We start from the raw sequence: 61912 nt of genomic DNA, 5'->3' as shown, positions 1-61912 counted from the left end.
TGTCTACAAGGTCTCGTTTCTCACAATATTTGGGTTTCAAATAAGATCAAGGACGTCCTGTGTCATCATTGTCAGCACTCTGCTGTCTGGACATATTCATAACTCCCTAACACTTAATTATCTACATGTGTGCTGTGTCAGTGAATGACTTATTTCGTGTTTGCATATAAACACTGGTGGGTTTTTTCGGGTGTTTATATCTGTCTGTGCTTTGTGTGTATTCATGCGAGTGGAGGTCACGATGCTGTTCCCACGGAGAAGACCTGTGACTTAGTTTCCACTGATTGCATAACATCCCACTTATCTCTCCTCTCAGGCGTTCCTTCACAGAGGCACATTTCCATTTGCTGACTTTTAGCACCTCTCTCCAGCCGCAGCATCGGGTCACACCGGCGGTACGTATAGGATTGATTGCCTTCTCCTCTCTGAGCGTGTGTCACAGGCGCTGAACGGCAGCACTCTCCATTAATCACAGACTGATCACAGCTCAACCCGAAACCCACACAAATTGCTCAGCGTGTTGGCCTCCATCCCCTTTTCAGTCTCCCATCAGCTGAACTCAGGGAGACTGCAAAGTGGATGGTGCATCGATGTGCAGCAATGATGGGCTTGTGCAGAACACAGCCGGCCGACAGTATTAAGATTACCAGCAAGGGATCAGGCCTGTTCTGTTAAATGTGGCAGCAGTCGGTGAATAGCGCTGCGGCTGCTCTCCCTGCCCTGCTTCCTTAGCCTCCCTGCTTCGGCTCTGTGTGTCTGTCACTGCAGATCGATGCAGCACTACAACAGGAGAAAAGCACACAGTGTTCAGCTCTATCAGCAGAGTGGCAGGTCTAATGGGGAGCCTGTCTGGCCAGTCTTGGCCTGACCTAGCCAAGCTGTCACTGTGAGCTCCCCGGCCCTGCATACAAATTATTGGAGAAAAGGGATTCATAATGCTCTGCCTTGACTGACTAGCTACAGATCTCTGAGCAGCATGGTCACCAGGATAAAATGTTGGCACTGCAAACCACAGATACGTTCACATTTTTACAAAAACTGTCATATACAGTCCTGCTCACCATTATTGGCACCCATGAAGTTTAAGTACATAATGTGGAATATCTTCTGAAAAAAATGAATCAAGTGAAACATTTTTTTTCTATAGAGAACTCGTGTTTGATACAAAAGAGCAAATGATAAACAACAATATAAAACAATTAACAATGGGAGGAAAAAATAGAAAAACTTAAAGCTTGCTGTGTCACTGGTATTGGCACCCTTTGCTGTAAATCAGTATGGAAACACATTGTGACTCACCTGTGGTAAATCACAAATGAGAATCACCTGTGATAAATTGTCTGTGCCCATGTGACATGAATTAGCCAATGAATGATGACTTCTGTGTTTTAAAAAGCCATCTGTTATCCCCTGTTCCTTTGTCACAATGGTGAAGACAAAGGAGCTGTCTGAGGACATCAGAAGTGCGATAATTGGCAAACACAAGACCTCCAAAGAGTATAAGGCCATCTCCAAAGACCTTGGTGTCCCTGTTTCAACAGTGCGTAATGTTATTAAGAAGTTAGCCAAGCATGGAACTGTCAAGAACCTCCCTGGGCGTGGGGGGAAGAGAAAAATTGATGAGAGAAGTCTTCGAAAGTTGGTGCGAATGGTGGAAAAAACACCACGTCAAACATCCAAAGACCTGAAGGCCAACCTGGAACAGTCTGGAGTCATGGTTTCAACAAGTACCATACGCCGCACACTAAACCAAACAGGGCTTCATGGGCGAAGGCCAAGGAAGACATCACTGCTGAGGAAAAGACATAAAAAGGAACAACTAATCTTTGCCAAAGAGTACCTGGACAAACCACAATCCTTCTGGGAAAATGTTCTGTGGACAGATGAAACAAAAATAGAGCTTTTTGGCAATGCACACCAACAGTTTTTTTATAGACGACGCAATGAAGCCTACAAGGAAAAGAACACCCTACCAACAGTTAAGCATGGTGGAGGATCCATAATGCTGTGGGGCTGCTTTGCTGCATCTGGTACTGGAGGCCTTGACCGTATCACAGGAATCATGAAATCAGAGAATTATCAAGAGATTTTAGAGCGAAATGTCCTACCCAGTGTAAGAAAACTTGGTTTGAGTCGAAGATCATGGGTCCTCCAGCAAGACAAAGACCCAAAGCACACATCCAAAAGCACGCAGGAATGGTTGAAAAGGAAAAAATGGACTGTTTTAAAAATGGCCAGCCATGAGTCCTGATCTCAATCCGATCGAAAATCTTTGGTATGAGCTGAAATCTGCCATTGGGGAAAAGAAACCTGCAAACGTTCAAGAGCTTGAACAATTTGCAAAGACAGAGTGGGAGAAAATACCAGCTGAGAAGTGCAAGAAGCTTATAGAAGCGTATAAGAAACATTTGGAGGCTGTCATCACTGCCAAAGGGTGTGCAACCAGATATTAAAGAGGGGTGCCATTATTGCTGCACATGCTGTTTTTTCTGTTTCTTCTTTGAAATTACAATATGTAAGTTGAAAAAACAATTTTCTTTGTTAAACTACTTTGGACCTCCAATTAAAAGATCCTGATGATATAAATTTGGTACATTTCCATTTATTTCTGACGATACTGTAGAGGTTATGCAAAAAATGAAGGGGTGCCAATAATGGTGAGCAGGACTGTAATGTGACCTTCACATGACATGTTTATGGAGATGGCGGTAGAGTTACACGCGTTACAGGTTAAAAGGCTGGCAAATCAGTGACTGCAGTTTGATATTGTCTTTGCAGTTTGTCTTTCAACATTTGTAAATGTGAAACCACTGGACACGCTGGACCACGCTGTTGTCAGCATTTTTAAGGCAGCATTTAGAGAGAATCCAGCTCTGCGGCGCAAACGCTGGTCATCCCACGAATTTGAACGTGGGTATTCTGTTTAGGCTGTGGCAGTGTGGACCGGCGGTGGCTAATCACACAAGCTGGAGATCAGACTCCCCGCATGACTGACCAAAAACACAATGAATGGATAGTAACAAAATGTTTCCCTGGCTGCTGTAAGCATTGTCATCGTTTTAGCTAACTTTCTGTCCGTCCACACTTGCACGACTTCTTTCTTTTTTTGAGACAGCTCTCTTTGCCTCCTTCTTTTCTTCACACGTTTTTAATCACTTGGCCTGGTTTGTAGTGTAAGGCCTTGTGCACCTGTTTAAAACCTTTCACCTGTTGATGCAGACAATCACTGTAGGACCGGCATGCTAAATTACAAATCATGGCGATGGCATCATCTGCATATCAGAGGCTGAGTAGAACAGTTTAGTCGCGGACCTGCGAGTATCATGGCTAAATGCTAAAGGGGGAACACAATGGGCATTTCACTCCGTCTTACATTATGTTACACTTGTAATCACTCAGTTTGTTCTTGTACACCATTTTACAACAAACTCCATATTCTGTCGATGTGGACAAACAATCAGGAGTAGGACCAGCATACTAGTAGCAGAGCACCATAGGAGTTTCTCCTTTGTTGTTTAATGCTTTGAGGTGCCTCAAAAATTAAAGTTCATAACCTTACATGACACAAACGAGCCGTGGAATGAGACTCTCAACACCGCCGCACAACCCTGCAGCCTTATTCTGATTGTTTAACGAGACCTCGGGACAAACTCTTGCTGTGTTTTTGGTGACAGGGCGGATGTTTTTAACAAGACCTCGGGACAATCTCCAACTGCGTTTGTGCTGACAAAACCAGATGTTTTTAGCAAGACTTCGAAAACAATCTCCAGCCATGTTTGTGGCAACCAAAATAAGTATTTTAATCTCAAACATGATGTTTTCCTAACCATAACCAAGTGTTTCAGCCAACACCTAACCAGAGCATAAGCACAGTGTTGTCACATAAAGTTGCACCATAGAGAAATGTCAAGTTTCAACATATCTGTGGTTTTGCAGAAATGTACATTTCCAACATTAATTCTAGTGATTGGGTTGCTGTTGGGTGACATCACTGGACACCTGCCCTTATCTGAGATGATTCCTTCCTCTCCTGTGACCATATAACACGCTTTGAACATGGGATTTTCCAGTTACATGACAATCAGGTCTGTGACAGTCGACCGATTGGCCTGTGTGAAGCATCAATCATTAACCTGTACTCCTGTGGCATGTGTGATAGTACGGGAAATGGAAAAAAAACCACTGATGTTGTTGCAGGTCCACTGCATCCTCCCTGTATCAGGGGACAGTGAACTCAGGTTTGTTTGTAACATGTAACCCTGTACCAAGGAGTGCTGCAGCTCTCCGACTCACTGAGGTGTGTGTTCATTGGGTAATCTGGAGACTTGTGTGTGTTTTCCCAGCTGCACTGCACGCTCCACAGTACACCCTCATGTGGGATGATAGCTTGGAGTTTTTTGGCAGATAGGTCACTCCAGTTCAGTTCATCTCTGCTCCTCTGCACTGCAGGAATATGTTGCATAATAAAAAATAAATGAAATGAGATTGGGGTTCCTATTTGCATCTGTTGGACACTTCTTTGCAGCCTGCATAACTCCTATCAGGACAGATTAGATTGGGGGATTGAGCGGTGCAGAATTTTCACCCACAAAATCCCTTTAAGAGCACGTCAGAATTTGGGATAGAAAGATTGTATCATATTCTATCATTATGGTTATGTAAGGGGAGATGACAGAGGAGCCCTGACCTCTGCCCCCCTCTCTTTCCGTCTACAATGAACACACCTCTCTTGATGTCAATGTAGCGTCGAACATAAACACTCTAGTAACGTTCAGACAGATCAATACGCTGAGTGTGTGTGGTGAGTGTGTGCGACCATGCCTGCACGGATGTGTTCTAATAATAGCTGGTAATGAATGGGTGACCGTGTGCTCTCAGATATATCCAGTGCCACAGACAGGCCGAGGCGACGAGTCAGGACAGATTTTTTACTCCTCTGTTGAATCTTCACCCAGACACTCAGGAATGTCTTCAATAATTTGCCTAAAAAGTTTCTCTTTTTGAACTCTTTATCTTGTCTGACAGTCAGATAAAAAAAGAATCAGTGTTACTCACATATCTGTTCATTCAATATAAGGCTACAGCCAGCAGCTTAGTTTAGCATAAAGACTGGAGATGGGGCAAACAGCCAGGTTCTGTCCAAAGGTAACAACATGTGACTAACAAAACTTAAAAACTCACCTATTAACATGCAGTGTTGTAAGAAGTACACACAAGTCATACTTGAGTAAATGTAAAGATATTGTGTTCAAACATTACTAACCCTAACAAGTCTTAAATAATATGATATTAAATATACTGAAACTGGCAACAGACAGTTGCTTTTTTGCTTTAACTTATTATGGAATATATGTTGATGTAATGTCTGTAGAATAATGACAGCATCAGCCTTTACATCTGCTCCCTATATACCTGCATTCACTGTGCTGTTTTCTCTGCCACTGAGTACAAAATCTCCTGGGAAAATGAAGGCTGATTGGTGATCCAGTCAGGCTGGCAGCCTGGCATCATTTCTATCTGCTTCTACAGTATGTCTTCATCAGAGGTCGAATGATATGGTTTTTGGTTGCACTTTATTTAGACTTTTTGTCAAATTAGACCAAAACTAGAAATAATATGGTCTTTATTAGTTTTCCAGTGTAGAATGTATATTTATATTAATAATATAATATATAGTATAATATATTTTGGATCTGATATAGCATTGCATTTGATTTCTTATTGCATAATCTTGTAAAATGGTTTGTAATAGTGTATGAGGATCTCCTATTTGGTTTCTAACTTTAGGTCAAATAATGCATCATATGCAGTTTCTAATTACAGCATGATTTAGCTATTTAGGTGTATGGTTTATAATGAGGATATAAATATATATATATTGTTTCTATTTTTTGTCTATTCTGATTTAAAATTCAGGTTGTTACGTCTCATTAGTTAGTCAGGAAATAACTGTTTTTTAAAATTTTCTAATAAAGAATATATTATTTTGAGATTTTGCCTAATTTATTACAAATTATGGATTATTACGTTTTATTAGTTTACTGATCTTATAACTGTCTTTCTTAACTGTCTAATAAAGAACATATTATTTCTAGTTTTTCCCTTATTTGACAAAAAGTACAGTTTATTACATTTCATTAGCGTAATAAAGTTCAACCTGGTCTTTTCAGGGCCGATTGCAATACTGATGATTAGTAATCCAGGAGACAGATAATCAATAATTGGAACCGATATACATTTACAGTAAAAATAAGAATCTTGCTCACAAAGTTGAGAATAGCCATTGATGGAATGTAATCAACTACAATTTACTGAATACTATTGTACAAAAGTACAATTTAGAGATACTTTCCATTTTCAGTTTTCTGCTACTTCATACTTTCACTCCATTATTTTGCAAATTCAGATTATTCAGAGCTGATCGGCTATTACTCGTCACGTCAGATAGTATCGTCAACACAGAGAGCACAGAGTGGTGACCACCTAGGTAAAGGATGCTGCGTCAGAGCCAAAGTACTGCATCTTTAAATGTATTGATTTTATAAGCTGTCAGACACAAAAAAGATACATTAAAGATAATCCAGAAAATGCTGAATATCGGCCAGACCGATTGCAGAGAATCAGGTTTTGTCACTATGTGGATGAAAAACAATCCAGGTGGCATGACATTTCCCTCAAAACAAATTTTCTGTTAAAAAAATTAGTATCATATAAACTTAATTTCAACAAATTAGGATTGAGTATGAAGTTGTTGCAGCATTGATTTCTGTAACAGAAAGAACAGGCTCGATTAGGTAATCACAATCCAATGTATTAACTTTTGTGCATCGGGGCGGATAAGAGTGAAATCAATAGCTGTTTTTGTTTAATTGCATAACTGGTCTTAGTCATGCATGAGCAGCTGAACTCTGTAGGCTGTGTTCCTTTTCACACTGCAGAGGAGAGCAGAGCAACACAAGTGTCTGAAGCGAAGGGAGTTTAATACAGAAAGCACAAACAGTCAGGGAAACTCCACGTCCACAGTGATGTTTACTCGGTGCACATTAAGGTACACGTGCAAATGACACAGAATGATGCTTTGAGATTCCATCATTTGTGTCTTTGTGTCTTCTGTTTCTCTCTTTGGTTCTGAGATTGCTGACATCTGAGGATAATAGCCACATGTCTCGCCTAAATTGTCAGCTGCTGATGCCGTTGTCAAACTCTGCAGAAGGAAATGACAGTGATGAGCTTTCTCATGTTGGTGTGCCATCAGATTTGAAAGGTAGACAAGCACAGTCTATTCAGCTTTTTGCTGGGTGAGGGGCCTGAGGCTTTTATTCGCAAGTCTACTGCTTCTGTGCGTGCACCGTTCTCTCAGACTGTGCATGAACAAATATTACCTCACAGTAATCCCTTTTATGAGAGAGGGGAACGTCTGTGGCCTAGAGACAGGCTTAATGGATAAATTTTATGCAGAAAAGAAATGGGAAAGTGGCAGTGTGCTAAAAGGAAGATGCAAATCTACGCTGCACAAAGACAGAGCAAAGTAATAGGAGACAGTGGGATGGATACAGGGGAGAAAACATAACAATTTGTATCACGACATTTCCAATTTTGTGACCAATTTAACATTGCATTAAGTGTGAAATGAACAGTTTGATTACATTCTGTGTTTTGTTATGGACACGGATATGCTGTAACATTTAGACAACAGCAGAGATACATATCTGCAAAACAATAATCATGAAGTAAAATTATGAGTTACTGGTAGAAGACCATTCCATTACTGAATTGTAAGAGTGTATGTGCCACTTGTAGTGATGAACCAAGAGAGAACCCCTCAGCTCTAGACAGCTTTTTAGCCTCTTTCAGCTCATTGTGTTGGTTTTCCAGCCTGCCACTTTACTATCTTGGGTTACTCATATTTCATATTTGTTTTTGACAAAATCAAGCCGCTGTCTTTTATCCACAATAAAGCTCTAAGAACCCTATGTACGCTACCTGCTCAGCACCAAACGACCAAAGGCAAAGTTAGCAACTGCCTGTCACGGTTTGGGTTTTTGGTTTAGTTATAGTTTCCTGTTTTATTTTGTAAGGTTCATCCTCGTGTGTCATGTTGTGTTACTTCCTGCCCTTTGTCCTGGTTAATTTCATCTGTCCCTGATTAGCCTCCTCTGAATCTATGGTGCGTTCCATGGCAAGTCGGAAGTTGGAATTTCAGAGTTGGTATTCCAGACTTCCAATCTAAAAGTATCCCAGTGTATTTGCTCAGAAAAACATGAACGCTCAGTGCAAACGGTGTGTTTGAATGGTAATTCTGCGGACTTCACAAGCAACTACAGCAGCTGATTTAACAGTTGAGGGCACTTGAAAAAATTCAGGACGAGTTGGCTCTGAACACAAACTCTCAAAGACTTCTATTGAGCACAGATCAACTGAATGAAAGTGAAAATGACTGCTACAAATTGTATTTACTGCACGTTTCACAAAAAAACACTGTAAAAGTAAAAAGTGATGAAGAGGTAAAGGTAATTGTTGACTGCCTGTGCAGCCATACTGCTGTGATGTCATCTGTGTTTATGTTGGCAAAGTTTCCGACTTGAAATTCTGACTTGGATTGCTGTTCCATTGCACTGTTCCATGTCGGGGGTTGTTTCTTTCCGAGTCCTGAGTACAATTACTCAATTACACACCATTAGTCCATGTGTTTCCCACATGGACTAATGGTGTGACTTAATAAAAACTCATCTTTTTTAATTCTAACTGCCTGCCTGTGTCTGTCTGCATTTGGTCCCACCTTCTCTTCTCCAGTGTGACACTATGCAGTGAACATAGTGGAGCATTTAGCAGCTAAAAAAACAGATATTTCCCTCAGAAGTTGGTGGAGACCAAAAACAGAGCTAAAAGGAGACTGAACACTGGACTGACATTCACCACACGAAGGAAGTGAAAACAAGAAATGGGAAAATAATATTGGCATTTAAAGGTGAAATGTTTAAGAATTGGACACCTATAAAAGAGGACATGTTGAGGCTCTCACAGTACAGTCTTAAATTAAAACTGCAACACTTGACATAGAAGAGGGATTGTATAGCAGTATGAATACAGACGTAATGTATCAGCATGTATCAACATGTTGATACGCCAGGGTCTTGTGTGTTATGGGAGAACTAATGAGAACCTGAGGGCCAAACAGAGGAAACAGTATAGACAACAGAGACTGAGGCGAGTGCAGCAGGTTTGCTGTTTGCTTCTTCTGTGTTGATGCAGACAAACAAGAGTCCTCCCTCCAGACTGCCCTTGTGTTGATTTGCTTTCTGCTGTGAGGCCTGGGGCTTTACAGGTAGACGCTCTGGGAGTGAGTCAGAGGCTGTGCCTCAGTTACTGATAAGGGAGCAGAGCCACAAAGTGTACAGCAGTCGTCTAACATCTGCTGCTAAGCCCTCGCTGTCCTCTCTGCCCATCAGGTTTGTGTGTGCAACCGAGCAGAACATCTTCCACATGTTCCTCACATACAGTGAAGCGTGCTGCACACATGACAGACTGAACAGGATGAACCGCAAAGGTCACGAAACACAGTAAGACACAAGAAACACACTTTCATGTACACACTCTGCCCTTAACGCAATGCAGACAAACCTATAGTGATGTTCTGAAGATGCACTGAAGGCTTCAGAGGTCGGTTACATAATGCGACAGTATCAGAACAGACAGCATCTCATTTCTTCAAGCAATATGTCTGAGTATGTGAGCATTCATGCTGTGCTCTTAGAGTGTAATAAAACAGAATAATAACTGTTCGAGTTTTATTTTACAGATTTAGACATTCTTGAGAAATATGTCAGAAGTACTCAGATCCTGTAGATTATGAAAATATTGAACTACAAGTCAAAGTCCTGCATTCAAAACAGATGATATAAGCATTATCAGCAACATTTACTAAGAATTTTAATGTTAACAATATTAATGAGGTAATAATACAAACTCAGAAATATATATATTTTTTTCCAAGTAACTTCAAATTCAAAGTACAGAACTTGAGTAAATGTGCCACCTCTGCCTTTAAATGGTCATATACATGGCTTTATTTGTATCATTCAACATCATCTACTTTGATGACTTGTTGGAATGTCTCATGTTTGGTCACGTCCTCTAAAATTAGCCTTCATCCAAAGTTCAGCCCTCTGCTGCATTTCCCATGGTCTGCTGCATCAAGTGTGTGACACCAAACATTTTCCATTTTTGGAGCATGTCCTGAGAATTGAAATAATAGATCACTGAATGTAGTATTTCAAGTACTTCATGATCAATTTTGCCTTGTTCAGGATAGTACGTAACACTCGTCTCACCTCGGTGACAGCTTGTATCCAAAGAAAATGGGGTTTTATGAAACTAAATAGCTTTGTTAAACAATAAGTATTATCGCTGCAGGAGTGTCTTTGGTTGTACTTCAGTGAAGTAAAAGTAATTTCTGAGAAATTTAGTTTAGTTTAGTTTGATTCACCTCCACAAGTAGGTCAGTTTTTCCTGCCTCTGCTCATGAGGTAAAACACTGTCAATGGAGCCATTCTTGTTTTATTCATGCAACACTGTACTTGCCGCTTATGTAATCTAAGAAAATTGAGCAAAACAACCAAAATGCCAACAGCTACTAATATCATGCCTTTGAGCAAGGCACTTAATCCCCAAATCCCATACTGAAAATAACCTGAACAACTTCAAACCTCAGCACATAGTGTTTTTGTACCAATGTGCGTTGTTCTTGTTCCCTGATTTCACCTCATCCTCTCTCCATTTCTTTTCCTCCAGCACAAACTCTTCATGCCAAGACAGCGTTACACAGAGATTCAGCTGTCAGTGGTTTGGATCTGGTTCAAGTTTAAGGAAGTTGTTGTTGTAGTTTTGTGAAAACAAATGTCTGAATAGTTTTAAACAGTACCACATTTTTACTTTCTCCTCTGAAACAATTCTGCCTTAAAAAACAATAATTATATAATTAAATAATACAATTTCATTAACACTACATCGCAAAGTTTAACTGCAATCAATACTTAAAACTGAACTGTTGTTTAATTAGAAATTTTATCATCATCATCACTGTGCATACTGGAAAGAACTGTGTTTACAAGTTGATTTTTGAGTCTCGTTCCCAACTCGACAAATACTGATGCTTTGGGGTTGTAGGTCTGGTCGGCTGCCATCCCAACCCGCCCTATAAGATGGAAATTCACTCTGCAACAACAGTTGTTTCCTCAGGTTACATCTTTTAATTTTATGATGTGACCGCGCTGTGCGTCTGGTTAAGTTTAGGCGCAAAAACCACTTGATTAGGTTCAGGAATGATTGTGATTTGGCTTACCTGGTTCTGTCGCTTGAAATTGTCCTGACGTCTTGTCAAAAATTCATGCCATTTACGTTACAACGTAACAGGACTGAACATAGTTATTTAGATCCAAAGTATGATGTTTTCCTAAACCTAACCAAAGTGCCACCATTTGACAACATTAGTAAGAGTCCAAAAGTCATAATATGTGAACTGTTTGTCAGCAAACTTTATTTTAAAAGCTAACTGGAATGTGCATATTATGTTTTATTGCTAATTTGAATGTGACATTCATGTGCAAAACTGACACAAGAGGGGTGGATTTAGTGTCATAGTTTGAAGCTTAAGGCCACTGACCAAGCTGCTGTATTTCATGAGTTGGGAGTGTGAACGTGTTGAAATGTTGATATGATTACGTAAAGTATGAAACATACAAATTTAACGTACTTGTGGTTTGCAGAAACATGCAATACGGACATTCAGCTGAGCCAACACTGAGTTTTTCTAATGTGTTAAACCATAAATCTTTGATCCTATCATCTTTATCATCCCAACGATAAAACAACAAGACATACAGTACATGTGACAGTGGCAGTGAAATGAAAAGTAAATCTGTGAGACTCGTTCCCCTCTCCCCTCTGAGAACATATGTTCCCACATGTGCTGATACAGCAGACAGTGTAATCCTCTCTCTCCCACGGCTACGTGGCCTCCCAGCTCCTACTGCAGCCCTGCTTTAACTCTCCTTGAGAACCTTTAGCCTACATACCATAAGAACTGGGAGAGGCGAGTTATTCTGAGGAATAAAGTGAATTACCGAGCGCCTGTCAGACAGGTCGAAAACAAAAGAAATCCAGACAGTAATGCAGTGAAACAGAAAAGACAGAAAGGCCCGGGGAAACTAATGAGAGGGTTTCATGAGGGGGAGGAGGAGGGTTTTAACCAAGGAGACATGTCATGGCCAACAAGAATGTGGTCTATCTGATTAATCTGGTGACGGGCCAAGGAGGGGAGGTGCTGGGTTTTGTTAGCTGCAGTCCTAAGGTGACATGATGCTGTCTGAAAACAAGCATGAAAAATATAGAACTGAGTGAGGAAAAGATTTAGGAGGAGAGAGGATAGATGAATGGGATGAACGGTGGGGCTCTCAATTTCATAACATCTTTTCTAAGAGCCAGGAATATGGCGCTGCCTATTTTTACCAGCTCTCCATCTGCATCACGTCACCAGCACAGATGAGAGGTTAAACGGGGCGGTGACCTGCAGCACGTCATCTCGCCTGCATCATCATGAAGGGATCAATAATTAAAGAAGAAATGAGAGCGGTACATGTAAGAGAGATCTGAGAACAAATGAAAACAGCAGACCATAGATGGTCTTGTGTGTCCATTTTAACAGCCATAGATGAAAGAATTAACACCCGGGTGAGCTATTTTCACACAGATGACTGAGGAGTGGATGAGGTAGAGGGTTTAAGTTTGGAGAGTGTGAGGAAGTCTTTGGCTCTGGTGGAGAATCTGAGGCATCGACAGAATGTGCTGCTCTTCCCCTTCAGGCTTGCTGTGGGGATTCCTCACTAAGACAGGGACTAGACCTCCCAGCATGTAACACAGCCTGCTGACATTTCTTAATTCAGTCAGTCAGTCAGTCCCTCATTCATTCATTTCACCTTGCCTGTTATGTACTCTGCAAACAGTGCCACAATGGAAGATATTCCAGTACAATTAAAGGTCTTGCATCAATGCTGCATTAAAAAAATCAAAGTCTTCACAATAAACTTTAATCAAATATAAAAACTCATGGTGATGAACACTTTAAACAAATTATAATATTTTCATGATATTGGTGCCGATATCATTAGGTTTGATTACATCATGATAATATTTGGGAGTTAAATCTACAATAATGTATCTAATTTGGGGGATTTCATGCTTTTACATTGGTTGGATTACACACTGCAGAAAAATAAAGTGGTAAATGGAACCATAAATGGTTCTTGGGAGCGATGCCATAGAAGAAACATTTTTGGTTCCACAAAGAACCCTTTCACAAGAGCGTTCTATAAAGAATCCCCTAAGGTGCCTTGAAGAACCATCAAAAATGGTTCCAACTGGGATCAAAACGTGGTCCATTCAAATAAGTTTGTGGTTTTTGAAGTCAGTTTGCACGAGCTACTCTTTTCATTGATGTCTTACAATTGAATCATCCTTAATCCTTCCATACATTTTGGATTTGAGTGCATGTTTTTTCCAAATGTTAGAAAACATGTTCTGAAATATCCCTGTCATTGATTGTCATGGATGGAATTGCGATCACAAATTTGCCTCAAGGGATTTTACACTTAGCAGCGTACAACATGCTGTCATTGCCTGCTTGTCTCAGGTTAAGGCAAGTGATGATTTGATTACTTCAACATTAAGGTCTCTTCCTTTGTGTGTGTGTGTGTGTGTGTGTGTGTGTGCATCTCACTGGGCTGATCTGTGGTTGTTGATATGATGTTGAAAGAGAAAATCCCTGCACCAAAGAGGAAGGTTACCTCACGGATCAATCCTCTTAACTGATTAAAGCTTTATCAGAGGTTTCACCCCCTGTAGTCATCCACAGGTCAGCTGTTACGGAACAAATTGGGTTTATTAGGACAATCACAGCTGTTACTGTCTTGAAAGAAAACAATCTTACACATGCTCTATAACCATTTGTAGCAATTTACATGGTTGAAAAATTAGACATACGCCTGTGGACGATTTGTTTAAGTTGTTTACCGCTGCTGGACTTTGGATTTCTTTGTGAGGGACTCGGGTTGGATTTTTCTGCAACAGTCCAAATGATGTGACTTTATTCGAGTGCCTCGTCTCAGTGCTTCTCTCAACTCAGCTAACAGAGAGCCACAGTAGCAAACATTGAAATGTAGTCCACGAACATAAACCAACACAGAAGTTCCTCAGAGACCCTTTAAACAAATAAACAGTGGCTGCGTTTGCATGGACAATATTTCTTCAATCTGACTGAAATCATTCTGATCAGAGATTCGAACTCAACTGTTTACACGGACGCTGAAAAACAATCCGATAAAGGCGATGTTGTTGCAGGCATATCTATTGAAATTAGCATGCTAACCGGCTAGCCCCAAGCCATTTTGCACCCCAAAAAGTGGTAATCCAATAGTAAAAAACACCAACACTGCCCCAGTGCACCGAGCTACCAGTCCAGGCGGTGTCAGCTAATATGACCGCTAACTGCATGGTTAGCTGAGCTGACTTGCTAATGGCAGCTACAGTTAGCAGCAGTAACAAGGTACAAGGTAATTTATTTGTCATTATACTACACAGGATGCATAACGAAATGAAAGTTTGTTACAAAAGTTATGTACAAATATATATGAACACGTAGTGCATCTTTTGAATCTGTCAGGGTGAAAGTAAACAGCAATAAGATGCTGATGATAATGTGGCATCTTCATATCTAAAGTTTGACATCTCGGAAACACTGTCCATCAAGTTTGACTGTGTGTGAGCACCAAGAATCGATCTTATGAACACAGAGTCCACCTCCCTTGTCCAGCTGTAGTCAATTCAATTCAATTCAATTCAATTTAAAGGGGCTTTATTGGCATGAAAGTTTCAATAACAGTGTTGCCAAAGCATCAAAATACAATTTGTCCAAACATTCAGATAGATCACAATAAACAATAATATGAACATTAACACAACATTAAAGTGTCCTGCATTAGTCCTACACTCTGTTGGCTCAGAACACGGTCTGCCTGTCGAGTGCAACAGCCCGATCTGAGATGGTGTTGTGGAGACAGGTCTCTGTGGGCATGACAGTCTCTGATTTCAAGTTTTCTGGCCAGCCTGAGTCCCAGTTTGTCCATTTCCTTCTCCTATGACCAGACATTAGCCAGGAGCAGCCTTAAACCATGATGGATTAGCATGGCTCTTATTCTGCCTCTCTACCTCCCTGGGGCGGTCCAAACAGGATGGTTAAAAGATGCCGCGGGCCGTGATGGTCTCAAAGTCTGCTGGTCTTAATCCAAAACACCCGCTTTCTTCTCCAATGATGATGCTGACAGTATTATGATATCCAGTATATTATGACAGTTAGCAGCAGTTAGCGGCTATGTTTGGAGTTGTTTAGATAATCAGTTCGACAGGTGGCCAGTTCTTACAAACTGCACCTTTAAGACCTCCGACAAATAAGTTGTGTGAGCCACAGACCAGTGTTGTTACCTGCCGTGAATTTGTGCCACTTTGGAGCGAGCATGCGCAAGAAGAATATATTTATCCCAACCAGATAGAAGCGATCGAAATAAGTGTTTACATGGTTAATAATGCAAATGCATGGACCCTAATAGTCCACTAATGCTTACAGGGAATTTGAACTTTGAACAACTTTATCTTTGTTCTCCAAATTCTACTCCAGACTTGACCCAGTTTGGACTTTTCAACCATCCAACCATGTTGTGTCTGTACTTATTTGCTGTGTCACAGTAACAGAGGACTGTAAGTAGGTCAGACTGAGCATGTGAGGGGCCACAAAAAGAGACTACCCAGAAGGCAATTGTCCCCTCACTCCAGGTATGATATAAGCGAGAGAGTGTGTGTGACTTCTCTCTAATGCACTGGGCGTTTTCATTTAACTGATGCTCTATTTGTGGAAGTGTCCATGGTGATAATGATTTACAGTCATGGAAAAGGGGCGGATGGACAAGTGGACGCGTCTATGTTGCACACGGGTGAGATCTCTGATCTCCTTGCCAGTTTATTTACCGACTCCAACAAGAGTGAGGGGAGCAGGGCAAAGAGTGATAAGGGTTACGATGGCGACGAGCTCTAGAAAAACCACAGGGCAATAAAAGACGGAAGATGGGAACGGGAAGTACAGAGAGTTCAGGGACCTAAGGGCTGACACACAGCTCCAGTCAGGCCTCAGGGGTAACTCGGATTTGCAACGAGACAAGTCGCTGTACAGTCCCAACATGACTAAAGCTGCTGAGCTCTGCTTTCCTTGCTTCTCCACCATATAGACTATTACATAACCAGCAGCCTACGGCATTAACGATGCTGTTCACCTTACAGTTACAGTTCCTGAACAACAGAAACATAATGTACAAATTCACAGAGGCTCCCAAAGTTGGCAAACATAACATGGGGATGTATTTATATGTAGGAAAAGATGGCTGACTGTAGCGTTGATTGTGCACTGCAGCAGCAGACATACAGGGAGTCAGGGTGGGGAAACAGGTAATGAACTGAAAGCAACTGTTACCTGGAGACTACAGATGGGAATGGGTGGAAGGTTTACACACACACACACACACACACACACACACACACACACACACACATACTTCATCATAACCACATTTTATAATTCCCTCTCCGTCTGGGGTCTGTTTTGAGTGTGGAAAAGGTGTTAGCTTCAGCAGAAAGCCTCTCTCTCTCTCTCTCTCTCTGCAGCAGCCCTCTCACAGCCTGATTTCATAACTGCAGACTCCAGAGGGGAGACAGACAACAGAGGCCAGGTCATCAGTCATCAACTAATCAAAGCAGCCATCTTAATGAAAGTGTCGCAAAGGGGGTATAATGTTTCCCCCTGGGACTGTGTGACCAGGGAGGACGAAAAACCTTAAGATTTGCTGTGATACTGCTGCGACAGATAAAACGTTACCTTTTATCATAATGTTACTTTCTAATCGTCATTTTTTTTCATTTTTGTTGCTGAAACATGTACTGCTTATGGCAGAAATACTGTCATCATCTCTGGAGAAGAAAGCAGGTGTTTTGGACTAATGGCAGCGGACCTACAGCTCAACACTTGATATGAAGATGCCGACCACATTATCATCACCATCTTGTTGCTGCAGCTGACATTCACCCTGACACAGATTCAAAAGATGCACTACGTGTTTATTTGTATATAAATAACTGTATATATGTTCTGTAATTTGTGCAGCATGAAGGAGTTTACAAACTTTTATTTCATTATGTTGTATAATGATGAATAAATAACCGTGTAGCTTGCATCTGTATTTCCTAAAACAAAGCTTTTTCTTTGCATTTTGGCCGTTCACATTTAGGTCATTGAAACTGACCTACAGAAGAACTCCTTGCAGAGAAAAGCTTTTCAGAAACACTGTTGTAAGTGGATGTCTAGACCGGCAGAAATTGAGATTTTTGGAAATGCCGGCAAGCCAGTGAGCTCAGTTCAAGACAGCATTTAAATACTATGAACAACTGAATATTTTAAAAGAGACCGCAAGATTATTTGCAGATGTGTTTTTATTGCGACAAAAAGACATCAGACATCATCTTTTCTTAACCCTAACCAAGTGGTTTTTATGTGTTGTTACAACTTAAAATTGAAAATTACATAAACATAAAGAAATGTAAAGTTTCAACATAACCATAGATTGCAGAAATTACACTTTGAATGCTCCCATAATACTCCACAGATTTGGTCTTCATAAAAAGTGTTACTAAACATCTATCCATAAAAAAACAAAAGTACTGTTAGGCGGAAAGTGAAGCTGGTTTCCAGGCAATCAGGAATCAATTAAACTAAATTGATTATTCAACCAAAGTCTGCGCAAATGCAAAGACGGTACATTAGTCGTCTATTATCCTGCTCTAAATGCTTAGGCTTATCTAACTAGGGTGGAGAGGCAGGGGGTAGACGACAGACGAATAAGATTGTGAGGAGAGATAAAAAAACAGAGAGGGAGAGAGAGACAGTTTGCTTGTCTTGCTGCAGGCAGGCTGGTTAGATAACTGAAGGTCAGAAGTGGGGTGTACTGTGCTGTGAGTCGCACCAGGCTCTGAAATACCACAAGCCAGGGGAAACTGAGTGAGCTCTCTGCCCACACCTGACCTCAGCACCTTTTTCCCATCTCCTGCTCTCTTTTGGGCCATTTCTCAAGCCCCTTGTCTTCCGTCTTTTGGGGCTTTTTTCTGGGTAAAACTCAGCCTGTTGGCAGACCGGTTTCCTATAAACCTCCCTTTCTCTATGGTATTCAATCTATACACAGATGGTATCACTTTTTGGCAGCCTTCACACTGTGCAATCAGTATTTACTTCAGAATGTGTGAAGTGAAAACATAAGTTGCCTCTTGCCAGTATGAATTAATGCAGACTTAAACACCTTGTGTTTCTGCAGTATTCAACCGAAGCTATCCCACTCCCTCCCCTCAGGCTTTTATAGTGTAAAAAAAAAAATCATCTTAACAGCCTGAAAAATGTGGAGAAAACCGTCTGTTAGGGGTTAATCAGGTCTGGTAATCAGATACTCTTTGACCTCCTAAACTCTGGAGAAAGGTTGCAGATATTCCAGGCAATTTACTGACATTACTGTATGGCTAACTGCAGTGGAAATGTTTTACAATCATGCCAGTTTTACAGCCCATAACCCATGTTCTGCTAACATGGAGCTGACCTATTTAGGACCCTTTTATGCCAAACCTGATGTTCTGTAATATCCCACATGTCAAGCTGTTTACACAAGATGCAGGCATGATGCTGGGGTCAGGAACTGTGTCACATCACCGTCTGCTCTGTGTGTAATCACACGTCCTCTGTTAACCGTTTCTCAACCAGCCCAGGATGGAGGAAGTGTCCTGTTTCTTCACTTAAAGGGAAACTCCACCAGTTCTACACATGCATTGATACATTTCCTCCAGTGATGTGAATCAGTGGTTAAGTTGCATTATGGGTAATATAGGTGCCACCAGTCTACACTCTCAGAAATAAAAGGGCTAACTAGAACTATAAATGGTTCTTCGGCTTGTCCCCATAGGAGATTCCTCTTTGGTTCCTGGTCGACCCTTTTATAAAAGTTCAACCTGGAACCCCTTCAGAGGGTTCTACTGAGAACCTAACATAAAGGGTTATACCTATAACCATCTGTGAAGGTTGCACCCAGAAATCCCCTACAGAGGTTCTACAGAGAATGTTTCAATGGTGTAATGGTTCCCCATAACTCTCTGCACTTTTATCGAGAACCTTTTCACCTTCTAAGGGTGCCAATAAGAATCCTCTAAGGTGGTTCCACTGAGAACCCTTTTATATTCCAAGGGTTTCACCTAGAACCAATCCAGGGGGTTCCAAGGAGAACCCTTTTACATTCCAGGGTATTTTTTAGTAATTCAAATATTTAATCAAACATTGTGGGACAATGATGGATAAGACGGGGAGACAATGCGTAGGTCTCGGGGAACGGGTCAAAAGTGAGCATTGGATCAGTGGAATCACAAACATGACAGATTTCAGGAGGAATCTGACCCAGTGGCAGGCATTAACAATAACTAACCAATCTTCTCTCAGATGGTCTTGTTTGCTTATGTAGGTCATATAGAGGCATCAGTATTAAGACTGTTTCATAACCAGTTAAAAGTTCCTTGTTGTGTGTTTAAGTGCCGACTTAAATGTACTTAATGACTTTGCAGCACTGTGAACAAACCCATTTTATGTGCTTGGGTTTGTCTGAACCTGGACTCAAAAATTGTTGTCCACATGGACCGCTGAACACAGGTCAAACCTTTAAAAAGGAAACCAAACCACCAAGCCTATAATCACCATCCCTGTGAGCTCACAGTGTCACAAACCAAACAGGGTTTTTATCTATGCATTGGATTAGAATGAAACCAGAATATGAACTATTAAACATAATGCAGGGTAGATAGATCACAGATGCAGTAGATAATGATGCAGTTATTAAGGGTGCATTTGGGGGACAAAGCAGTTTTTGTGTTTAATGAGGCAGAAGAGTGAGTCTGGCTCTCAGTGTCACCTTGCTTGTTTTTTTTCTCTGTGTCTGTTTTTGGAAAAGCTCAAGTGTAATCTGTGCACAGAGCCGCTCACAGTTGAAGGTAACCCGTTGTTTTGCAGATTAAGCGCCGGTCCTTCGGCAGAACAGGCTGACCCAAATCGCTGAGGTCAGAAGGAAAAATAACTGAATTGTTAAAGTCGTGTTTGTGTGTAAAAGTGTGTGTGAAATAATGCACACCTGCTTGTGCGTAAGGGAAAATGTTCCTGCTAAGACCCTCGCTGCAGTCTCTGAGCCAGTGTCATGTGTGAATGTTTGAGGATCCCGTGGTGAGAGTAGAGTATTGTGTTTCTATTTTATTTATTAGCCTCTTATATAAGCACCAGCAGGGGGAAGGGACATACTGAGACAGGGCTAAAGGGCACCGAGCTCTGAAATACAGTCAGGGTACACAGAGTTATTACGCTGTTGTTGAGGTAGTTTGTAGAATTAACTGAATTAAATTAAGAAAAAAAGACTTTGTAATATATTTAGCAGCAATGATTCCTCCTTAAATCTGTATTCTCTTGACATTTAGTGCAAAAGGTTTGTGATTTTCTCTGATTCAAGGAGAGAAAAAAATTACACACAACATAAAGAGGTTTTCACCCATAACGAAGAGAAAAGTTCAAAATCAAGCAAATATCCTCAATCTAAAGAGAGAAAGAAGAAGAAGAAAAGTGGAAAAAAATGTTGAAGAGAATAAACCCTGTCAGTAAACACAGTAGTCGAAGAAGTTTTCAGATGTTTCATGTGAGTAAAAGTACCAATACTGCAGTGTAAAAATACAAGTAAACAGTTACAGTTAGTTCTGTTACAAGTAAAAGTCCTGCATTAAAAAGTTTACTTAAACCTACAATATGTAACTTCTGCCACCAGGGGGCTCTCTATCAAAACACAACAAAAGATGTTAGTGATATTAGTGTTGTGTGAGGGGCCGGGTGGAGCGGGGGGGGGGCAAGAGCCACTGTTCTGATCCGGAACCATTTACTGACGGGAGGAGAGCTCAGAGACTGACTAAACAAATATGGCGCAGAGAGTAATATTTTCTGTCCCCGGACTGGATGGAGGTAAAAAACAGATCCCACAAGTGTCTTGAAATGGTGTGCAAGAATCTCACAATCCGGCATCAAACTTAGTGTCTGAGCATCCAATCAAAAAAAGGTGTGGTATGGAGGTACAGGCACTCAGCTTAACCAGGGCTCAGACATCTCTGTACACTTCAAGAAGCTCCTGGCCTGAAACTAACGAAGCCGCTGTCTCCCCTCGGGCAGAATAGGCGGAACAGTGGACAAGTTACCCCCGAATGACTCAAGAGTTTTTCAGTGTGTGTCTGCAAGGCTGTAGGATTACAAAACACACCCTCTCCTCTCGACTCTGCTCTGTCTCTGTCACTGTCACTGTCTGAGCTTTCTTTCTCTACAGAAGAAATGACGTTACAGAGTCCAGGTCCGGGCTGGACGGTGACGCTGGGAAGACGGGATGTCTGGGAGAAACAAGTGATACAGAGAGAAAGAGGAGATGAAGGGGGAGAACGAACAAAAACAGGGGGAAATGCTGCAGCCCTCCCCCTCTGTCTCATCCCCCATCAGTCAGCGCTGACTGTGTGTAGCAGTGCCTCCCCCTCCCCTCCCTTTCCCACTCCTTACTGTGTGGAATTGGGTTTACATAACCCACTGCAGTCTGAGATAACGCAGCACACCACTACTGACGACACCTTCGCTTTCAAGGCAACAAAGACACAAACTGTTTGCATGAGCAGCGTTAAACATTCATAGCAGAGAGTAGACTATATAAAGCTCACAGAGGAGGGGTTGGTTTCTACTCATACATGTACAAACACCTGCAAACACGCACACAGGCCTGTTCTGAGTCAATAATAGAGAAGGCAATGGGTGCAATTCGCCCTCAGCAATGAGTGGTTGAGCTGCACAATCGCCTCATTTCAACCAAGTGGCTTCGTCATGAACTGCTGTCTGATTCCAAACACTGCTGCCCTGACCGAACCTCTCTCACACCCGTGTGAACAGCACTCAGGCAGTCTTTGATGCGTCTCCCTGTACTGAGTAGTCGGTGTCCACGTCAAAGCTGTGTGTGTGTGGCACAGAGGGTCCGTTGCCCGGAGAGAGAATGCAGCCAATTTATGTAACTCTTACTTAATCACTTAGTGTTTTACCAGTTTTGAATTCTGGGTGGCTGCAGCCAGTTCTGCCTGGACAGGACAGAGGGAGAGGTCGGGTTTGAGGGTTGTTATCTATCTCTGGGAACCCGGTTTAACGCTTCTGTGTGTGTGTGTGTGTGTGTGTGTGTGTGTGTGAGACACTGTGCGTCATTCAGCCTGATGAACTTGAATCAGTAACCGGGACAGTTGTTCTCTACATTCCCCTCTCACACAAAAGGGATCAAGTCTCAATAACTCACCGAACCTCAGTTTCTAACAACTGACGCACCAAACAAGACTGAAATGCCGCTGAGGGAACTTCACCTTCTATTTTTAAATATTTCATAATCATATCATGCAGTTTGTTTTGTGTTATACTATTTGACTCTGGCAGAGGTGGCAAGTAACGAAGTACAAATACTTTGTTACTGTACTGAGTGTTCAGTATCTGTACTTGAGTATTTATTTTTCTGACAACTTTAGACTTTTCCTCCCTACATTTGAACACACATCTGTACTTTCTACTCCTTACATTTTCAAAACAGGGTCGATACTTTAGTTTCAATTAAGAGTAGACCGATTATTGGCCTTGGCCAGTTATCGGGTCAATTTTCAGCATTTTCCCAATTATCGGTATCAGTGATGTTTCTGTCAGATTGCCGATAAAATAAACTAATATAAAAAAATGTGCTACTTTGGCTCTGATGCAGCATCCTCTCACGTGTCGTGCCCATAACACCATCCGATTGGTAACATGTCACAATTAATAGCCTATAAACACTGAATAATTTGAATCTGCAAAGTAACATGTAACCAAAGTTATCATATTGATGTAGTGGAGAGGAAGTGTGACGAAGCAGAATATGGAAATACTCAAGTAAAAGTACAAAGAACAGTACTTAAATTTTTGAGTTTCATTTTTATTGCAAATGAATTTCCGTCCCAAGTATCGTTTTTCAGTACCCCTGATTTCTAATAATCGGTATCATTATTGGCCCTAAAGAAGCCACATCAGTCATTTGAGGGGAATAATAGATTATTTTTATTTTTACGTCATTGCATGCCACCTTCCCAAATCACAAGACTGATTTTAACCCATCAGTGCATATCACGCATGGCAGACATAGCGAGACGAAACGAGGTAAAGGACGTAAGACAGAAACAGACAGAGAGGGAGACTGAACGGGGAGAAAAGGCGTGTTAGTGTCTCGTATCTGCAGAGACCCTGCAGCCCTCAAAATGTGGCTATGTGACGTCCTGGGAATGAGACTCAACAATCAACTATCTTTGTGGTGCGTTTAGGAACAGCTGCGACAAATCCTACTGATTCTACCTTTAAGTTTAATAGTCTTTGACACATATCTTAAATATGTGTTTGCTATACAGCATTGCCTTCTAGATGTGGATGTTTTATTCCTAACTATGGTCGACTCCTTCCCTTCCCTCTGGGCAGGACCTCCTCTCACAGCTCCTTCATCTCAATACCCAAATCCCCTAATCTCTTGCCATGTCAGGCGGGTTTAGTTGGTTCTTTCAACACCAGTCCCCCAACTGCCCTCTCCGCTTCTTTCCTCGAGGGCACTTTTTTTTTTCCAACCACATGAACTGCATGAACTTCAAAACTAAACTGGCACACGGGTAAATCATCGGTAAATGCTGCGTTTTGTTGTGAGAGTGAGTGAATGAGTGAGTGGCAGGCGTCGCCGTTTACCCAATTTAATCTGAAATCAACCTACAACAGTTATCCCATTAACCTCCTTTGTGTTTGGAAACTAGACTAAGCACTACGTTTCATAATCTCACAACAACAGAGTGATTCACACACATGAATCACTATGTTTAAAAAAAAAAAGATAAAGGGGAAGCTTTGGTTACATAAGACAACCATCTCTTTATTTCTCACCTCTGCTGTACACAACATAAACAAGCAAACACACAAACACTCATCCACACCGACACACACACACATACACACGCAGGTCATAAGAAAATCTACAAAACAAAATATGGCTGTTTATATGCCATGTGGGCCGAGCACTGATAATACAGTGGAATGATAAAAAAAAGTGAATTATTCGTCGTCCTCTTCCTCCTCCTCCTCCTCCTCCTCCTCTTCGTCGCTGATGACATACTTCTTGGCCTTCTTGGTGGACGTTTCCTCCTCGTCCTCTGCCTTTCTCTTGCCTGATCCCTCACCCTCCTGCACATAAAAAAAAGAGATGACACTGATATATGAAGTCAAGTGCTGACTGCAGCAGACATCGTGTTCAGCCTCTCAGTACATTCAGTTTGTCATGTCAAAGCTGCATTCTCATTTCTGGCTTCACCACATTACATTTATTTCTGTCCTCAAAAAGTATGTTCTTTACAAGGACTTGTATTTCCTGTCCTGTTCAGTTCACATGGGGGTAATGTTGGCTCTTCAACCTCCACACTGTCCTGCATCACGTTGCCCCCTGTCTGTGCAGAAGGATACTACACCTACCTCATCACTGTCTAGCTTTTTGGCCTTCATTAGCCTCTGGGCCTTATCATCGTCGGAGCCTTCATCGCTGTCTGATGAGTAGATCCTCGCTCGCTCCTCTGTGTTGAATAGAGAGAAAAAAGGAAAACGTTCATTAAACTTCTGACTTCTTATAAGGTGTTACTGAGGATAAAAAGTGTCTGTGGTAAATATCCTCTCATCCTCACCTCTCAGGCCTCCTCCTCCCTTGTATTTGCTCTTGATGGCTGCCAGGCTGATAGCTTCCTCGCCCTCCTCCTCGTCATCGTAGCGGTCGGGCTCCAGGTAGCTGCTGCTCAGGCCTCTCTGGTGCTGCTTCTCCCTCATCCTCCTCTGCTGCGACTCTCTGCGGATAGAAGCTCGCAGCCGCTCCTCCTCTTTCTGCCAAGCAGGGACACCACAGTGGGAAGGAATTATTCTGAGCACTGGATTAAAGTTTGACAGTTTGTTTCTAGATGGTAATTTTAATACTGGTACTGAATGCAGAGGGGGAATGGTGGATTTTATTCATTTCTATTAATATTAGCTGTAAGGTGGTCTGTTGATGTTTACAATACATGGTGTATCTGATCACTATGATGTTATTTTCTGTTTTTCAGTGTTCAGTTGCTGCTTGGTTTGTTTAGGAAGACTCTTTCACAACAATAAACATAGAAAGGATAACTTCTCCCATGTGAATATTTTTCTAGTCTTTTTCCCCAAACTGCACAGCTATGACATTACAAACACATGATCCATCAGTAGCAGTGATGGTCCTGGAGCAATATTAATCATGATTTTACAGGAATAACACCAACACGGCGATATCAGATTGTGCTACAGTACATACATGAATAACATCAATGAACAGGTTTGGATTTGTCAGTTTTGTCTTTAGTCAAATACATTTTTTGACCAGAAATGAGGCTCACTGCTTCATTTTTGGGCTACAATTATTTATTTGTACGTATCCGAACAACAATCAAATTTATTTACCAAGCACGTTTTTACACGTGAGGAATTTGCCTCTGACTTTTGGCGCATATGAACTAAAAAAAACCCATCAGTTTTCTCATATTGTCCAGTGCTGCAGCTCTGTATCCCCCCCTCTGTCTGAAATGCTCTGTTTTAGCTCCTGTCTCTTTGTGCCGTACTTTGTTGCTTATCTGCTTCCTCGAGTGCCCTTATCCTGCTTATTGTTTTGTGATTGATGGAACATGACGGCTGTAACAAAGCAATTTCCTACTCGGATTAATAAAGTTGTCTATCCATCTTACAAAGACAGCTCAAGGTGGAGAAAGGAAAGAAAAGGGAGAGTTGGGGCAAACTCAGGACGTTACAAGAGCACGTGATGTATCTACTCATGAAAATACACTGTAAATCCGACAGAAGTGAACAGCTGCCATGTTAATCTGTTTACCGAGCTACAATGGGAGAGCCAAACCAAGGAGTTCTGTGTCAAAATATGGACAAGAGGCAGGACTGTCGCATTGGTCTGACAGATGCGGCAATCATATATCATCGGAGTAAACAGAAGCCATAAACTTTGTAATCCTTTGTCAAAGAAAACACATTTTCTTTTCAGTATCAATATTTGGCGTCCTCCGTCTCTCAGCCTCGGCTGCCAATTCGCTCGTACTAGTTCGCCAAAACCATTTCAAGTCATCCCCCAACTGAATAAGCTGTACTTTTGAAGAAAAAGCTGCTTTGTTGGCTCTTTGAAATCATAATTGAGTCCAATGAAAAACAAACAAGAAAGAACAAATTGCTTAACCTTCTGTTGTTCTTTAATACCAAAACAATTGCAACTGGCAAGTACAAGTGCAAATGGTGAGGAAGGTCACGTGTAGTCGTATTTACTAAAGTTGTTGTTGTTTTTTACATGATCAGCTCCTACACGTGGTTAGGTTACAGATCATCCTGATGTCTGACTACAATGTTACTTATATAGTGATGATTATAAGTTCCAAATTGTCCAATCCATCCGAATCATATGACTGATTGTGATGGATTGGACTTCCTTTTATCAATAGACCGACTCACAATGTTTGTAACTTCTGGGTAGAAAAAAAACGTGCATCACAGCTAGCTTCAGCATCATAGCTTACATACAATAAAATTATCTTTTTATGATTCTAAGTGTTGTGTCGTAGGCAACCGGACGTGTTCCAGTTTCTTGAAGACTTTTCACCTTTTGCCACCTTTTGAAAGACGGCTTTTAAACTCTGTGTCTATGCTGGTGTGTTTTTCTGACAATCGCGATACAAAATAACTGCAGCGCTGGCAGTAAAAATGCCCCAATCCAGCCCCAACCCATATAAAAATATAAACAAAAAATATATATGTATAATGCCAAATACTTGGATAATCAACAAATGCCTCTTCAGGTGATAATGAAACTGAAATATGCTTTTGCAACCTTTCAAGTCCCCAATGGAGTAAAATGGGTAAACTGATGGTGTATAGCAGGGCTCAGGTTTCAAGGGATACAGTTGAGATAAACAAACAAAAGAAAACCTGCGGGCGTCAGGCCATTTGAAAGGCACGCAACACACTTGCACGAATAAGCCTGGCCCTGATGCAGGTAGCCTAGTTGAAGGGTGACTATTGCTGGTCACTCAATTGTGGTTTTGAAAGCAAACACACAATTTGCCTCAACTACAAAGAACGGGGCAGTAAAGAAATCTAAATGGGGTCTAAACCGAACAGAGTTCTGGCTGACAGTCTTTGGGGATTGGTGTCTGCAGCGTGTGAGGGACAGACTCAGAATGGAATGAGTCCGACATGGGTGCCGTTCCCCACCTCTCTTAAGCCTTCACAAAAAGGGCGTCGACACACCCTGACTGGCTGAGAGGGGAATGCCCAAAGCTGCTTTCACTCATTAATTAGGAGCCAGTCTCCACATCCTGCACACAGGTGATCTGAATCTACTGCAATCAATCCAGAGGGATTGAAATTCAGCCAAAATAAAAAAGATAGCCAGTACTACACAATGTGACTGCTACATAATGATATCAAACTTAAGCATCTACGCCCCTGGAAACTTGCAACAAGGATTTATAGCTGAAATAAAGAAATAGTGCACAGCGTGGCTTCATTTCATGAAGAAAGGCAACATTGCAAGTAGTACTGTGTAAAATGACAATTTCAAGTGATCTTTCAATACAACATGGGTTTACATTCCAGGAATGCCATGTGTTTGACATCTGACACTTGACACTCCAAGCCAAAGGTAAATACTGTGTTATAATAACATTAACACCACACAGGCAGGCTTGCAGATTTTTTTCTTGGACTATGTAAATCTAAATGAAAGCTAATGCTGTGTTGTTGCTACAGCTAGCTCTCAGGCTGCATCCAGCTCGACTTCAAATAAACAGGATCAGCAGAATCGATAATGGCACTGGTATCCTCAATTCACAGCCAAAATAATAGGCATGTATTTTAAAGCATGTGGGTAAAGGGAAGATTTGTGTTTCTTAGTTGAACCGGTACAGTCACACCTGCTCAGTGTTCGCTGAGCACAGTGAAACTGTAAACTGTGCTATCGGCACTTCTTGTCTGCAGTGATACACACCCACCCGCCCACCGTCACACTTGCTGACATATTTCCATTCCACTGGCCCTTTGTGACCTCATTATATAAGCATGTCAGGTTATGTCTTTATGTAACCGGGCATGACGCTCGTCAACAACTGGCCTAGTGTGACCCTTTTGTGATCTCTGTGGTAACAAAATTATTCTCAGACCAGACTGAGGAAAGAAAACAGAACAGACGGACAGAGAGCGTGAGAGTGTTACCTTGATCATTTCGTTGCGATGCGACTCAGGATCTCTTCCCGCCATGGGAAGGATTCTGATCTTCTGCGTCTTGGAGCAGCGGTCAGCCAGGGACAGGGTCATCTTCCTGTGGGTGGCACTGTCTGTGGAGTGGGGCCTGGAAACACAGAAGACCACCAATGTCACATTTAAGGTAGTCGGACTCACTGTATGTAGACTGTGGGTATAAGCTGGCCATTGGTGCCTATAAGAGGGTTATGATTAGACAGGCTGCGTGCTAATGTTCCAAAATCAATTTTTTCCAAAAAAACAACAACCTCAGAGCTAGCAACCTACACACTATCAATGGCAAGTTGCTGTAACCCTAACCTGGTCACCGACAGTGCAATCTAGGTTTAGTGCCACCCAAGATGATTGTGATTGTTTTGCTAGAGCATTTTTCCCCCTATTACAGAATGATGATGGGTGCAGGCAGACCTTTCTACAGCGCTGTGTCAAAAAGTTTGATTACGCAAAACTAGATTTTGGGTGACTGTACATATTTCCCCAGTGCGTTTTATTAAATAATTCCTTTAAACATTCTTCACTAGCACAATGTAGTTACTGTTCACCATTTTGTAGGTGTTTTTAACTGTCGAGGTTAGCCTGTCAGCTAGCCTTGCTGGCTTCCTAAAAAGCTCTGCATATGCATATAATGCATATAATAGTAGAACCAGTCACCCTTCCCTCTGATTAGTGATTTAAATCTTACAGAAGCATGAAAATGTGGCAGTGTATGAAGTTTTATGTTGCTTTCAGATCGAAGTCTCTAATTTTTAAATCTCTTCTCTGTCAGAAAAGTCTGAACTAATGCTCCTCTTTAAAAGAAAAACCATGAGTCCTATCCATTTGAACCCTGAGCAGCGACGGCCCTAATCCTAATCAAAACTCTGCTGTGATGATAAGACTCAATCTGAACAAGTCCTGCCCGGGAGTGTGGAGGGCTGTTGTGCATTAAAGCAGCTTTGGCCAGTGTCCTACTAGACCCATGTGGTCTGAGAAGACAGAACATCCAGGTGGACTCGGGGGCGCTAAGAGGCTTACATATTTCTTACGCGGAGAAACCTGGGCAGCTTGCATAAGGTGATCCAGGGACTTACAGCATAGAGTACATTTCTGAATGGAGTTTGAATGAAAGCTGCTATTGTTGTTGTTTAGAATTAGAGGCAGCCTGGGGCTTATTTAGTGCAGGGACGGCTGTCAGGGAGCCAGACAGAGGACGAGTCTCCCTGGAAACTCAGAGGTTTTTGCCTCAAGCCTGTGTGAGACTCGGATGTTAATAGCAGCCTGTCACCAGCACAACAATGGCATGTTACCTGAATGTGAGTTTGGTTTTGAACACAGCCTGTCCCTGCAGTCCAGTGCCCTGACGGATGAACAGGTGGTTGTGGTCTCCCTGGAGAGGCGCTTTGTAAACATCGAACACTTCATTCCCCAGGTGGAGGGACATGCTGCGGCAGGAAAAAAGGCGGTTAAAAGCACGGAAAGTACAGAACACGTCCTGCTCAACGTGTAATAAACCCAACATTCAGACACACACCTTCCGTCAGACCATTTGACGATGCGTGCGTTGCTCTCTCGTGTTTCATTTCCCTCCTCGTCTTTCTTGGCTCTCCACCGAATTGTATTTTCCACCTGTGGGAGAGGAAGAATAAACTCAGATCACACAAACAAAATCACTTCTAAGTGTACTGACAAGCATCGCATGCAGGATTTTTTTAACACAGACAACTACATACACCTTCTCATATGCAGACAAGCTGGACTGCATACCTTCAGTTTGAGCCTGGTCCGTCCCTCTTCATCCAACATTTCTTCATCCTCAAATTCATCTTCATAGTACTGAGGATCAAACGGTCTGTAAAGATAGATTTAATTAAAATACAAATAAATATTCTACTTGAGTTACACAGAGGCTTTTATTCATTCAGACCCAACACATTTAGCTTCAGACTACAAAGAAAACTTAAAGCTGCTTTAGTGAATTTTCATTTTAGTTGATTCTGGCGCCACCTGTGGACAAAAGTGATACGAGCGCCACCAACTCCTGTCATTCTTTTCTTTTTTATTTTATTTAACCCAAGCTGATTGCAGGATAATGAGGTAGTGTATCTATTCTTACCTATGTAAGATTAATTATTACTACTAACACCTTATTTCCACCAACATTAGCATGTATATGCAGGTTTTAAAATGTGGTGATTGACTACTTTCCCATTGCCAGGATATGAGTTTGTCTTTCTGTTTTTTTTCCCCTCATGTGTCACAACCATTATCATAAATGCGCTAGAAAACAGGAAACAGTAGAAAGCAGCATGTTATAAACCTCATCAGACTACATCCAGAAGACGTTAAATTTGTTTTAACAAAGTCTTAATAACCTTCTGAATCAGACAATGATTTTCTGGAGCTGATGATGGAAAATAGTGGGACATCTCACTTCTTCCTTACCTCTCTTGACAGTTGCACATGCACAGTACCGATCAGGCAGCTGGCAATGACACGGTAGCCACTGACAATGTTACGAGGGATGGGTCGTGGTTTTCAGATATTCAAATATTCATTAGCGTCTATGGTTTTGTCTTTAAATAATATTTTGCATAGTTTTTTCCCTTGTTATTGCCGGTGCCTGGAAATAACACAATAACACAAGGTATCAATGTCGATCTTTAAATAATAGTCAAATAGTTCCCAGTAAAAATTATGTAAATGTTACAGTGGTTACCTTTTAACATCTTTTACTTTTACACGTGGTGCTTGACAGAGATGGAATTAAAAGTATTAACAAGCCAGTGTCCATGACTTCAGTGCATGTCACAGCATGTCCAAATTAGCATGTCCGTGTAAATCAGCATGTTGTGTTTCCATCGCAGCTGATCGGAGCAGATAAACACCCGTGACAACTGCAGGAATCCTGACTGTACCAAATCACACTGAAGCAAAAGCCAGATGTTAGTGGGTGTTTGTGGGGTTTTTTTGGGAAAGGGGTAAAAGTAAACCACAGACTACAGAGCAGCTTCTTTCCTCAGGTTGAGAGACTTCTCAATTCATCCTCAGCACTCCAACCCAAAAAATAGTTTTACTTTCATGACTTATCCAACCTGGATACCCGGACACATTGAGAATGACTGTTAAACCTATATGCAGTAGAAATAGCCAATCTTCTTGCTGATGGACTTATTTACTTATGTAGGTCATATAGAGGCATTAGTATTTATTTAAGACTGTTTCATAACCAGTTAGAAGTTATTTGTTGTATGTTTAAGTATAAGCTCTTACAATTCTCCTCACCAGCAGCAGAGAACAATTATCTCGACATTAATTGCTGCAGTAAGGCTTTGGAAAGGTGCCTTCCCTAATCTTTTTCTTGTAATTTCTTTATCTTTTCCAAATAAGATCAGATATCATACTTAAGGTGTGATATCTGATTATAATATTTCAGTGCCAAGGTTCTGACCTGGGCTCCACAGACAGGAAGTTGGGCAGCTTGACAAAATAAAGGTCAGATCCCAGGTCCGTGCTGACTTTTGGGATCTCTACTTCAATGCGAGTTTCGGGTGCGGGCTCCTCTTCAGCCTGCTCCCCCTCCATCCCATCCTCTGTATCCTACACACACACACAGGGAGAGGAAGACATTTTTTTTTAAAAAGCTGTATGATTCAATGACCCTTGATAATAGGGATCAGCTCAGAGAGGCTTAGTGAGAGGCTCTGAGAAAAAGAGATTTGGGAACTCTTGTAAAAAGGACTTGGCACAATTAAAGAGGCTCGATGATGAGTGGAGGACAGAGAAAGAGAGTGAGAGGTCAGACAGTTACCAGGGGCTGTCCCGGGGTCGGAGGCTTCTCTGCATCACTGTCTGAAGAGATGTCGTCAGCCTCGCCAAACAGGTCGTCTGCCGCTGCTGCTGACGCCTTCGCTGTGGAACAGTACAGACGACTTTAAAGTACACAGAACTCAGCTGCACCTAATCAAATAAAACTCATATTTGAATAAAGATGCTACCATGAACCAATAAGGTTTAGCCTGCAGTAAAAGCATTTGTTTCTTACGTTTCTTTCTTCCGATATCGCTGTCTGAATCTGAATCGGAGGCGGCTTTTGCTTTGGTTTTCTGTCTGAGGAAATCATCTTCACTGTCGCTGCCCTTTGCAGACTCTGAAAAATAAAATCACAACAAAAACAGTTTAATCTTCCCGTGGCTGTATGGTATAAAATGTATTACACACGTGAACACATCTTATATTAAGTCAAAAAGGCTCACTATCACGTGCAAAAAGTCTAAGAGAAAAATTAATCTCACATAATCTCAGAGTTCTGAGATTAACCTCAGAGCTCAGGATAAAATTTTCACATACGGCCCGAATCCTCTTCCACAAAATCTGATGTGAGAATATTAACACACACAGCCTGCTCATGATACTGCTCGTGAATAATATTTTCCACTGGGAGTACCTGACTTCCTGTTCCTCGGGCCCTCGTCATCAGAGTTCTCCCTTTCTTCATCAGAGTAACGGCGTTTCTCCTCCTCATCCTCCGACTGGTCACTCTTCACCCCTCCTTCCCACTTCTCATCATCTGACTGGATCTCTCTGCCAGAACCTTCAGCCTCAGAGTGAGGGGTGCCCGGCCCCGACTGAGGAGTCCCAGGATCACTGTGCACAGCACTGTGGTTTAAAACAATGAACAATAAAGTTGTTTTGTTTTCGTCTTCCAAGATGAAGAAACAAGTTAATTTTGCTGAAACAACGAGTGAATAAAATGATTAGTTGATCAGAAGAATATTAGTCGATATTTGAACTGATTCATCGTTTGATTCCTTTATATCTATATATTATCTTTGGGTTTTGGGGTGTTGGCTGCACAATTTGTGGCACATGTAGTTTAAGGGTTTTTATTGCTGTCAACAAATCCCTTGAAAAGACCAAAACAAACACCAGCTGTGTTTACACGGACAATATTTCATCATTCCAACTGAAGACCTCGGGTCAGCTGTTTACATGGAACGGTATTAACAGGGTCTGGTGTGTTTACACGCAACAAAAAATGTAATCGGAACAGCTGTGTGACATGCAAATACAATTCCTCTTCCTCGTTTGTTTCAGTCAGTATTTCAAACGTTCAATCTTATTATGTTAAGTTCTCAAAGAGTTCGTATTAAAAACTCCACAGTAGACCAGTTCACCTTAGAAGCCGCCATCTTTATAAATAGAGAAATGTACGTCACTATGCATTTACATGCGCAGAAAGCACACACCAAGAAAAACTAGCAGAGGAAAAACACAGAGATAATCTAAATAACTTGTCATAAGACTGTTGTTTGTTGACCACAGGAAAAAAAAGGATGTCATCTTGTTCTGTAACATATCAGTGCATCTTTAAAATACCATCTCTCCTGTGTTGGAGTACCTTCTGTCTGAGCGGACGCTGCCCCTCTCAGAGTGAGGGCTCCCTCCTCCGGACATCCCGCTGCCGGCCGGGCTTCCTCCGTCTGACCGGCGGCCCCCGTCCTCCTCGTCTTCATCTTCGTCTCGATGGCCGTGCTCTGAGCCACTGTGCTGCTCAGCGTCAGAGTGATCGTTGTCGCCCTGGTCTGAGTGCATGCTAGCGTCCGATTGGTTCCCTGAGCGTTCAGACTGGTTATCGCTGCCGCTGTGCTGACTGTGTTGCTCATCTTCACTGTCGTCACCAAACAGCTCCTATTAGGAGGAAGGAAAGGTGAGTTTGTTTAACTTAACGCGCATATCAACATTATAAAAATGACATGACTACGTGATTATTTTTCAGGGCATCAGGCTTGCTAGCAAGGCATGCCCGACCGTTGTCACCGCTTCCATCCACACACTTGCACACACCTTGTTTATACTGGGTTTCCCCCCCTCTTGGCCTTCCTCCTCCTCATCATCATCACGTTCCCTCTCGCTGTCGCTGCCGCTGCCTGAGGCGTTGCTGGCGGATCGGGGTCTCTCCTGCTCCGAGTCTGATCCGGAGCCAGAGCCCGACTCTGAAATACAACAAAGTGGACTGTTTGTCTTATGGCACGAAGTTCAGTTCATCCGTTCACAGCAGGTGGACGTTGTTGTTGCCAAGTGAAACGTATGAGGACATTACAGTTTGTCATAATTGCTCTCGCGTCGTTCTTTATTACCAATCACTCCACTTACAACTAGAGATCAACTAATGTGTTTTTTAAGGGCCAATACGGGTACAGGTTGTTAATTATCAAGGTGACTAATAACTAATACTCGGAGCCGACATACGTCTGCAGTAAAAATGTTAATCTTGGTGTCAAAATGTAGTACTTTGCAGATTCAGATTATTCGAGTGTTGTGGGCAGTACATAGGGAGACTACAGACAGAGAGAGGATGCTGAATCAGAGCCAAAGTGTTGCATTTTTAAATCAATTCATTTTAATCAGCAAAGTTCTGGCAGGCCCTGATAATCAGTCTACATCTGCTACATTACTTTACTTTTCTTGTTAAATTTCTCCCAGATTGATTTATTAATGTACTCGTTGTTGTTGTATTTCTGCCAACCATCAGAACCTTTCAAACTAAAATGTTTCATCAATTTAAGGAATCTGATCTTGTGATAAAGTCAAAAAGATTTTCCCCACAGTGTAAAACTACAAGGATTATATCACATAACACTTTGATCTGAATGTCCAGTGAGTTTGTGGAGGAGGTTTAGATTTGTTCTCACATTACACGTTCTTGTCCTGCATTATATTGACAACCTCACTGACACACATACAGTTACATTAATACCTCTCTGATGGTGCCAATCAATACTGAACATTGTCATCTTGTAGGAGCTGTAGTATTGCATTGCTTTAGATTTTACACATGCATCTAATGCACTGGCCACTGAGTGTGTATATCAATATTAAACACTACATATACTGTGATAAATGATTTAGCCCATGTGGTCCACCCCAATGCACACCGTGAATGACTTAAATATTGTGAAAGTGCACATTAAGAGACGATTGAATCAACATTTTACAGCTGAAACTGTTTTTTTCTTTAGGGTGAGATTTGATTGATACTTTAGGATGGCTGCAGAGAGAATGTTTGAATGATAAGATGCTTTTTAGCTGCTTAATTGTGTAAAATTAAAGCAATTTCATGCTGTGACAATGATGCAGAGGTTGGTGAACAGCTAAATAAAATCTCAAAACGCAAGTTAATCACTTTGAGTATTTTTTAACTGCCTGTCTGATGAGAACATGTGCTCGGAATCACTCGTGTTATTGCAATCATTGACTAAACCGACTTCCAGCTCAGCTAACCGATCAAAAACAAAGAGTTTAATCGCTTTCATGGGCATGCAGTTTTAGCTAACGTTAGCTTGTTTACACTAGCTAGCTAACACAAATACTAAGTATTAACTGAATGAAGAACAGAGCAAACTTAAACTAGTTTCTAACAAAGCTGGAAAACATCCTGTTTATGCTTTTTAGGAAAATAAATCAGTGTAACATAACGTGTAGGGTCCACTTTTCCCGATCACCGGCCTGGCTAAGCTAATTTTAAGCCCTTCACATCAGGACAAGCTAACTAATGGGCAAGCTAACTTAACTTAAATCGTAAACAAATCAGGCTTTCAGCGGCAGAGCGACAACATTACCTCGCTGTTCATTGTCGCTGTCCCCATCACTCCCGAACAATTCATCCATGTCCGCCATTTCTTCCAAACTGTAGTAAAATGTGACGACAGGAAGGAGAAGCTTCGTTTCCGGGTTCAAGTCGAGGCTGACACGCTGCTGCAGTGAGCGCTGTCGGCCACAAGGAGGCGGTGTACACCATGTTAACTCAGGGTGTGTGGTGTCTGGAGCTCTGGGTGTCTCAACACAAAATACTACTGATGAATTATTTTATGTTTGATACATTATATCTCGTTTAAATAGGTTATTTTTAATGCAAAATAATTAAGTTGCCAAATGTAGCTCCTCAGATGTAATAGGAGAAAAAAAATAAAGTTACAAAGATAAACATCTTGTGTCCCATCATGTGTGAAACAATCTTTTATATTATGGCTAGAATAAGAACTTGGGTTTCTATTTTTTTGTGTTTTCTATTGCTTCTAATCGATTATGAGTTACTGATGACAGACTTGCAAGTAGGCTAAACTTAACAAGCAGTGGTAGAAAGTAACTAAGTACATTTACTCAAGAACTGCACTTAAGTAGAATTTTGACATACTTGTACTTGACTTGAGTATTTCCATTTCATGCCTCTTCTGCTTCATTTCAAAGTTAAATATTGTACTTTTTATTACACTTTAAGCTACTAGTTACTTATGTATTACTTTATAACTAACCTCCACATTGACAACATGAAAACAAAAACATGTATTTTTGTGATAAAAATAAAAACAAAAGAACAATTTAATATTCTATAAAAACAACTCCGTGAAAGTAGCCATTCTGTATAATGAGTACTTTTATTTTTGATGCAATAAGTACTTAAATACTTCTGTATTTTCACATAAGTAACATTTTTATTTCTGGACTTTCAATTGTAATTGTGTATTTTTAGACTATGGTATCCCCAATTTTTCTGAAGCAAAGTACTCAGTACTTCTTCTTGCAAATATAACTGTTCCAACAGGAATATTACATTTTTTGAGGGTTTTAATGCAGATTTTAGATGACATTTTAATTTCTAGACTTTTACTTGTAATTGAGTATTCTTAGACTATGATATCCCTACTTTTACTGAAGTAAAGGGTCTGAGTGCTCCATCCTCCCTCATTACAAGTCATATTGTGTTGAAAGTACAACTGTTCCAACAGGAATATTACAGTTTTTGAGTCTTTTATTGCAAATCATAGCCACTCTAGATTTATTGTAAATGTCTTCCTGTCTTTCTTTGGTATATTCTTAAACCTTTCCACTCGTCAAGTGTCAGTTCTGGGAGCCATATGACTGCGGATGTAAGCTCAGCTTTTACTGGTGTTTCACATGGCAGCTACTAATAAAATGAGTCTCATTTTTCCTACAGGCATGGAAAACCGAGCTGTAAATGTCCGTCATATGCCTGCCATATTCCAGGGCGTTTGTCTCTAAACAGCCCCCTGAACCAGCTACCAGCCATACATCCATTAGCTATGCCTGTTTATTCTTGAGGATTGCAGGACCTGGTTTATCTCCAGACACCACAGAAGATAAATCATGTTGATTAAGAAGTGCTCTCACCCTGCAGTAAATACCTTAACCTTCAGCCCATACGTATTGATGTGTGGACGTATATCTACTGGTGTGAAACTGGTTAAAACAGCAGAAAAGTCGTCATCCTCTTGGTACATTTCAGCCTTTAGACTTCAGCTGATTGCTATCATTCATCTGATTTCAGCAACAGGCTGCTGACATGTTGTATGTTTCAGCAGCCACCTCTCTCGCCAAAGTTTCAGTGTTACGTGCAGGGCATCTCGTTACAGTGCACATATTGTGTGAACCCAGAGAGACATGAAATTCAACCTCCACTATTGTGTAACACAGTGTAGTAAAGGGAGGATGAGCTTTCTCCTTTCTCTATACAGTCCAGGGTAAGGTAAGGTTTTTACTGTACAGAATGTGCTTTGTGTGTGCCGGAGACACAAGACAGACAACTCTGTGTGTCTTTGTGAGTCTGTCCAGGTCTCCATGATATATTTCTGTGAGCTTCATTGATCCAAAGACTTCACTACAAACACTTCTACATTTTGCCCGAAACAGCTCAACTTATTGCACTTAACATTTTTATCAATATAACAATACTATGTTTGCACTTAACTCTTAATTACTATCATCCTATTTCTTATATATTTTTATTTCTCATGTTTCATATAATTCTACCTTTGCCATTTCTGTCTCATCTGTATACACCCTGACACCTCCTGTCCATCCCTGTGCTGTTGCTCTGAGACAAATCTGTTTTTTGTGCTATGAAGTCTAAATCAACCTCACTAGACTTGACTTATCCATAGTGTGCTCTTAAGCTTTGCTTTGATGTAAATCAAACTGTATAGCTGCAGTAGTTTGACAGAAAATAATCTAAGCTCAAGGTCCACTTCCCGGCTTTTACAGGGGCTTTCAAGTGGCCCTCATTTCTTCCAACAACAGATGGAGTTTGCTCATGGAGATGTCATACATATTTATCATGATTAGTAGGAGTGATGTAATCATTCAGCTCTATGTCAATGACCTGAATAAGTGTTGTTGGCAATAGATTTGCCCAGGGTGCAGATAAGGCTATTTCTTAGACAGTGAAAATATATTGGATGAAACTAATGACCAGTGGATACATTCTAATTTATTCTATTAAAATAAGAGATAAGGTTATCCTTTATTAGTCCCACACCAGGGACATTTGCATTATTACAGCAGCAAAGGGAATAGCAAAAAAAAGAGAAGCATCAATAAAACAACAACAATAATAATACATAAGTTAAAAAAGTATGTTTTATTAAAATATTATGATTATACTTTTCATATGATAAAATATGTACTAATTATGAAAAATGATATATTATATTATGGCAATATATATTTTTGCTTTATTTTATTTTATTTTATTTAGTGACTAGTAGATACATTTTATTTTTAAATAAGAAATAAGGGAGTCCTTCATTAGTTCCACAATGGAAAAATTTGCATTATTACAGCAACTAAAGGCATAGCAAAAAACGTAAGCATCAATAAAAAACAATAATAAATAAATAAGTAAAACATAAGTAAAATTGTATATTTTGTTATAATAATTATGATATTCTATATTATAAAATATGTACTGATTATAAACAATAATGTATTATATTAATGCAATACATTTTTTTATTTTATTTTATTTTATTTTATTTTATTTTATCTTATCTTATCTTATCTTATCTTATTCTATTTTATTTTTCCTTCCCTATATCTCATCTGATTGGCTCTTCTCGCCGAAAGGGGCGGACCAATTAACTCCATTGGCTCTCGCCTGGCAGACCCTCCGTCTATTGGTTCAACCAGACGTCACTCGGAGAGCGCACTAGCTCGCTCTTCCTGTGTTACCGCCCTTGGGCTGAGTGAGAAATCAAGCAGTGAAGACATCGCATTCATTGGGAGGACTGGCGATATTTGGAGATTCCTTAGTTAGGTCCCGTTAGCCTCAGGTAAGAAACTTGTTTTTTGGGGCGGGTTGGAGCTAGTTTGTCAATTCAGTTCACGTTATCCGTACTGTTTTACACACTGTCACTTCCATATGTGCTGGTTTAGCTAAAACGGCTAGCAACTTGAGTCAACTGCAAAGGTTAGCATGTTAGCTGCTACATGTCATCGGGCTTTTTCGCATGGTGTTACTGCATCCGACAAATGTAGCTAAGTTGCTAAAGTGTGGTCCCGTAAACCTCTTGGTCTGGCTTTAACTATTTCGTTGCTAGAGTGTGCTATCTTTCGCTGGGCTACGATAATCATTACCGAGCTGTTTACTGTCAGCGTGGTAATCATAAACATGTCATGAGCGAGTTAGCTAACGCCGTTCCGTAGCCCGCTATGACCACACAGGAGATGGATGAAACTCCTTCAGTCAGGACAGCTGAGTAACACCAGAGGAACTTAATATATGTAAGAGTATGAGTGCAATATCATGTGGTACTTTATGGCAGTGCTAAATACCTTTTGATTACCTGTTAGGTCAATGGTTCTTGTTTTATTGTGTATGGGTGTTGCTAATTGTATTTACAATGCAGGTCTGATTTTATCTCATCTGCCCATCCCTGTCAGTCTGACAGCACATCTCACAAACAGTCCATCAATCCCGTCAGTGTTTGTTTGTTTGCTCTAACACAAGAGATTCATTGTTTTTAAGGACGTACTTTTGGTGGATGACTCACACCAGTGTGGTTGCAGGTCTAGGGGGAAAGGCTGTGGTTTGAGCAGCAGTACTAGTTTGTGAGATAGGTGCAAAGTCATTGTGTCAGTAAATCTATGAACACACTCCTCGTTCAAGAGCTAATCTTAGAGTTTGTGTGTGTGTTTGTGTGTGTGTGTGTGTGTGTGTGTGTGTGTGTGTGTGTGTGTGTGTGTTCACAAAGGGCTCAGTGGTGAATGAAGGGTGTGGTCCAAGTCTTAAGGAGGACGTCTGCTTCTGCTCAAGGAAGTGTGTTTTTCAGGTGGCCCTCCTGAAGCTGTAAAGCAGGTATTGCAACCGAGAGCAGTGGTGTGGTGACGGCTGACGAGGCATTTTTGGTGATACGGCAGACTGTAGCACCTACTGCAGTACCGTATTGCAGATAAACAGGCTCTTGATTTGTTTAACCTGCATACCTTTCACTGGAGAGTGAAACCTGGCTGTGAGTGCCAGGTTTCACCCTCGGGGAATGGTGACTTGTCATTACTTCTTTTTTGTTTTACGAAGAGGTGAAAGTAGGAGCCTTTCCTGAACCTGTACTTTTCACAATATAGCCCTTGCTGAGCTGAAAGGCACTCCTTGAAAGCGCTTCCCATTATATAATAATGGAGTGTGTGTGCGGCTAAAACAGGGGAGTGTACAAATTATGCATGTTTGTTTGAGAAACACCCCACTTCCTGTACGACCCTGGCCAGGTCTCTGAGGGAGGTACAGAAATATTTGAGTGAATGAACAAAATAACTGTTGATTGTTTTCTTTTTCAGACACAGTTTTATTTTGACTTTCAGTCTATTTTAATGTACTCGTACAAAGTCAAGCATCCGCACCATAACTACAAACACACTGACACTTCTTTCCTCTCTTTGACCTGTTTATATTACAGTGAAAATATCATAGTGACAGAATGATCAGAGCTTCCGTTGCTATCTCCGTCTCCTTCCATCTGTTTTCTATCATTTCCGACACCTACAGGCACCTTAGGAGGCTAAACTCAAAAAGGATGAAGGAGAACTGAGTAACAACAGGGTGGAGAAGCATAATGGTAGAATACAAGCGAAGCAGAGTAGGTGGGAGGAGGAAGTGCAGACTCTTGTCCCATGGGTAGCCCAGCTGGGTCATTCTAACTATAGTCTTTTTTGTGGGTGTTGCTCTATAATAATGTAATAACCATCAGGGCTTCCTGTTCATGTCTGAGCTGCAAGTTACTATTCATCCAGGTTCTGCCTGTGAGATCTGAAATAGCACCAGGCAACCTGGATACTAACTGGAGATAAACTATGGGTTTTTTCAGCTGCTGAGAGTTATATAATATCAGTCAGAGATATCTGGGATGGCGTCTGAGTTTGTATCATATACATAATGGCTGGGAAAGTCTTGCATTTTGTCTTACAGCATCATTTTCTTTTTTGAGAGAAGATGAAGCCTCACCATTTGACCTTAAACATGTTCAGACATTTCAAAACAGGGCGAAGGTTTATTACAGGTAATGGTGGCTCATAAAGAAACTGATATTTTATGTTTCACTTCCCCTTAGTGCGGCACAATTAATCAAAATACTATCAAAATTGCAATATGCAAATCGTAGAAGCTGCAGTTTTTTTGAGACTTAAAATGCGTGACAAACAGCGTCATAATGAGGTACTGTAGTGCTGCAGAGACGTCCTGGCCTATGAATCTTGTTCTCCAGATGTAAGAAAACATGTTTGTTTGGTAAAGACCCCAGCAGATGTCACATCAAGGGATGGAAGGGTACAAGATTTCATTACAGATCAGGAGAAAAACACGCAGGATAAATTGATCATGGTGAATTAAGATTATTGGGTTAGTTGTGAGTTGGGATTATCATGAATTTCCTCACATGAGTGACTTGAAAAAGCCATGACTGAAGGCTTGGCTTGCCTATTGTATCACCCAAAAAAAAAAGCCAAAGTCAGATGTAGATACGATGGATCCCCAACTGAAGAACAACAAGGAGATCAGGTGCCCACCATTTATTTATCCTTTATATGGGGGGACCCTATGATTTATGATGTTTAAGGTTGTTTGAATCTTCTTCACACAAAGTATGTCCAGTAATAGAAGATGTTTGTCCTATCTGAGATGAAATAACAATATTTGTTTGTCAACATAGTGTAACGTAAAGTAATCCATTATGTTCAGTGCCATTTTAAAAGTTTTAGGCCTATTTTAACTACTACTATAACTACTACTACTACTACCCCCCTCCCCCCATATAACAGAAAGGAAGCTGTTCATAAACTTATCCAACTGTGAAGCTGTGTAACTGTGTTTAACGTCTTTCTTGTGATCTAGTTGTAAATTATTTGTTCAGAGATGAGCACAGTAGTCTGCATTAAAAATAATTTGAGGTTATGCACACTCTGAAGAATACAATTTGATTTAGCCATAATAAAATCCAAGGGAGAAAGACAGAAAATAAAACGCCAATAAAATTATATTAGTGATAAATATAAGCATAAAAAGACAACTGTAAAATCTAAGATAAGAAGGTTGGCCAACTGTGTCCAAATGCTCAAATTTAAACAGTATTAGTAATAGTAATGATAATGATATATTTCTATTAATGCTTGGTTTAACTTTGTAAATGTGGTCTTACATCTTGCAGCCTTGGCTTAATCAGCCAAGTGTTTATCACTTGATCTTTCAGACTGGAAACTAAGTGGTAAACATGTAGCCTGTCAGGTGATCTTAGATCCGTCCTTGTGCAGTCCTCAATAATATGTTTATGTGCCCAACAGTAGCCTGAGTGTAGGGGTCAGGGCAGGAAAGTGTAAGGTGAGTGTAGCGTGCCGACAGGTTTGCAGTATTATTGGCTCCGAGCCATCTGTTGTTGTCTTGAAGGATTAGCAGAGAGGAGAAGGAGAAAGGAATCAATCAGATTGGACTAATGGATCCTCTCAGTGTCTCTGCTCCGGCCTGAGCCCACCCATCGCCATCATTATCCCTGTCTGCATGCCCCATTACTCTCCTGTCTGCACACTCACAAGTACTGAAGACCTCACTGACTCTGAACAGTGGTTGTTGTTTAAGATGTGCTCAATTGTAAAATGTTTTTGAAAAAGTAGGATGATTCATAATGGTGATGAATGGTGTTATTTTGAGCTTATCTTGTCATAAGAGCATTATACTGTATGTGTGTGTGTGTGAGACTTAAGACTTATCCCAGAACGGGGTCTCAGCTTTTTCAAAATCCTGTCCAGAAATGTCATCTTGTTGCCTGCAGGACATCATATAATTAATCTGGGTAATTTCACCTTAATTAGGACAAAGAAAGACATACATCAAACTTCATATATTTCCATATGTTTTGACTGGCTAGCAAATATTTGACTGGTGTTGAAGTAAAGTTGAGCCTAGGCATGCAAGTTTTTTTGGCAGAATACATCAAAGTTAATTTTCTAACACGTTTCAAGATTGTGGAAACCTGGCAGGCTGTAAAGCCTGGTTACCGTCACAATCACAGTAAAGCCATCAGATGTTTGTTATGTCCTTGGACATCTCAGTTGTTGATGATGAAAGATATCCCTTTCCAAAACATGCAAGTAAGGGCTTGTAATGACATCATGAGAAACTAATCCTGGTGCCGGTCCAGATTGCTGTTGTGGACACAACACACAGAATGACTTCCATATGATACAGATTCATGGGATTTTTTTCAATCTCTCAGATATAATGTTGTTTAAGTCGAAACTTATTTGGACCTATTTTGTAGGACTGCCCCGACTACAGTCTTTCCAAGTCGACAAGTATTTGTTAGTTCAAGCTGTAGTCAACTAGATGTCGCACGTTTGTGATTTTAATTTGATTATTTATATATTTTGGAGGGCACACACTAAGCTACCTTCCTGTTAATGATGAGGCTAACAGAAAAAACAATAACTTTAATGAGTCTGAATGTGTCAGACCACCAACAAAGTGGGAGCTGCCCTACTGATTGATTTGTTTTTTTGTTTTTTCAAGAGCAGAAGTATGATAATAACACAACTGTTTTGGTTCTCCAGTTTAATGCTCTGTTCATGCTTCCTTCCAAATATTGATTTCACCTCTATGTGATTTTTAGGACTTTCCTCTTTCCTTTCATATTTAAAGGCCAGATTTTGTTGTTCATTTGTATTGCTTCACCACCTTATATGTCTAGCATGTAAATAGTAGCAACTAATACTTATTTACATGTCGATTAATGGTCAATTTTCTCAATTATTGGATTTGTTTTTGGGTCTACTATAATGGCCAAACCAGGGATGCAGCGATTAACCGATTTCACTATTAACAGCTGTTTGAAATTTCACAGTTTTGTAACCTTAAAAACTCCACTACACTCAGTGTTTCTGTTCTCACTCTCAAAAGAGTTTATTTTTCCAAAGTGGCGATGGACTGTGTAATCTACAGTAAAAGCGGGACAGGGAGCATTACACCATTTACATATAAATTAACGTTCATTTAATGAGAGTTTTCAATTTATTTCTTTTTAAATAAAAACTGCATTTTGACCTGACTTTCTGTTGATTTTTAAATATTAATTAGTATAATTTCTATTTCAAACAGCAGCGACTCTTAAATAAAAAGCCAGTAAAGAATGCTGTGGTCACAAAATACAATAAAGCCTGACTAAAAATGCTCATACATCCATAGTGATGTAACATTAATTAGTGTTAATGTCAATTAAATAGTTGACAACTAATCGATTTAGCTTGAATGGCTGATCTACTTTCCACCCAGTTAGCTGTGATAATACCCTGCAGTGTCACTACACTAGATTTTACTGCGCTGCCTCTGTTTGCCAGTATCTGATTGAGTTACTGTACAGTAGAACATTACGAGTGATATTATTATTGTAGATCAATTATATTCATACGCTTTTATTAGTCGTTCATGCTGACATTTGAGTCAGGCTTCATCGCAGGCACTCAGGCCTGTGAATATCCCTGCTGTGACTCTCATCATCATCTCAGAAATAAATGTGAGTAGTTAAACTCCACTAATGGAGGAGGTGAAGGAAAGAATTAGTCCAGGACAGAGCCTGGATTGTGGAGGGAAAGAGCTGAACAGTGTGAGAGACACTGTCAGACTCCTCAGGGAATTCCTCTGAACTGAAGAAATCAGTCAGGCAGCACCGGGGAGAGGGCACTAAATGTTTAAAGAATCTTAAACACTGCTGTTAACAAGTTTAGAGATGGTGCTGTATTTTACAACTGACATGACTCGGATTCGAATGATGTGATATTTGTTCCTATTTTGTCTTTCACAAACATTCAGCTTTTTGTCTTTCCTGCGAATGAGCTTTTGTTGAGAATAGTGTGAGCAAGCCATTCAGGAAAGGAGAGTTTTAAGTGTGTGTGTGTGATTAGGACTGAGACCATCTGTGGAGTCCTGCAGGGAATCTGGAAATCATGAGGTCATTCTGTGTTCGGACTGTGGCGTGGGAGCGGGAACTGAAGGCTGAAGCTCTTCATTTAGTTTGACAGGACACACACTCACTCTCTAACTTATTCACTAATCTGAGCTTTATTTAATCTTAACTCTGGTGTTGTTTTCTTACATATACATCTACCTAATAGTTTACTCCAGGAGTATTTCCTGCCACTGTTACAGTTTGCTTTATTTTCAGGCCTTTTAAAAAACACTTCTTTTGTTTCTTTTTAAAAGTTCTTCATGTATTACAAAGTTGATGTTCGCAAAGAGCTGTCGGTGATCCTCAAGGGAGCGGTCAGATGATTTATCTGAGCCTGAGAAAGTTCTTTCTTTGTTCCAGCTGTGTGTGTGTGTGTGTGTGTGTGTGTGTGTGTGTGTGTGTGTGTGTGTGTGTGTGTGTGTGTGTGTGTGTGTGTGTGTGTGTGTTGCATCATTGCAAGCCCCCATTATCCAGCCCAGCTGTGATCGACTATTGTTTCCCAGGGATGAGATAAACAATGTCTAATCTGAGTTTAGATGTAATTACCTGACTGTTTTAGTCAGCTGCATAAAAAGGAATCTCATGCCCCATCATCACGAGTGTTTATTTATGTATTTATGTTTCTGTGCCTTCAGGTAGCCTCTCCCTGGTCTGGAGCAGTGAGCACGAGAAGAAACTGTGGCTGTGGTCTGCTGTTCAGTGTTTCTTAGCGAGCTATAGCCGGCACCATGGCGTTGTCGTACAAGAAGGACCTGGACAAGTACAAGGATCTCGACGAAGATGAAATCCTCAACAAGCTGTCGGCGGAGGAGCTCAAACAGCTGGAGACGGCCCTCGAGGAGATGGACCCTGAGGTCAGTACTCAGTGAGGGCTGGGCTCTTTAGTGGGAGGCAGTTCCTGTGGAAATAGGATTCACTGGAAAATTTCTAATTTAAAAATAAGAGAGTTTATGCATCTAATGCACTCATGGAAACTCATTAAGTCTTTGCAGTTAATTTCCTTAAAGGGTAACTCGACCAATTTTACACATTAAAGTGTGTTTACAGATCTTGGGGAGTACTACTGCATATGTGTAAAAAGTAGTATAAAGCCTTTTGTGGCTCCAGAGGAAGCTGCAAAGTTGCATTGTGGGTAATGTAGGCAACAGCTTTTAAGAAAGGAATAAGAAGAAGGGTGATATCTCTGGTTCTTCTGTATCGATTTTAATAAATACGTTTTTAAAGTGTCCATCATGAGTCCAACAGTGTTAAAGGAGTTCAATGCTAGACCAGTGGCCTCCTTTTCAAAACTATGTGCCTACATCACCCATAATGCCTCTTAGCCACTGAGCGACATCACTGGAGGCAATCAATCCCCAAAGAAGAGCCTCTGGCTTTGAAGCCAGTTTTCATAGTGGCCAAACCGGGTAATTACATTGTCACATGATGCACTGCAGCCCAAAAAGACGCACGTTCTATGGGCTTTACAACATGGAAGATCCGGGTATTTTCATAGCTGGGAAGTCGAGTTTTTTTGCATTTAAAACGCCACTGAGCAGCTTTCACAGGATTGAATAAGGCTCCACCTCCAAGGTTGTGTCCAGATGTAATATAAAGTCCTTGGAGGTAATCGATCAGATTACCTCCAAGGCACGATACAAATGTCCACTATGACTCAAAGACGATACGAATGTCTAATAGGATAAAATGCTGAAATTTTGACAATTGATATCCAAAAAGTCAGAGGTTAAATGCACTGTGACATTGTAATATTTTGCAAAAGATGTTCTGAATATTATTCAACACCACAGCTCTGGAACAGTAACTTGACTGCAATGTGGTAATTCTAGGCAGTAGTACTCCCTAAAACCTTAGTTTTCTTTAAATAAGGGACAGAACCCCAATCTTAGACAGTTTTCACAAAAAATACACCTAGTTTAACCTGCATACTGACACCTGCTCATGCTTCCTGTCGAGGTTGTAGCGAGTCCAGTGATTTGTAGAAAGTGGACACAGTTGAGGCAGATTAAGGGAAATGAATCCATGAAAAATAATATTGTACCACGTCATCACATCAGCTGAACTTCCTGGAATGCACTGAATGGAACAAGTTCAGATCCAAGGGTGGATTTTTCCTTTGTACCCCTCAACCACACCTCCCAGTCCCCAGCCTCTGTGATTGGGGAAACAGGGGGAGTCTGAGCTGCAGTAACTCTGTCAGCAGGCTGCCAAGTGTTTGTGTGTTTATTTGTGAGTAGAGCTAAAGAGAATAATGAACCCCCACCTCCCCTCCAGGCGCCTGGGTGTTTTATTTAAATTCCATCTCAACCAAGCGAGACAAATAACCCTACATGGTGACCAACAGGATATGTGCAGCAACAGTAGGAGAACTAGTCATTTCTGGATCCCAAGTCATTTAATAGAAGAAGTAAAATTTAATTTGTCCACAAAAAAGAAGCATATTGCGTCAATAGCTGTTGTTCGCTAGTGATGTGTGCTGCCACGAGTTTCCTTCCGATACCAAGGAAAACCCAGGCTTGTATCACCGATACCAAGACAATACTGATACTTTGAATTAAAGCTTAACAAAACTGCATTTTGTAGTCTTACCTTGTTGTACCTACAATCTCTCTGTACCTGCATAATGCCTGCCAGTCCAAAATACTCGGCGATTCAAGGTTAGCAGAACCTTTCTTCTCCTCTTCTTTAGACCTTCGCTGCATAACCTCATCACATTCTGTATTGTGATTAAATCTCAGACTCTCAACAAGGTTTGTGGTGTTGCCACAGTACCTCACAGTCCTCCCACACATCACATACAGTGTCGCTGCTGTTCTTAGAACTGAAAAAGCTCCACACATGACTGCGTTTGTGGTTAGCCAACATTAATGCCAACTCTCTGTGGCGCCGTACTACGTCAGGTGGAAGGAGAAGTAGTTCCTATCAACTAGGTATTATTTAGACTACATCCCGGTGATAAAACACACATTTACCCCACATTACTGAGTTAAGATGTCAATCTTTTAATATTGGAATCAATCCTTGAACAGAAATGTTTGGGATCAGACGTATTAATATTTCCATATAGATATCTTTTCACGCGTCCTCATTCACTACGTCCCACCTGTAACAACTGGTGCAAAGTTGGTTACTTTTTTTGTCAGGTCTTTTAAGCCATGAGGTTTTGATTTACATGTTTCCACTTAAACTAGCTCATAGTATGTGTACTTCCTGTACAAGCAATATTCTGGCATTTACTTACAGCACTGAAAGGTTTGAGAAAATGCCAACATTTGGAGTATACAGGCAGCTTTTTCAGACTGTAGTTCACAAGTACAAGTACACAAATATTGACAGGTCTAACAAGTCTCCTCATCACGTCTCCTCAGAATGCTCTTCTCCCAGCGGGTTTACGTCAGAAGGACCAGACAACTAAGCAAGCAACAGGATCATTCAACAGGGATGGCCTCCTCAAATACCTGGAGAAGGAAGCCATGGAGTACAAGGACAGAGAGGATGTAGTGCCCTTCACTGGAGAGAAAAAAGGTGAGTGTGTTTCTCTACAACTGTCCATGATAGAGCACCAAACAGAGAGTCATTCCAACGTGAATATTAACTATATTTAAAACTTCTCATGACTTCAAATCACAGTGGAAAAATTGGAAGGATAACAGTTCTCCATTGCCTAATAACCGTGGGTTTATGACCTTAAGTTAACCTCAGTTCTTCGAGGTGAAACACAGATCAACACAGATCAACACAGGCGATGACACAACGTGCTTTCTAACTGAGAAAACCCAGTAAGGTAAAATAGTGCCATTAAAATGCTGGAAGAGAAACTCCAATAAGAATGTTTAAAGTGTTGCTATCACATGTTAGTAATGCATTTCTCAGGGGATGAAGAACCGAGGTGTGTCTGTGTGTTTGTGTGTGTCTCAGCAGTTCACACACACAGCAGTAATTACCACTCTGCTGTCTTTGCACGTATTATTAATGCATGTCTGCTCTTATGCAACATACAGCAGTGAGGGGGAGGTGTGTTTGTACCAGGGGAGAGGAGGCAGGGAGTCAAAGCAGCAGGCAAAGTCAGGATTAACTGTCTTGAATCTATTTGTTTGTAATTTGTGTATTGACGTTTGGTAGATGTATGTTTCTTGTCGGTTAGTGAGCCAGATCAGTCATACATATATGATGCTGGAAACATGCAATACCACAGTGAATGTGCTATCAGACAGTGATGGATGTCCGTCTTCCACAAGCAGCCAAAACCTTTACATTTAGCCATTAGCCACGTAGTTTTTGAGTCGGATTTTAGTTTTGTTGGTCGGCTCAGTGTGGGTCCTGTCAGACCATATTGATGATGGCTGTATCAGGATTTGAAACGAGTGAAACAAGTACTGTTGCATAACAAAAGGCTGCAAGTCAGTCGGTGTGCTCCAGGCCTCTTTTGTCGAAATACCGAGTAAAAAAAATTGTGTCAAATCTTTCCACGTCTCGTTCTGACAGATACTATTTTTCTGACTCCTGAGCTCTTGAAAAACTTCCAGTGAGCGTGTTGTGTTGCTGTGACAACCGGAAACCGTAATGTCATTAGCTGCCACATAACTGCATATTACACAGAGTCTAATGCTGTGATTTTGTTTTTTCTCCTATGTTTTAATACGTTTTGAAACTAATAGAGCTGAACAATTAATCAAAATGTTATCGAAATTACTATATGGACAAGTGCAATATCCTACAAATCAGATATAAAAAAACATGTTTGTTCGGTATAGACCCAAACTAATGTCACAGCATCAGGATTTTAATAGTTTTTTCAGTGAATTGTGATGTAAAAATGATCATTCCCACTAACTGTGAATCATAATGCAATTGAAATATCTTCCAAAATATTCACAATATGAAGATGGAAGTAGAAGAAGTAAAATAAAACGTAGTTATATAATGTAAATGTTGCTTATAACAATACACACAGTAAATGCACAATGGCTGACTGACGACTGAGGTCAAGGTTGAAGTTTTCTTAGACAAAACTATGCAAATCTGTGCCTACATTTGTGCACATGTGCCTTATTTGAATGGAAGTGAATTCTCAAATTGGCATAGATGTTTTCTTGTTCGGCTTTGCTCATTGAATGAAATGTCAATCAACAAATATCCTGATGGTCCACGTGTTGAAGATGTGTCCATCTGAGTCCAGCTGTAGACCTTTTGTCTACACAAAGAAGGCCTCATGCTATAAAAATAAATGTGGTTGTGTGTGATACTCACAGTTATATAATCAAGCTTTCAGCAACTGTGCCTGTAGTATTGGCATTGAAGGAGTGTAGTGTGGGATGGATCACCATTACAACAGTCTGTGATATCACAGAGTTGTCAAACCAAAGGGGAATAAAATTGTCAGGGGATTCTTGTCACAACACAGCTGATGTTGGTGGCAGGAATGTGAAATAAAAAATTAACAAGACTCCAGCACTCACAGATAACTAGCCTTCGTATTTATTTTATATTCTACATTTGATAAACTCCCACTGATGATCCGGATCGGATTAATGTTGCTGTCAAAACTGAAATGACCCGATCTTCTCGAGAGAAACCAGTTTTGTTGAAACAGGGTTTAAAGCATACTTTAGTTGTGGTAATCTTAATCCCTTTCGAGAAGAGAGAAAAGGGAGATGCTTTATGTGACAGCAGTAGAGAAAAAAAAATAAAAGTGAGTGGAGTAGAAACATTACTGCGTCCAGGGGAATTCCTATTGTTGTGATCTCCAGAGAACTGAAAGCTGCTCCCTCACTACAGAGGAAATATGGAACTGACATCTTCCCTCTGACCCAGCCCTGGCCTGTTAGAAATTATACTCCCTCTGTGTGTGTGTGTGTGTGTGTGTGTGTGTGTGTGTGTGTGTGTGTGTGTGTGTGTGTGTGTGCCCTGTGACAACATGGAAAACTCTACTCACTATGGTGGTTCTGTGGAATGTAGCTGGTTCTCCCCTTGTTATATTCACCCCCTGCTGACAGATAATGTGGTCATGAGTGTGTGTCTCTCCTCTCAGAGGAAAACAACCTGCTGCCCTGGCAACCACTGCAGCCTTTTAACCACTTTAGATACTCTCATATTGGGCCAGTCCGTCTTATTACTTTTCTATAATCCATCTTTTGTATCTTTTCCTTCAGGGGTTGTCAACATTAAGGAGGTCTAGAAAGAAGACGGTGGTGATGTTTGTATTGTTAGAGGTGCACAGTATTGCTGGCATGTTCAGTGGGGTTCAGTTGAGGTTTGAAATGGGCACAGAGCAGAGAATAATTTATTACTCTCGTTGGAGCGTTCAAGGCCGTGTTTCAGTTGATGTCTGAACATGTTTCTTAAGGTTACAGTGGAGGGTGAGGCTGTTGTTGCATGAAAACATACAAACAAGCAGCAGGTCTGTACCACCCAACTCCAGTATTCAGTATATGAAGTGCTTTAACAATTTAAACATACCATAAAACATAGCATGTAACCTTTTCGCATTGAAATGCCTAAAGACAAGGAGGTTATGTTTTCACCCGTGTCTGTTGTTGTTGTTGCATGAATCTTGATGAAAAACCTATCCTAAATCTATTTAGGTGGCTGATATCTAAATACCACTTTTACACCGAAATTATCGTGTATGTGCAGGTTTTTTAAACATGGGTAAACCTGCTAATAATCGAGTTAACTTTTTTGACATTGCCAGTTGATGAGTTTGCCTTTCTGTTTTTTCCCCTTGTGTATCTCGTTCGTTGTCACGTACGCACCAGAAAAACAGCAGCAAATCATACACTTCATCAGACTACATCCAAAGGATGGTAAACTTGTTTTGAAAAGGTCTTAATCAGTCTCTCTTTCAAACTTGGCGCCAACTGAACAATGTTTAAGCGCTACTCGACAGAAACGGATAGAAAGATACAAAAAAGCCAGCAGTCTTAATTTCAACACACATCACAGCATCACACCTGAAAAAAGGAGATTATCGTAGCGTGTTCACATCACAGCCGAGCCAAGCAAGAGGCGATAAATACCTGTGACTCCTGCAGAGTTAATGAGCCTGGGAGTAAATCCTGATAACACATTCACATTGCACACCAAAGTTAGATTTTTGGCAGAGGTGTGTTCTCTACTGAGTGGCGTTCTAGTTGTATATTTTGTTGAGTTGTGTACTTAAATTATCTCAAATGTTTCCAACTTTGTTCAAAGTTCAAACCCAGAGAAATCCAAAATACTACTCAGGGCAGCAGTGCGTTTCATTTGGTCGTCTATAACTTCCGTGTAAACGCCAGACAAAAAACATCAGAGAGAGAGTGAGGAAGGAAGTCAATGAACGTGACTAAACATAACATAAAACTTTAAACATACCTTGTACATGAACATTTCTGCCTCAGTCACTTAGATAGATTTTCATCGCCAGTGGTCGTTTAGCACTGAAGACCGCAACTCCCATGATCCCACTCCCAAGTCCTTCACAGTACTATCAGCATGCATTGCCCCATTACACCATGTAATATGTTATCTAAAGCCGCATCAGACGAATGCAGATGATGAATGATTTGTCACATTGAATTAAATATGCTCAAGGCGTTGCTTGCTATGTTCAGGCTTCTCCTGGAAATCATGAGTGTCAAGTTAAAACCCTTCACACTCAGCGTTTTCTGCATCTGATACTCGTGTTACAGGCAGGCACTGTGCTACTGACGTGCCCATTTTCCGTCAGCGTTTCTACATTGTTGTACCCTAATGTGTTTTCCTCATTTAGTCCATGATTTATGCCCCTGTCGGATCATACAGACAGGACTTTGGCTCTGACTTCTCTTTCCTTCTGAGGGGCTAAATGTCGCTCCAGAGGGACTGGCAGGCACAGGATGCTGCCTGATGACTGTATTTACTGTTTACTGGCTTTCAGGAAGTGCCAGAGCCCCCCACTAGGGACCAGTTTGAACAATTTGACTGGCTCCGCTGAGTTAGAAGGAGGGAAGGAGGCAGGGCCAGCTCTCAGGGTGTTTTTGTTGCAGCAGACAGGCAGCATCAGAGAGGCAGTGAATGGCACCCACTGGATCGTCGACTCGTCCAGTGCCAGTGTTTGTTGCCCCAGCAGTGCAGTTTAGATTAGACTCCAGTCATTGTTCCGTGACTTCCTTCGCTCTTTCCGTTTCTTCCTTCAGATGGGTTACCATGGAAATACCATAGTTGTCAGACAGTCACGTCTGGACTGAGATCAGCTAGTCTGAGCCACTGACGGCTGGGGAATGTTGTGTAAAATAGCAGGAGGCCCAGACGTATTTAAACAGCATGTGTCTGTTGTTCAGATGTCACCACATTGTTAGAAACATTAACATCATTTTAAGTTAATTATTTTAAAATATTTTGTGTTTTTAACAACATTCATACACAATGGATGGACACTAGAGCTAAGACAATTAGTTCATCGAAAGAAAATTAATTTCAATAATCAATAAATTCTAGTCATTTCTAAACTAGAGTTTGATCGGTATATCGGCCAGCCAATATTATTGGCCAATCTTGGTCTGTCACAGATTAGGGGTAGAGTGATTATCAGGGCCGATATTCAGCATTTTGGTGTTTTTGTGTCTGGTTGCCGATAAAATACATTTAAAATGCAGTACTTTGGCTCTGATGCAGCATCCTCTCCCTGTTAGTGGTCACCAACACTATCTGATGTCACGAGTAATAGCCAATCAGCACTGGATAATCTGAATGTAAAGAAACTAGTAGCGAAAGTAATCAAATACATTTTGAGGAGTGAAAGTATTAAGTAGCAGAAAATGTAAATATTGATGCAAAGCACCTCAAAATTGTACATAATTACAGTACTTGAGTAAATTGTAGTTGGTGATGTTCCATTACTGGTTATTCTCTATTAAGATTTTCTGTTTCCTGTAAATGTATATCAGTTCCAATTATTGGTCATCTGTGCGTATATGTTGTCCGATATGAAAACTTTTTTGTAGAGATTATAATGTAGAAAAAGATGCTTGGGATCATTTGTAACTGTTAAACTCGGAGCAAAGTTTACTGTTTCAGTGCACTGATAGATTTTATTGGTAAACTGACAAAAAAAATGTAACAGGCAGGATATTTTACAGTGTGTTTGATAACCACATTTGAGGGATCTCTGCTAAAAATGTGTGCGTATCACCCGATACATCGTTACTGATGTTCGTTGTTCGCATCGTTTTTACTTCCTAATATCAGGATCAGCATTGGCCTCAAAAATTTAGTTTTGGTCAAGCTCTAGACTAAACGATTAAGCGTGAAACTAATCAGCAGATTCATCGATAATTGAAATAATAAGTTGTAGCCCTATGCAACACTGACCAACGAGTGTAAATACAATAAAAGTGAAAATGCGTTTCTACAACTTAATATGTTCTGATTCCCTGTGCATTACAATCATTTAATGGGTTTAAGTAAACAAGCCAAGTCGCACACTGTAGAAGTCACTGAAAACAAGAGATTAAAGCTGCAGAGTAAAGGAGAGTGATGACTATTTCAAGGTCCTGCTGTGAAGTGAGTCGTCTGACGTCAAAAAAAAGAAATTGAAATGTGTTGTGACTGGAGCCCTGATAAGTGTTGGTGTTATTTCCAAACCTACGTGTGAATATTAATGATACAGCTGCTTTGTCTTGGGATGGCTCCATTTGCTTGTAGGCACACACTCAGTCACACAGCACTTGGCAGTCATGCAGTCTTATGCCTGTGGCACAAGCACAGAATAGCAATGGTCTTAATGTGAGAATAACGAGTCACATTAACCAACAGTTGGACATTTTTTATAGAAGGTGGGGGTTGTGTAACATCTCATAAAACCTTCACTCGGCTTGCATGTACCTGTTTCTTCTGTCTGTGCTGATGAAGTATTGCCTTCCCGTTTTATGAGGGCTGAATCATCCCCTTCTCTCCTTTCCTCATTGTCTTTTCCTTCTGTCTCCACAGGTAAAGTATTTGTTCCAAAGCAGAAACCAATAGAAACACGCCAGGACGAAGTCACAACCCTCGATCCAGAGTTAGAGGAAGCCCTGTCCAGCGCCACAGATACAGAACTGTGTGATCTAGCAGGTAAGAATGAAGAAAGACTTAAAAACACAACTCTGTATGAGAGTTTCTGTGTCTGCTGTACGCACGATGACTGCGTTGACATGCACAAAATATTCAGTGTCTTGCCCTTATTCCTAAAAAAGACAATATTCTTACTAAGCTGCTCACTTGGCTAATGAAAATAAATGCTCCACTAATATTCCTGTGTACATGCAGCCATATATATTTAGATTAACATGTCCTTACATGTTTATCACGTCAAAATACGGAAAAGTGGAACAGCTAGAGCCTCTTCTGCAATTTTGCAGAATTTTGTACAGTAAACCACATCCTCTGTCCTTAGACCTTACATCCTTAGACCCTTGTCTGGCCTTAGAGTTGCGTAAGGAAAAACTCTCCACAGAAAAAAAAAAACCTTGTAGCAGGGGAAAAACAATGGAAGAAACCTCAGGAAGAGCCATAGAGGAGGGATCCCTCTCCCAGGACTGACAGACATTCAGTAAATGTTGCGTCTCCAGAGGAGAACAACAAAATCACAGAGTATACAGATTTCATTGACAGGATACCTGATACAAGTTGATTATATCAAATATAAGTGAAGAATGTGAATCCAGGAGGACGACTGTCATACTCTGAATAATAGTAGAAAACAACAGTGGATGTAAATGTAGTCAGTGTAAAACACAAACACACCACTGATTCCTGGTGTCTTTCACAAGGCTCCATCCTTTACTGTGTGTGATGATGAGGACAAATGACACCTCTTGTCTCCTTGACCTCTAGATTTAGTTATTCTTTCACTTAATGGTGCATTTTTTTTTTTAAACCTTGGAGAACACACGCACACAATGATTCAGCTACTCAGTTTGTTGTTTGCTTTATCTTGCAGCGATCCTGGGTGTTCACACGCTGGTCACCAGTACTCAGACATACGATGGGACTGGAAGTAAAGAGGGTTACAACAGTAAGTACAATCACAGAAATAAATCTGTTCATTCAAATGTCCCAAAAGGATCAACGGCTTGATGTCTGCCTGTGTGTGTTTTCTAGATGTGATCAAAGGGGAGAAGATGAACCCAGTGTTTGATGAGCCTCCAAATCCCACCAACGTAGAAGACACTCTGCAGAGGATAAAGAGCAACGACAGCTCCTTAACAGAGGTCAACCTCAACAACATCAAGGTACACAGAAACACAAGTGTGTATAGAGTGTGTGTATATTGCTGGTGTGTATCTCCGGACCAATGGCAGTGTGTCTGTTGGTATTTCAGAACATTCCAATTCCCACGCTGAAGGACATCGCCAAAGCCATGGAGAGCAACACGCACGTCAAGAAGTTCAGCATGGCAGCAACACGGAGTAATGACCCAGTGGCTGTGGTGAGACGGAGTGCCTCGTGTGCTTTTTAATAGCTTTGTTCATCACTTACATCTTTGCGTTTTTAAATCTTTGCTTTCTTTCCTCATTCCTCCTCCCAGGCGTTCAGTGACATGCTGCGGGCCAACAAGACAGTGCGAAGTTTGAACTTGGAGTCCAACTTCATCACCGGGGCGGGGGTTCAGGCTTTGGTCGACGCCTTGAGAGACAACGACACGCTCACAGAGATCAAGATCGACAACCAGGTACCAGATGATTTGTGACACACGCCACGATCTGAAATAATCAGATAAGCCGTCGTTAAAAAACAATAAAACAATTAACGGAATTTTAAAGTGTTAACATAAATAAATGTACTGAAGTACTTTAGCTGAGTACAGTTTGGAGGTTAAAGTACTTTGAATGATAGTACTTTTAAATACAACTGTAGATGATAATGATGATGATAAAGTAAAGAAAAAAATATTTTGACTTTGGGCCAGGTAATTGGGATGGTTCTGGAGCCCTGGATCAGAGGTTTCATAGTTCAGAAACAGTCCTGTGAAAATAAAGATTATGATGAAATAATAGTAAGTGTTTTTTTTTTTTTGCTGTTTTCACTTGTTTTGTTTTGTTTTTTTTGTAATTCCTGTCATGATTCAGGGTCACTGTAGATGATTACAGGGAAGTAATGTCTGGGGAAGTCTTTGCACTTTTAAATAAAGTGGTTTCACGCTGCCTAAAGTAGCAGAAAATGTTTGTGCAACGTGCAGCTGAAGAAACTGCCAACCATCACAAACCACTGCCTGAATGAAAACATAAAAGACCAGTTGAGCGTTTCCAGTAGTGGTAAAGAAGTGAAACCTGACATCTGTGGTCCAAGCCTGAGTCTTATAGAGTTCTTCCTACAAATCAAAGTGAAGCCATGACTCTGATGTTCAGATGTTGACCTCTGTGTGTTTGTGTGCGTTTCAGAGGCAGCAGCTGGGCACCACCATAGAGATGGAGATAGCCAAAATGTTGGAAGAGAACAACAGCATAGTGAAGTTTGGCTACCACTTCACCCAGCAAGGACCTCGCTCCAGAGCTGCTGCAGCTATCACCAAGAACAACGACCTGGGTATGACACACACACACACACACACACACTGGATGATTATTTGCCCATCACATTTCCTTCCACCTGATATCTGCCTCTTTGGGAGAGTGAATCATGACATTTTCCGTAAGACGTCAGTCCACAGTGACGACCTCTCCTCTCTTTTAGCTCCTCGTCCTGTCAGAGTCGCGGTAGCACAGGTGTGATGCATGGGTGTGACTATGAGTATGTCAGTGTTTGAATGAAGGATTCACTGCATTAACAGTATGGGGATTGACACAGTGTGAGAGTGACGACATCTCACTTCTTGTTTTCTGTTCACGCTGACACATGCTGTTGAAATGGGTCTAAACTTTGACCGCACAGCTCATGATGACTCACGTAGTGTTTTCATGTTGAACTAACAAGCCTGTGCAGGTTGAAGGCTGTGTAGCATGTTTGCAGTTCATTCTTAAAGTCTTTACTCAGAATTTGTGCTTTTGGCTCTCTTTAATCCTTTGTTTCTTCTCCAGTCCGCAAGAGGCGAGTGGAAGGCGACCTGTAGGGACGGAGCCCGACACGTCTCCCAGCCAATCCTGTTGTTTCATCTCAACGTGTGGAATAATTTCAGCCAATGCCCTGGTCTCATCTCACTGTGTGGAAACTTTAGTCTTGTGCCAAACTATGGGGCAAGGCGCGCTCAACCAGAACATACATCTGAGAAGAAGGGAAATAACTGGAATAGCCCTCTCCCATATACATGTCCATACTTATGTTTATTATTATTATGTTGTTGTTTATTGAAGGTGTAAATCTGATTAGTTTTTAGTCATTTCATTTCAGCTGCTCCTTTTTTCTTTTTTTGAGCCTTTATTTGATCTGTCCAGACTTTTTACTTGCTTTTTTTCCTTTTGTACTATGCTATAATCCTGTGACGTAAACACGAACATTACCAAGTAACAGAAACAACAATAACAGCTTTGTGCAAAACAGTAACTAACATTGATAAACACCTGTACCCTCGACCATGATAGTTTGCTGTTGAGGCTGAAGCCTCCAGAGGAGTTCCTGTATTGACCCAGCAGAATATGTCATTTGAAAAATGGGGATAGCATACAGCCACAACTACTAGCCAGTAAAACTTGTCTGACTGTAAGATAACAAAAGGTAACATAAGTCACCGTTTAATAACCCGCTAACCCTTGTTTCTAATGTTGCTGATCAGGGGCCTCATTACAGAAAAAACCCTAACGGCTTGTCCCACTTACCCTGGAAATTGGAAGCTAACAGGCTAACATCAGTGTTAGCTTCTACAACGGGCAGACATCAGTGTTAGCTTCCCCGACAGGCTTATATCAATCTTAGCCTCTCTAACAGGCTAACATCACAGTTAGCTTTCCAGACAGGCTTACAACAGAGCTAGCTTCTCCAACAGTTACGGTATTGTATTTTAAATTTAGGACTTGGTCTGTGCCATCCAAACTAATTCTTCACTTAGGATGGTTCTGTAATAGCTAAAATCCTGTCCTAAAATAAGATAGGATAAGAGATAAGATAAGTTCCTAAATGTAACCTTAACTGAGAGAAGATTTTCAGACATACAAAGTATTTTGTCATGAGGCTCCTGATCACTGTTGTACATTCCATCTGCATGTTGGTTTGCAGGTGTTGTTTATTGGAGTTGCCTTGTAAAAGCCCGGCTGACTGTCTGCCTGGTGTGTCTAACGGTTAAATGTGTGCTGATCTCATGCCGTAGTCAGCTCAAGACCAGATGCTGGCTCACACCCTTATATGAATTTATTGCTGTAAGAAAAAGTGCATAATGTTTTATATTACTTTACTGTTCAAATATCTTGTTTTCATACAGTTCAAATTCAGATTTTGGTTATTCTGATTACTTATATCCAGTTTCAAGTAAAAGTGGGATTATTGCTGTAAAAGGAACAGGATATAAACCCCAGTGTAGACTGAAGAGGCTGTGATCTGCTCTTATAAGTGATTTCTCTGATTCTTAACCATGCCAAAGACTAACAAATGCAGAGCTTACAGCATCAATATTGAACTTTGTGGCTATTGATTCAGGTTTTAGCTTCCTCATAGTACAGATCTGGTCAAGAACAACAGTGATCTAGACATTTTTTACATCATGACGTTAAATTTTGCTTCATTATTGTGGGCCGTTTATAGCAAAAAGTCGTTCACTGAGATGTGAGGAGGAGTTGGCAAACAGTTTGTGTGAAACTTCTCCGGTTGCAATTACTTGTGAAATGTTTCTATGAACGACCTGCCCCAGATAGAAAGTCATTTACAGATTGTAAGTGTTACTTTCCTTCACTCCCTCACACCAACACTTTCACTAGGCTTTCAGCGGTAGCATGTCATACATTATGTAACAGATGACAACATGCTGTGTGTGCCTCAAACTGAACTTCCATAGGTACACTAACCTGCTCGAGAAACGTGTAAAAGGACTTATTCAGGAGTTACTTGAAACTTGTAAATACTGTTTATGTGTAATAGGAACAATATACTGGCATGAAGTCTTTGCTTGTGAGCATCATGTTTCTGTCGACCAAAAAATGCTCTTTCATCTTAACAGCCTCACATTCCTCCTGACAAGAGCTGTACGGCTGAGTTCAGTACTTTGGGGTTTTTATATCTGTGTACTTCTGCCATCTGCGAATATTCCTTTTTGTTTTTACATTCCTGTGACGGTCAGCTAAAGTGGAAAACTGCTTCTGTGCTCGGGCTTGTTATTGAGAATATTCTGTGATTCATAATACTGTATGTATATTAAATGCCATCTCAAATTCAAAGTGCACACAGAACACACACTTTGACTTGTGTACCACATAAATCTGCACAAGTTGTCGCTGAGATGTTTTTTTGTACCTTAACTCAAAACCCAGGTGTATACTCGACATAAGGAATATGTAAAATCACAATAAACTGGTAAAATGCACTGCTGAATATAAAACATCCTCAACAATAAATGTTTTTACATACTCTTTGGATTTCTTTGTTTTTTTGTAAAATTAATCCTTTAAACACATTTATATGTTCATATAGACTATTGAACCAGTTTCCTCTCCTCAGTTGTTGACAAAGTAGCAAACATCGCTCCAGCAAATGTGACTGAAGGCTCCGTAAAGATGTAACTAAGTGGACCTCGTGCTGAGAAGTTTTTGTCATGCAATTTTGTAATGAAATTTCAAGCTATCTAGCTAGCTTCAATATGTCAGTTGTTTTTCGGCTTATTCATAATTCTGCCTGACACTTTGGTTGATGTTCACTCAGAAAATGGAGTTGTGCAGATGTGAGGTTTTTCATTGAGTCTGCGGCTGCAGTCTGTGTGTATTTTAGCATCTGGTTCACTAAAACAGCAACGCATCACACAGTCAGCTCCTGGTACTGAAGGAGAGATCGTAGGGGCGGTTCTGAGGTGGGATATCTGTGAGATCACAAAGCTCAGAAAGAAATATAGTGAAATTATAAGATATTTACTGGAGCTGACTCCACCTGATCTGAGAGCACAATAGTGTATCTTAATATTAATTTATATAGGAGGCAAAAAGGA

General features: G+C 40.8%; 2 protein-coding genes across 2 annotated transcripts; one reads left to right on the top strand and one right to left on the bottom strand.

Annotated features, from left to right (window-relative positions):
• Positions 1-24132: 24132 nt before the first annotated feature.
• Positions 24133-36274, bottom strand: leo1 (LEO1 homolog, Paf1/RNA polymerase II complex component). The gene is made up of 14 exons (XM_073464890.1): positions 36196-36274; positions 34421-34569; positions 33975-34264; positions 33021-33232; positions 32619-32723; positions 32385-32485; positions 32025-32173; positions 30341-30425; positions 30108-30202; positions 29884-30018; positions 28550-28685; positions 24958-25150; positions 24752-24849; positions 24133-24466 (listed from the first exon to the last, which is right to left on the bottom strand). Exons 1-14 carry the CDS (start codon positions 36251-36253, stop codon positions 24338-24340), a joined length of 1935 nt encoding a protein of 644 aa, XP_073320991.1. The 5' UTR covers positions 36254-36274; the 3' UTR covers positions 24133-24337.
• A 3340-nt stretch (positions 36275-39614) lies between these two features.
• tmod2 (tropomodulin 2) lies at positions 39615-61349 on the top strand. The gene is made up of 10 exons (XM_073464554.1): positions 39615-39702; positions 46488-46706; positions 49221-49377; positions 55801-55923; positions 56792-56866; positions 56953-57083; positions 57173-57280; positions 57380-57523; positions 58233-58377; positions 58869-61349. The coding sequence occupies exons 2-10, from the start codon at positions 46581-46583 to the stop codon at positions 58898-58900; spliced, it is 1041 nt and encodes a 346-aa protein (XP_073320655.1). The 5' UTR covers positions 39615-39702; positions 46488-46580; the 3' UTR covers positions 58901-61349.
• Positions 61350-61912: the final 563 nt, after the last annotated feature.

This window comes from Pagrus major, chromosome 4, assembly GCF_040436345.1.
Source record: "Pagrus major chromosome 4, Pma_NU_1.0".
NCBI classification, from domain to species: Eukaryota; Metazoa; Chordata; class Actinopteri; order Spariformes; family Sparidae; genus Pagrus; species Pagrus major.
Note: the sequence above shows the minus strand (reverse complement) of the source record. Positions and strands in the feature narration are given on the sequence as shown.

Excerpts from the sequence above, each read along its gene's own strand:
- leo1 (XM_073464890.1), bottom strand. The coding sequence starts at position 36,253 with ATGGCGGACATGGATGAATTGTTCGGGAGTGATGGGGACAGCGACAAT. Across the intron at positions 33,233-33,974 it reads AGCGTCCGCTCAGACAGAAG|TGCTGTGCACAGTGATCCTG; the intron begins GTACTCCAACAC and ends TTTAAACCACAG. Across the intron at positions 24,850-24,957 it reads GGGAGGAGGAGGCCTGAGAG|AGGAGCGAGCGAGGATCTAC; the intron begins GTGAGGATGAGA and ends TATTCAACACAG.
- tmod2 (XM_073464554.1), top strand. The coding sequence starts at position 46,581 with ATGGCGTTGTCGTACAAGAAGGACCTGGACAAGTACAAGGATCTCGAC. Across the intron at positions 46,707-49,220 it reads TCGAGGAGATGGACCCTGAG|AATGCTCTTCTCCCAGCGGG; the intron begins GTCAGTACTCAG and ends ACGTCTCCTCAG. Across the intron at positions 57,281-57,379 it reads GTAATGACCCAGTGGCTGTG|GCGTTCAGTGACATGCTGCG; the intron begins GTGAGACGGAGT and ends TCCTCCTCCCAG.